Here is a 72089-nt window from a genome sequence, read left to right on the forward strand (position 1 = left end):
TAAAGACTTAAAATCTATTGTTGTTCCCAAAGCCGCCTTTTTCCGTCAACATAGCGTTAATACTGACTTGATAGCATGTTACTCTGAAAACATTGCTGGGATGATTCTATTGACATATCCATGTGCAGTTGGCTTGTTCGCTGACGCTAACTAATGTCAGGTACTGGTCTGCAGTCGATCTATCAAGTGTCACGCATGAAGTATTGGGACTAGAAACCCCACTTGGTTTCATTAAGATCTCAATTACGCACCTTTACTGTGCGTCACGTGACCACAGCACCTACTCGCCCACTTCCGAAGCTGCAGCTTGCCTTTGAATGCCACGCGTAGTTTTTAGTGAGCTGTTTTGTTGTTGTTTGAAGTGCTGGACGCGTCAGACCAGTCCGGCAGGTTTGTGCGGGGCAGAGAAGGTGAAGCAGCCGGGGAGGAAGGGCGGGGAGGGGAGCCGCAGCCGGGGAGGAAGGGCGGGGAGGGGAGGGGAGCCGCAGCCGGAGACTCTACAAGCAGGAAGAAGAGGGAAACATGGTGCAGTGACAGAGCGCCCAAGAGACCGACAGAGAACAGGATTCAGCGTTTTCTATTCATTTGCAGGCGACACGCAGTAAGTCCAGGTAACATGTACATGTACATGTGTGAGTTTGAGTTTTTGGCTTTGAATTTCTGGGTTTTTATCTCATTTTGTTAAAAAAAAAGAAGAAAAGCATGGGAAGTTTCACCTGGGCGGCTGCCGAACTCACCTTTCTTCCTCAGAGAAACCTACATCGTTTGCACGCTACAGTTTCGATTTATAAATATTATTTAAATGAGTATACTGAAACTTTGTTTTAAACCCTCACAGGGATAAAAAGCGGTTCAGAACAGGTACATTACAAATTTGTGTCCGTGAACTGCCTCCATTCTCGACTTGTTGAATCTTCTCTTGTCAAAAAATATCTAATTTAGGGTTCTTCCTGTAAAATCTTTTAAGATCCTTTTAAAACATCTAAAAATCGCGTGTCCAGTAGGGACGAGGTCGCTATAAAGTCTCTGCATTTGGATAAGTATTATAGGAAAGACATTATGTCACAGGCTACCAATAAAGAGACCAGTATACCATAAACCAGAAGTGCTGTCATTGCAGGCAGAATTCTATAGTTACATTGTCCATCGTTTAAAAAATGATAGTTTGTCCAATTTACTTGTGTTTCATCTGTCCCAGTAGGCCCGTATCTATGAAGGTCCAATTCATAGGTAGACTAAGGTAGACTATATAGAAACACCTCTCATTCACTCAGTTCAATGGCATCCTCTATTAAACACCTAAAACTGTTTGAATAAAAATGGAAACATCATATCCTTCATGATGATAGGAGTTAATGGAGGACTCTTTTATTGGACCGTATTGATCTGGAGCAGAAGCTCTCTGACATCAGAAGTAGGTCTGGATATTGAATGTCAATATTTTTGGTGCTTTATCTACAGAACGCAGTAATGAAACTTGTTCAAAAACTTAGAATGTCTGGACAGATTCCTCCTTTTGTTATTTATTTTAATCAGAACGTTTTTAGATTTGAAATTGTCTGGCTGCTTGTGTTTGGGCTATGACAGGTGTTTATTTTGCTTTTCAATGTGAGGTATACAAAAAAAGAGTCATTTTGGTATCCATACTCAGACTTGGGAATTAAATCAGTTCATTTACGCTTTATTTGTGATGGCCCATACCCAGTCGAGTTGAAAGTGTTTCCATTACGCAATCAAATGTCTTGCCATGATGACAAAGGAAAAATGTGGCGTGAGAATGTAACGAGTAAGTAAATATCAGCACCGTGTTTTTTTTTTGTTTTTTTGACCCGCAAAATATTGTCATTATTTTGCCTCACTGTGACTCCTGGCCCAAATCCTTCAGAATAAAAGATTCTTACTCATAAACTGTGAAGAGCAGAATACTTAAATTAACAAAAGTGTCAAACGATTATTTAGAAAAATACGTGCATGTTTTGTCATTTATCCTCACATATCCAAAAATGTAGGCAGATGTTCCCAAACAGGTGGTCAGAACCTCCCTAGTTGTTTTAAAGATAATACTGAAAGAGCCTCGAAAGATATTTACCTCCTCCATAACCTTTGCTTTTTCTATTGTAATTTATAGAAAAACTCGACCTCCTCAGGTCAGGACTCTAAAGATGATCTAAATTTTACCAGGAATTTAATCACATTGGTTGAACTGGTTAAAACACACACAGTATTGGTCTGATTTTAAGTGGATATTGTTTAATTTTTAAGGGGAACAAACCACAACTTTTGGGATACACTGCCATGAGCTACAAGTGTCTTAATCCCACAAAAGTAGTTGTTTCCCTCCCATCTTGAATATATTATATTGTTTTGAACGTCTGGGCCTCAATGTGGATGTGATTCATGTCAAGCAGCAGAATAATAGTTGTGTCAAAGCCACGATTTTTCTTCCGTAGTTCAACCTATACCATACAGCTTCTTTCGTGTTCACCATTAGACTCCATTGTAACTTGCATAATAAACATGTTGTGTTTTGAACACAGTGGCAGCTGCTGGACGCAGGAGTCCAACTAGCCTGGATGTTTTTCCATAAACAGGCAGCGACGCGTTTCTCTTGCAGACAAAGCAAGTTTGAGCCCCTTTGATTAGGGAAATGTTTGTCTCCTTATGGAAATATCCGACCTTGGAAGCAATGATGGGGAATTTGAATCATGACTTGAGAGGCAAATTGATTAGAAGAGTTGACTGAGGTGAAAGTCACGTCAGCTGTCTGGTTTCTATGTTTTTCATACCGATGACCCGATGGGTTTCACTTATGGACCTGAAACTTTCCACGGGGTTGTTCTGACAGTTTTCTGTATGTTTTATTAGTGCCTTTTGTTTTGACGTTTATTTTAGTATATATTTTATAGAAGTAGCAGTCTTCTTCTTGCATTTTTTTTTTTTTTTAGGTAAATGCTTGTTTCATTTATATGTCGTGACGCAGTTTGACTTACAGACCTACTTAGCAAGTGATGTTTCCAGCTAAGATCTTCTAAACTGTCATTAATTAAAGTAGTTTCATGTAATATGTATTAAGACATGTTGACAATATCTCATTATCGTGATATGAGACCAGATATAGTCTGAGGTTTTTGATATTGCGATATCATAATAAGGCATTTGTGTTGTCTCTTCCTGGTTCTAATGGCTGCATTACAGTAATGTGACGTTAATTCTTGAGCTCAACAGACTTCCAGATGTTCTGTTGCCTTTGACCATTTTCGTGTCATTATATCCACATTAATAATGATTATATGTCATAGATCTTCTTGCGTATATGTATCGTGAAAGCACAGACGGTTGTCCCTCTAATATTGTCACAATATCGATATTAGTGTTTGCTCCAATATATTCTGACATTTGATCATACTATACTGTATATACAGTACATAGTTTAACTGGTCAACACATGAATTCACTGCAGTAGTCAGGAATGTGTGGCATCACTCATGTGTTGATGCTTGAACATATCACCCACGTTCGTGCGCTAGTCGCTAACTTTCTACTTCACAAATAAACTTTAATCATTGTTCATTTACCCGGTAATTATGATGACTTGATCATTTTAATGATACAATAAGTAATGGATTAAATACCTTTTGCACAACTCAGTCGGTCCTCCAATCGGTAATTTAGGCAAATAGGGATTTGATATTTCAAATTAGAGTTGGAATTCTTTATTTCCACCTTGGGGCCTTAACTCGTTTGGATACATTCTAAGTAGGCACCTCTCCTGGACTCCCAAATTCCCTGTTAGTATCTTTTTAGTTGATCAAATTCCACATTTACTTTGGGAATTGTAACCTCAAGCGTATAGCAGTAATTAAAGTATGTATTGCTTTGTGATTCTATCTCGTTTAAGGTCTCTGTATCAAAATCTAGGGGGCAATAAGGACCCAACAGAATTTATTTTGCCGGGAGTCCCCTCTAATACATCACTCTAACTATAACCACTATTGTCAGAAACATTTTCTTTTCAGGCTTGAGCCCTGTTGAGGCATCACTCATATGTATTGTAAGGACAACATAGGCAAATTAGTAGTCAAATACAATTTGACTGTATAAGGTGTGAAGTTAGTGTGGGTGCTTGTTGCCGGGGGGGGGGGGGGGGGAACGACGACTCCATGACACCGCTGTACACAAAGGAGTCATTTTTTGTAATTTCTGTTGCAGCTTTATAGCATCCTCATCATCCCCAGAGGACCTGAACCTATAGCTGTGCGAGCGCCATGCGTCTCTGTGGACTGACTCTCTGTGTTTATGGATTCATTGTCTGAACTCCAGCTGTGAGTAGAATACAGAAGAATCTCACTGTGGACTCGACTCATTAACCTTCATTAAGCTCCATCAACAGCCAACACACACAGTGTGTGAACATGCTTTCAGTATATTTCTATCAGTTCTGAAACTATTAGTGGATTAGTTGATTCTATTTTTATAGCTTGAACAATTGATTGACGGATTAACTGACAATGAAGATCATTGCCACTTATAGCCCTAAAACATCCTTAACCTATGAGCCAGACTAAAACGAGAGAAAAGCATATTTTGCTGTAGTATAATATTGTTTTGCTATAATGCTACATTGTTTCACCGCAAATGTTCATGTCACCCCGTAATATTACCAAAAAGAATAATGTAATGAGAATTATCTCTGTACTGCATGAAGGCAGATGTTAAACTCATTTATTATTTTCCTTGTTTAAGGTTTTACTGCAATGAAGTTGTGTAATTCAAAGATTTTTATGACCTCACAGAAAGTTTAGTGTCATTCATGTAGACAGAATCATTTGTGAACTGACACATCCAGATGGAGAGAATATACATGATAATGTTGAATTGTTGGCAACTATGCTGGACACAGGTTGAACCTTTATCAATACCATGAGACACAAAGACCATCATTGTTTTTAAACCAATCCTTAGAAAATACCACAGTCATGTTAAAATGTGCTGCACTGTTCATTTACAGGAGCAACGTTTGCCAGATACCTTTTTTTTTTTTTTGCAGGAGTCTCAATATTAGCAGAATTTTTTTTTATGCAAGGTGCTGAACATGGCCATACACTTGTTAACATTCATGGCAATCTTTAAGTTCATTACTTAAGGGAACTTTAGATGGACTAATAAGACCAGCGTAGGTGATGTTTAAAGAGGAACATGGTGAATACTTTGAGGTTTGTGCTGCTCTTCCTGCAGAGTCACCGTACAAAGTAGAAATCCAGCAGAGAACAGGCAGCCATTGTTCATCTTGTTTTCCACCTGATTATTAGAGACATAGGCTCAAACGGCTTCCCCTCAGGTGCTGCAGAAACTCGACTCTAGACCGATAGCATCTGTTCTCACCCGGCCACAATGCTCCATGGACACAAATACTTCACATTCCCCTCCGCTGTCGCCCAAACCTTCGCCTCATCACAAACTCGCGGCTGTCTGCCTCCGCCAACCAGTCAAGTTGAAGTTCACGTCCATGTCTCTCCAGACTCATGAAATAATTGGAGTGACGACTTTGAAGGAATCCTTATGAGTTCACATGCTTGGCTAGTAAAGCTGATAGAAAGTAGACAGCGCTTCAAATATGGATGTTGCTGCAAAGTAGCTACAAATTCTAAAACGTGGATGTTTCACACACATCGTCAACCTAAAAGCAGAGCGATCTGGACAATCACCACAGTTTGAAGGGGGATACCCAAGATCAGTGCCACCAGTTTATTGTCTGAACAAATGTGAAATATGTTCACAATATCCTCTTCTGTTCCAGAGTTATGGCATTGAATCATGGCCGGAAAAAACATATTATTGTCACAGTGAAGTTGACCTTTTGAATATTAAATGTCACCCCCATCATGTTATCCTTTTAGAGGGGTGAAATTGTGTGACATTTTGTCATAAATAGTGGATGAATTATTGAGTTATGGCCACAAATTTGTTTTGTGAGGTTACAGTGACCTTCGACATCCCATACGACCCTATGATATTCTGCTTGTGTAATTGTGTCATGTCATGACAGAAATACCTGTAATTCAGTTCTGACTCATCAAAACCGATATCAGAACTGAAAACAACTTTTGACTTATCATACTTCCTAAATGCATTTGCTGACACCTTTAATTCAGTTTTGAACTGTCCAAATATTTTTTGCAGATGTTGCTAATGTCATTATGAGTAGTCTGACTTGTTGCACGTGACATTGCTCATTTCATCAAGTCCAAACTCAGGTTAAAGATATGTGTAATTATATTCTGACAAAGTAGATTGAAATTTGAAGATATCTCTAATAACATTCTGTAACCTTATATGTACACTTATATTATGAATACAGTGAACCCTCGTTTATCGCGGGGGTTACGTTCCAAATAGAGACCGTGATAGGTGAAATCCGTGAAGTAGTAACCTTTATTTTTTTTACAATTATTATACAATGAAATACTCCATAATACATTGAAACCAAAGAACAAAACCTTTTTACAGGCCCAAGCATTTGTTTAACAAATAAAAGTACTGTATAAATGTTTTTTTTTTTACAAATAACTACTGTACTGTAAAATAATAATTTGAATCATCAATACGAACTGAAGGCTTCAAATTGCTGAGATCGGCACCGCCCCACTGCGACCCGAGTCATTGGATTAGAACGGGAGGAAATGAAAAATGATTATGAAAACAAATACAAAGTACAGTAGGACAAATAATGACTCGTGTATTTCACTGCTCTTCTGACTGAGCCGCTGCATCCTGACTCCGCTCTGCAGCGGTTCTTTCTTCTAAAGCCGGCGGTGCAGGTGTGGTTTTTCGAGAGAAGAACATAGTTATCGGTAGTTGTTGTCGCTCTTTTTTCTTCTGGGCAAAAAGATTCTTATAAACCGACATGCCACCATCGATTATTTTTAATTTGGCAAGCTGTTTTACGTACGTGTACATATTAAACCGCAACGTTATTGACAAACAGGTAGAGAAGAAGCGGAGAGACTGTTTAGCCAATCAGAATGCAGAACACAATGCACGATGCAAATCCGTGAAGCAGCGAGACCGTGAAAGGTGAACCGCGTTATAGCGAGGGGTCACTGTATTCCAAATTCCAGTTTGTGATCTCCTTAACATCATTTTGCCATAATCACAGTTCAAGATACTTACGTCATTTTGACTGAAACTTAATTCAAGATATCTATATTGTCTTTTTAAGATATCTTAAATTGAGGGAAATTAAAGATATCTTAAACAGGAATTATGATGAGCCAGAATCAACTTGTAAATATCTGAAATTGAATTGGGCTCTACTTATATTCATACATTTTCAATTAATTAAGAGACAAGGGGAAAATGTAACAAGAGAGTTGATGAATTCTATATCATTTGAATGGATAAGTGTGCACCTACAAGAAAACAAAAAGTTTGTAAACTATAAATTAATTGTGAGTTTTTAGCGTATCTACAGATCATGACTTCTCATCTCTCCTTTTTGTTTGTTTCATGTTCCCCGAAGCCGCCTGCTCTCCTGGGCCGTCTGAGCACAAGCTGCACCTCCCGCAACATCTCAGGTTTCGCTGTCGTCACTTAGGTATGTTTTCCTCTGTCCCGCTCCGTGAATCTCTCCCACCTTCTTCCTCCTTGCTCCTTCTTATTGCCATAAGGACGCCCCGGGCCAGACACCAGAACATGTTCCTGGTGCAACGGGCGATCCTTGCAGCGCTTTTGTAGGGAGGGCCGAGCAGCGGGTTTTGACCTCTTGGGAGGAAAACTGGATATTTTGAATTTGTTCTTTCAATGAGGCTGCTTTCAGGCTCAGAAGGTGTCTCAGGTGGTTTTGCAAACATTAAAAACTACTTGATTTAGGTCAGTGCTTGCCAGCACTACTTAATGTTTCCTAACTTCTAAAGCTTTCTTCTCCTGTATTTTATTCTTCTTTTTTTCTTTTTTTTTTTTAATCTGCAGCTTCTATGTACTGTTCTTTTATCCCTCCTAATTGTTTATTGTCTCTGTGGTTCTGTATTGAGGACATTGTTCAAAGAAAAGTCTGAAATGAATGGGGAATAATGGGAAAAACCTTCTGAACCAGCAGCTCTTTGCAACTTGAGAAAACTAGAAACAAAATGAGCCGAGCTTTAAGTTGATAAACTTTACTAACAATGTTTTTGATACGAGCAACACTTTGGTCTACAACCCTCTGTTGAATGTATGGTTTGTTTGAAAAACATCTGGTATTTCTTCTGTGTCAAAAGTCTGTAAATATTTCTCTCTGAATGAGTCTTGTACACCTGAATCTTGGTCTACCAGCATCCGAGCGCTCCGGGTTGTTTGCTATTCCCACAGAAATCAGATATTGGATTCTCCCCCCTGTTCATGCACCCCCCAACACCCTTTGTAACGGCTCTATCCCCCGGGTGCGGGTGGGATCCTGTAGATCCTGAAGAGCCCCATTACTTTCTGCTTATATAGCTGCTGTTTTTCATTAACATGCAGCAAATAACAACTGAAGAAAGATCAGACTGAGTTGTGTCTGAATCCACTGTCTGAATTAGAATTTAATCCAGATTTTTTTTTTAAAAAAACAAACATATTTAGTGTGTCATGGAAACTGATATGAACCAAAAAATAAATTTAAAAAAAAAGGTCAAATGTCTAGATGGAGATCATACAAGGAGTTGATTCTTTTACAGTAAAAGTCTCTTCTATGATTGCAGGTGGAAAATATCAATATTTTAATGTCAAGTAACTGTAAAAGCAGCAGCTCCTTCCAAACAGAGAAGTTCCAAACTACTGAGGCTTTTAAAAATGGTACTTTACCTTTTGACAACTGCATTGTATCATTTCCCCCCCCAAACATTTGATGAGATGTAACATTTGATATTTGGCATTAAAAAATATATAGGATACAGTCACTTTTACACGTGCACAAATGAAGCCAACTCCCCTCACTTAAAGATGGCTTTCTATTCACTCTCTTTCACAATCCAGGAAGTACTTATTTTGACAGCATGCATACCTTAGCCGCTGACAGGTTTCTAAAGGAATATGTGGAGGTATGACGCAGGGCTTTATTTGAGGTTTTGTGTTCCTTTGGTGTGTCATTTTGTTTGACTGGATGATGATGACAGTTCTGCAAATAGAATACACACCTGATGTCAAGGTGTTTCCTAGAATCCATCTTGAACACCAACTCCTGTTGCTCTGTAGAAAATCTGTCCTGGAAAGACAACCTATTCTGTCCTAAATACTGTAATTAATATATGAATATTACAATCAAAATCAAAGAGTAGTTTTTGTTTGTTTAAGCAGTGGCAGAATGGTGAGAGATGTTGTAAATGAAAATATGAGCTGTGAAAAGAGAGATCGACTCCTGTTCTCCTTCCTTCTGTCATTCTTTCCCTCCTCTCACTCAAAACTCTGTTTTTCTCCCCCTTCTAACTGACTCTTCATGTTCAGACTTGCGTGACCACACAGAGCGCATTCAGTCAAAGGGCAGTTTCTTCAATAAAAGAGTTTGGTTAAAAAGTGTGTTAATGAGCCGCGACAGTAGCACACGACCAGCTGATAAAACAAGCCCAGTGCTTTATTCTTAAAACAGTGTCAAAACACTGATAAGGCTTGCCTTGAGAAGTGTTATCTAAATGTCTCCGAGTGTCTAATTGTGTAATTTATTCTTGGATCTGATATCAGCTTATTAAATTTTTTTTTAATTTAGATGTAAAACATGGATTTTGTGATGAATCTTGCTTTCATTAGGGTGCTACTGTAAATATAAGGCACTCATAATGGTACCAAAACCTCTGCTTTCTGATCTTGTGCTGCTGTGGTTAAGGTTGTGGCAGGTTTGCCCTTAAACAACTTGGCTTGGTTTAAATATACTTCAGGAGTACAGGAATCTTTGTTGTCAAGGTTACGATGGTTAGGTTCATGGTAAAAGAAACAAGCTTCAACTGTTGTTAGGAAATAGGCAAAATCTCACCTCCTCCTGCTGTCTGTGATTTCTGTCCTCCTGATGGGCAAGAGTCATAATTCTCAGTCATTGTTACTGGAACATAAACATAATGTTGTTTTTGAGAATTTTCATATCACTGTTGGATCCAGCATTAAATACGTGTTTGTTTTTGTGTCGACAAGCCTTTGGTGGAAACGTTCCTGCAACTGTAGAATAAAGTTGTGAAATGTTGTTGACACACTTCAGTCTGCTGTGAGAGGGAAACAGGGGTGTGTCTGATGCCATACACACAAGGTGAGCTAAGCTGTTTAGCATTACAGCTTCTGAGTCTCCTAAACGGGGTGAAAACCACTAAGTTGAACATCGCTGTGCTGCTGTGGGTTTGAAGCACACGAGACGTCCCAGCGTGGAGGCTTCGGCAAAGAGGTCTGGATCCATTTCTTTAACATTCATGTTTGGTCCTGGACTAATTTTTGTTACTCAAATTGCAACGTCATCTGACTGAAGAATCATCCTGTTTGAAACCCAGAATGTCCAGGCTTCAAAACCTGATTTTCATGTCAAACAGAATGTATCTCTGCATGGCTCACATTCACAATGGAAACATGAGAAGACTTGGCATTGACCTACACTGTACAGCATTAGTCAGCCTTTTAACAGCAAGTTGGAAAAACAAAGGTGTAAATAACACTAACAAAGACTCTGTGGTTTTCAAGTGGTGCAGTAATCCTTGAGAGTGTGACCAGGCCTGTAAAGGAAATAAATTAGATTCAGCCATCATTAATTTATTATGTAAACCTGTGCTTTTCCTCATCTGACATGTTAAAATGTCTTTTGGGAAGAGGACGGATAAAAAAGTATCACCTGCTAAGATAACTAAATGATGAAATGTGCAGGTCTAAAGGGGAAAAAAGATTTGGTGTATATAAACTTCACATATAGAATTTTTCGAATTGGAGCCGAGGTCCCTGTCTGGGCCCGTTTGTGTTTTTTGGTGAGTTCCTTTCACCGTTCAGAGCTTTTTAAGTGTGTTTGTTCTTGGAAACTTAACTACTGAACCTTGACTCACAAGATTCAGTGCTAAAGGTTTCCTCCACACCATTAAACATTAAGCTGATGGGAAGCGCCAATCTAAGCTTGGTACCCGGTAACCAGGAGCCGTTAGTCGGATGTCAGACAGGGATTCCCCGGGAAGCAGCCACTTCATTACGTCATCTGTCAGAGCTGAGACGGGATCTCAGTGAGTATTTCCAGCAGCAGCAGGGTGTATGTGGGATTGAGACAGAATAATGTTAATGAAGGAGCATGTCACACAGTGCACTGATTGGGTTTTAGTAGTTTTAGGACAACAATGCAGCTCTGTGGCGCAGAGAAGTCACATTTATTGTCGTCTATGTGTCTGTCAAAAGATCAGCGTTGTCCTTCAGATAAGCTTTTAAAAGGTCAAAATCCGTGCTTGTGGCAATGTTGTGTTATGAATCAGGATGAACATGTACAAATTCTGAGGAGGACTGTTAGAGGTTCATCCTGCTCTTCCTGTCTCACCAACTCGGAAACAAATCCTCAGAGAAATCTGATTGTGGCTGATAGTTTTTCTCGTCCTGTAGAAATATACCCGTGTTAACCTGGTTTCTCGCCGTCCTTCAGTCTGAAACCAAACCCAGGTTTCCTGTTTACACTGACATGTTTGGTGTCAAGTTGCTGCTAAAAACAGACAGCAAATCAGCTAATTAAAGCTCATGCAAGCAGAGTCCCAAGCAGAAAGTGACAATGAAGAAGAGGGTGTGGTGACATTCCTCAGATGCATGTATATTCATTCATTACACAGCCCTTTAACACACAAACACACGTAGGAATGTCATCAAACATGTATCATATTATATCGTGGCCTTTGTCATTCAAATCCCAGCAAACATGAACTGAAGCTCTTCATTTCCGTGACATCTCGCTGAGTATTGGCGGCTTGAACGACCCAACAGACCAAAGTTATGACACATTTTAAACTACTGAGGAAAACCTGAGCAGAACTCATGCAGCCACATGTAAATTTATGAGTTCATGAATTCGTTCTTCTAAATTGTCTCACTTATTTCCCAATTCTCTGCATTCTTGTTCTGTTTGTGGCAGGCGGAAGTTGCTCGACTTAATTTGTTTTTGCAAAAGTACAAGGTCACGGTGTTCCTTTTGTAAACGTGTTTGACTTGATGTGACTGTTGTCACCGCTATCAGCCGATCTTCTCATTAGCATTTCTTTACTTTTTTCTTCCTCGTTTGAGAAACTGAGACTTGTGGATTCATGAATCTGTGTTCAATTCACTAAACTACATGGACTTATTTTTTAAATGTATTTTAGTTTCACCTATTTATGTTTACACTTTTCATTATAGTGTTGGTGAGTTTGTTCTTCATGGCTGTACAATTGGTTTCCACTCCTGAATTTTATGTTTCCTTGACGTTCGACACCATCTTACTAAAACCACAGAATTCTAAAGACCCCAGTTTGCTTCACATGAAGTAAGTTGTTTGATGTTGACATCACCTTGCTAATGCACTGATGTTTATCAGGTATAATATTTACCATGTTCACTGTTTTAGTTCAGTGTCTCATTAGCATGCTAACATATTAGCACTAAGCACAAAGTGGCTGATAGAAAGGTCATTCGTTTTGCAGGTTCTTCCTCAAAACATTTGGGACAAATTTAATTTTGTTAAAGATGTTATTAGATAAAATATCAAATGATCACCATGGTTATTACAGTTAATAGTGAGGGGGATATGAGTGCATACCATATATCATAACAATCTATCCAACAGTTGCAAATACATTTCACTTAAAAGCCAAAAAGGCCTAACTGCCCATGGCACTAGCAGCAGATTCTCTGTAACCCGTACTCTAATGAGTCTCTGTAGCTGAACAGCGAGTTGGACTTACCAACCAACACAGCCATTTATTTAGCATTTATTTACGACATATCTATTGATCAACTGAAACTCTTCTTCTTTCTCAGAGATACCTGAGGTGTTAAGATGAGTCGGCGGCGCGTAGACTCCAGTGGTTCCCTGGGGCCTGACGATGAGGTCATGCCGTACAGTGACGATGAGACGGATGATGAATTGGCAGAGAGTTCGGAGGGGGAAGCAGAAGAACCTCAGGGAGCTCCGCACCCTCCAGTGGAAGCTAGACCCAGTGGTGAGTTGCTAAAGACACGCAAATCCTTTCTGTTCTTTTATTTTGGGAAATCCCATTTGTTAGCCATATTTCTCAGTCAAATCAGAAGATCATTTTTTTTTTTTGGTCATTTTTGTGCATCCACTACAGAGAGGGGGCCATGATTTGTTTCACCTAGCTTTTCACAAAGACTAGAAGCAGGGGAAACTGCTAGCTTAGCTCCATTAAAAACAATCAAAACTTAATGTTTCATGTGGGTTTTTTTTTATTGTTTTTTTATTTTAAAGAATTCCTTCTTTGAATGATACTATTTTGTTTCACAGATATCGGCTGGAAGGTGAAAGCCAACGACCGAGCCTATCACCACCTGCCAGAGTTTCAGAAAAAAGTCTTCTTGTGCATCAAGAAGAGCAGATACTCTGTAAGTACAACCGCTTCCATAAGACTGTAATTTAAACTCTAATGGACTTGTCTGGAGGTGCATTTATTCTCCCTGCTTGCTGGTCCTAATATAAACCAAATCCTGAGCATTTAGATCTGAACAGAACAGGTACAAGTGTATAACTTGCATATTTTACCTCAGTCCATCAAGGATCCCTCTGAAAGTATTTATTGACTGAATGACAACCGGTCTTATCCTTGCACCTAAAATCTGATTATCGGCTCCCTTTGGTTTATGCACATTTTTGGTTAACCACCGAGCTTGTTTGTTAAGTTGGTTAACAAACCATTAACAAACTGTCATTGATTGTCCATGTTATAGCCTGGATTCATGCGAAGAACAGAGTTCAAATAGCTATCTCTAGTGAAATGGATCTGTCACATTGAATATGTGGAAAACCATTATCATCATGTGAAGGACTCGCATCAGCTGACTGCGGTGGCTTCATTTTTACAGCACACACAGGAGGGTTTTTGTGTGTGAAGCTTTGTGTCATCAGTCTTTGTGGAGGCTGTAACCTGATCGTCCAGCTGAGCCGAACTGTATCTCCCCATCAGACACATTAGACACAGTGAGAGGCAGTGCAACTGAAGCCTGACCATGTTAGAAACAACTTAAACTAATCTGCTTAAAATAAGAGTCTTAGTTTGAACAATAAGCTGGTGAGCAGAAAGTAAAACACGTGGTTAATGTTTTTGTCTGTCATTGATTGTCCATGTTATAGCCTGGATTCATGCGAAGAACAGAGTTCAAATAGTTATCTCTAGTGAAATGGATCTGTCACATTAATGATGCCCCTACAAACTAAGCCACTGCCTGCATGGTTAACCAGGACACTGACCGCTAAGTGTTGAAGGAAACTGTGATGTTCACGTTATCAGTACTTGGTCTAAGATGTATTCAATAAGGTAAAGCAGGCTACTTGTAGAGAGATAGAAATGATACAAATAATCATACTGTAATATGCACAAAGTGGTGGAAACGAGAAAGAGATCGTATCAACGCCTAAGGAAGGACATCTGTTATCTTTCAAGGTTATTCAGGGAGAGAGCAGACAGGTACACTGTTGTATGACAATGAAGGTCTGGACCTTCCTGAGACATACAAATAGCTCATATAATCAGATGTTTTCCTAGCAACATCTATCGTGATGTTTCAGCAATATTTAAGGATCAGACCAATCAGTTATAGTTCATCCCTCCAGGTGGAGCATGAAGTAAGAGATGAAAAGAAAGTGCTGGGGGTAAATCCTTTGGTCTGCATTCTGAATCACGCCCCTTGTCGTGTCTGGTTTACATTTTGTGCCCGTCTGTCTCTTCTTTGGTTCATCTTTTGTAAAGGCCAGTTGATCAGGATAGCCTTTTAGTTGTAGAGAAGACTTGCAGTATTGGTAATGTTGTACCTGAGCCCCAAAACCTACATACCTTTAGTCTGGAGCTGTTTTGAATGGTTTAGCCTCAGCCCCATGCTTTCTATGAAGGAAAATCTTAACTGCAACAGCATACAGTGGTAGTTTAGACAATGTTTATCTTCCAAATTTGTACACAACAGTTCCTCGTGCTCAAAGCCAGGTCGAATAAGAAATAGTTTTCTCAGTGTGGTGTGGAAGCACTTGAAACTGCCTTCCACAGAAGCCTGACCCTATCACCATCCAACACCAACTGGAGCATCGACTGTGAGCCCGACCTTATCAGCCAGCCTCAGCTCAGGTTATTATGTGAAATCAAACTCTAAGAGGTGTCCTGGAGCAGCAGGGCTTCAGCGTCTTTCTCAGAGAAACTGTGGCAGGGAGGAATGTCCTGCTCAGTGGAAACACGGTGTTTATCAGAGAATAGATGGTAATCATGAACTGAAACACAGCACTAGCTCAGTACTGACACCACGATAACTGGACCTGATGAAGTGTGGGAGCTGCGTCTCCTGAAGTGTAAGATTATTCACACTTTTTCAACCTTAGAAGCTTAGCTGTCTGCAAATTATTTATTTTTTTTCAAATAATTGAATGAAAGTTTTCGACAAACCTTGTGTTGACACGTTATTTCAAACAATATCATGGTTGCTTAGAATTAGGGGTGCTAAGAATCATGGACCAGACTTTCACTGCAGTAGATTTCCAGTCTACAGGAATAGTTTTCAGCTCTTAAAGACCAGTGAGGTTATCTGATCAGGCAGTCTATGTAGTTTTAGATATAAATTATTTTATATTTTTAGTAAAAGGTTTTTACACAAGTAATCAATTAATGAATTAGCCCATTGCTTAAAGCTACTCCAATGACTCCCATAAATATTTAGGACTTACAAGAGACAAATACACATAAACAAAAGGTCTCAAATGGCACCTGTCAAGGGCCAAATAAACTGCATACTATATTTCCCATAATGACGCAGAGTAGTTTTTCCTGAGACGAGTGCTTCCTGGAGAACATTTACGTCTCTGTGACCGCACATTTTTTGTTTATAACTCATGCGTTATTATAAAATTTTACTCCTCAAGTTTAATCAAGATCAGTTGACATCATTCTGACATCATTACAGCTATATTTCTCAAGAGCTGCTAAATTAATCTCTACATGTAAAATTGGCACAGTATTCCTTTAAGAGGCATATATTCTGTTCTTAAAGAAAACTGAAAATACTAACACACGTTTGCTGTGTTGTTCTCTGTAGGGAAACGGCATCAAGACATACAAGTACAACGCCTTCACCTTCATCCCCCTGAACCTGTACGAGCAGTTTAAGAGAGTAGCCAATCTCTACTTCCTGGCTCTGCTCATCTTACAGGTAAGTCAAAAAAATATGTGACCTGTTTTCTGATTTCGTATGGACCAATAATTGCCATCTTATGTTTATTTGTTTGTTAGATTATTCCAGACATTTCCACCCTGCCCTGGTACACAACTCTGATTCCGCTGGTTGTGGTGCTGGGAGTCACCGCCATCAAAGACCTGGCAGATGATCTGGTAAGACTTCCAGCAGCAGTACATCACCATGTAAATGGTCTGTACTTGTATAGTGCTTTATCACCTTTTGGTCTCAAAGTGCTTTAACATGGTTTTCCCATTCACACACTAATGAGACAGATCACCATGCAAGGTGCTGCCATCAGGAGCACATTCACACACTGATGGTACGCCATCGGGAGCAACTTAGGGTTCAGTGTCTTGCTCAAGGACACTCAGGCATGTGGACAGGAAGAGCTGGGGATTGAACCACCAACCTTCCGATTAGTGTGCAACCCACTTTGCCGACTGAGCCACAGCCTCCCCATGTGATTATATGTGATACAGTGTGTTATTTTTTTTAATTTGCTTACTCTTCCTCTTTTAAACTTTTTCCTTCAGGCACGTCACAGGATGGACAAGGAGATCAACAACAGGAAGTGTGGCGTCCTGCTTGACGGCAGGTCAGAACAAAGTTGCTTATTACTTTAAAAATGACACCAATATTTTATGAGGAATTTCAGTTGTCAGTTGTTTATGTCCACATAAAAATTGATGGGTTCTTTCTGCGTCAGGTTTCAACAGTCTAAATGGATGAACATCCAGGTCGGAGATGTGGTTCGTCTCAAGAAAGACGACTTTATTCCGGTATGTTTTTGCTTGACTGTCTATTTCAAGACAACCCAGTGGGGCATCTTCAACCAATACAAACTTTCTTGAGCAACTTCTCTTTTTCAATAAAATTAAAACTTACTTAAATTGACTAATTGTGTACATCTGTTGGCAAAAAGAAATCAGTTTAGTCTTTTATGAATAGGTTCTGTACTCTAAATCGTTATTTGCCAGATATAAAATTGTACAAAGTCATACCATCATTTTGGTGTGGGTTTAAGAGTGGTATAACAACAGTCAGTTTAAAGTAGGACGGGAACACATCATTCCAATGATGAATGTGTGGTAAGTGTTAAACCCACCTGAATGTTTGATGAATATTATTAAAATGTTTTTTTTTTTGTATCTCTTCAGGCTGATATCCTGCTGTTATCAAGCTCCAACCCAAACAGCCTTTGTTATGTAGAAACAGCAGAGCTCGACGGGTAAGACTCTTGACCTTTTTAAGAAAAAGTGAAAAAAAATCTTTAGCATAATTCAGTGTTACAAACTCTAAGTTTTGATCTGTACTATCTATATTGAGTATTATATTCACATTATATCAGACTGCTGAAGCGGTGTTCCTTGCTCTGTGAAGTTTGTGTTTAATCAGTCTTTTTCTGAAGCGTTCAGTCAACAAATTCCTCACTGATATGAGTAGAGTAAATTTGCAAGTGCTTTTGCCAAGAGCTTAATAGCTTCTGCCAAACTTGTCTGTGTGACCTATGTGTATGTATATTCTGTGATTAAGTGAGAAATGCCTTATAATCAAACAAACCTGCCTGTACAAGCCTCTATAATGGAACTTTTTTATTTATTTATTTTTTTTTTTTTTTTTTATACTAAAAGGCAACTTAACTGAGACATAGACATCAATATCATCTTTATAACACATTTCTTTCTATTGTCAGAGCTTTGTGGCATCAGAGAAGTATGAACTGATGAATTTTCATAACTTAACTGTATTTATCAAACTTATTTTTAGTAACTTGAATCCAGTTACTTGCTCCTGCTTTCCTCAGGAGTCAGTTTTTATTCCTCTGTATATGCTGTTTCTCTGGTTCAGAGAGACCAACCTGAAGTTTAAGTTGGGACTTCGAGTGACTGATGAGAGACTGCAGGAAGAACGTCAGCTGGCAGAGTTTAACGGTGAGCATACTTCACTACTGCAAGCAAAGTTTGTTTACACCGCCCTGAATCACTTTTAATTACTCACAAAGAGAATAGCCGGAAAACAAAACCTCATTTTTTCAGTTTTAAAAATGAAAGTATAAAATGTATGGAATTTTAAAAACAGAATATTTTTGAATAAGTATATTTGGTGTATTGAAGGGAAATAATCATAATGCGTTGTTGTAACAAAGCTATGATTTTTGCCACACCAACCTGAAAAAAGATTAACGATACATTTTTGTTACTTAAAATAATAATAAAACCACTCTTGCTTCACTAATAACGGCAGTTGTCCCACATAATAATTATGATATCTTTATGTTTGCATTATGCAATGTGTATTTTATGTAGGAGATTCTTGAGAATTTCCAGGTACCCTTCTTGATATCGCAGTTTTGTGTTTTCAGGAAAGCCTAGGGTCTTTCTTGTATTTTTTTGTAAACATGTAAAAAGATGTTTTTAAATTTTATTAAAATGTTCAGAAGAGATATTTTTCATAAAATTCTCGTCGATTTTAAATTTACGTTGTGTCACAATGTCTAATGTGCAGTTAAACAACTAAAAAAAGCAGGAAATCTGTTTGAAGTGTTCAAGTTGTTCAGGTGCTGTAGGGAAATCTAAGCTGGTATACTAGATGATGGTTATTAGGTCAGAGGGGTATTTAAAGTTGTCTTCATCTGTTATTGTTGATGTTAATGGATCCAGATCCAGAGCAAAGTATCTTGATAACCTTTGACACTCAGTCATGAAATACTGAGCTATGTCATGCCTCCCATAGATGAACACTTCCCTGTTTTAGTATTTTTAGCTTTTTGACCTAAATTAAAGCCTTCTTGTGTCCTCTTCTGTTTCATAGCTCTGATCGAGTGCGAGGAGCCGAACAACCGTCTGGACAAGTTCATAGGGACGATGCTGTGGAACAGGGAGCGCTATCCTTTGGACCTGGACAACATGCTGCTCCGAGGCTGCAAGATCAGAAATACTGAGACGTGTCACGGGATCGTCATCTTCGCAGGTGTGTACAATGTCAGATAGAAAATGTAGCTCGCACAGAATTAACTGATGATGGGCATACAGCATCCTTATTATGCTGATACACAACTTCTATTGAATTGATTGCAAAGTAATCACTTTTAACAAACTTTTAGAAATGTATAGTAAATTGTAAAATATGGGAAAAAATATGCTTTTCTTCTTGGACCAGTTGATTTCTCCTTATGCAAGAAATCCTCATGATTAGTCTTTTAAGCAGTTGTTGATCAACACAACAAGCTGTTAATTTTTTAGAAACAATTTTTTTTTAACAAAAATGCGGCAAATTATTATTATTATTATTATTATTATTATTATTATTATTATTTTCAGCTTCTCAAATGTACAATTTGCTCCTTTTCTTCGTCTAACTTAGACAACTGGTTGGAAAACTCCTGGGCTTTTATCATTATTTGAAAACTATCCCCCCAATAAACAATAATGGCTCAATTGCATTAAATAACATTTTGTTATTATTATTAATGAGTGATAATTAATAGCAATATTAACAGATAGCAATATACTAACATATGTTACTGTAGGAGCTGACACCAAAATCATGAGGAACGGAGGAAAAACGAGGTTCAAAAGGACCAAAATTGATGAGCTGATGAACTACATGGTTTACACAGTAAGTCTGAATCACCAGTACTTTTTGATACTTTCTGGTGTCATTTACCTTCTCATCGGATCGTTCCATCCATTTAAGCTCAGCAGATGCACGTTTGTCATGTGGTTTTCCTCTCGGTTTGATGCAGCATTTTCACAAAACATGTCTTTCCCCCTCCTCGCTGTAGATCTTCGCGCTGCTCATCCTGATATCAGCAGGCCTGGCTATCGGTCACAGCTTCTGGTACGAAGAGATCGGCTCTAACGCCTGGTATCTGTACGATGGCAAAAACCAGGACGCCTCCTACAGAGGCTTCCTCAGCTTCTGGGGATACATCATTGTCCTCAACACCATGGTGCCTATTTCTCTATATGTCAGGTCAGTAAAACCACACAAACATCTTTGGGTTTGTGGGCCCACAAACTCAGCTTCTATGGGATAAAGAGAGCGTTTCAAAATACATCTTCTGTTCTGTGAAAGCTGCTAAACTTTCATGGCTTAGTAGATTTAATGTTTCTTTTTTTTTTGTGGAAGATCTGAAAGCAGCACAGCTTTAAATCTCCCTTAAAACACACAGTTTTATTTTTTAAGGTTTTTCTTTACTTCAGTCTGCCAGTTCAACATTCCCATCTGCACTGCAAGCAGCTGCAACTGTCAGTAGACCTTCACCTAGATAACAAATGTATCAGCAGAGCTTTAAGATCTGTAGTGTTGATTTACTACTCTACTAAGGAGTTACTTTTACTTAGCTTTAATCAGACACTATAAGAAAAACTGATGTTTCCGGATACTATAGTCAAAGAGCAGCTCTGCCTCCAATAGGCAGCTATCAAAATGAAAGGTGTCAGTGTAATCTTGTGTGTGTGTATTTGTGTGTGTGTGTGTGTGTGTGTGTGTGTGTGTGTGTGTGTGTGTGTGTGTGTGTGTGTGTGTGTGTGTGTTGTGTGCTGTGTGTGCAGTGTGGAGGTGATTCGTCTGGGCCAGAGTAAGTTCATCAACTGGGACCTGCAGATGTATTTCCCAGAGAAAGACACGCCAGCTAAGGTGCGTTACGACTGACTTCATCCTGTGAAATGAGGATTTGTTATTTTTCAATCTCTATGAGTAGGATTTTCCCCAGCAGCTGATCTGTGTTGCTACCTGTGCTTCTCCTGTATAAACTTTATTTTCGGTGTGCAGGCTCGAACCACGACCCTGAACGAGCAGCTCGGGCAGATTGAGTACATCTTCTCCGACAAGACGGGAACTCTGACGCAGAACGTCATGCAGTTTAAGAAGTGCACCATCGCTGGACGCAGCTACGGTACTGATGTGCTTTATTTCGCCCAAACACATGAATACAATCCAAGAACAGTGGCTTTCAAGACACCAAATCAGGTCCAGTGGTGTCAGTGCCAAACTTATAGGTATATATATACTTGTATTCTTTCACAGAGTTTGTGACTTATAGGGATGAATGGAAATATACAGGAAGGAAAGCAGAAAGAGGAAACCAGCAGGTCTTGAAGATGTAAAATGTTTTAGATTCCATCCGTGTTTTTAATATTCCTAATTTTTTTGTTTTTTTTATACAAAAATCCAAATGTGCTTCTATCCTGCTGTAGGTAGTATTATTTGTTATAGAATATTTCTATATGTGAATTTAGCTAAAACTGACTGGAAAATCCACAGTTAAATTTTCTTTGGCATGATCTTATAAAACAAAATTCATATATGGATTTAAAATTTCTAATACTTCAATTGGTTCATTTATTCATCGGTCCTTCCAGCTTTTAATGCTTATCAAACTCGTGTTCAATGATTACTTATAAGTGAAATTATTACTTACTATTTGTATTTGATCTGCAACTAAACATTATTTTCACTCTTGGTTCATCAGCTGATTATTTGCTTGTTTAGTTGATTAATCATTTGGTCTATGAGATGAGGAAACAAACTAAAAAAATGTCATCCTCAACTGAAGTCTATACATTCCTTATTTTATCTAATAAAGTCCAGAAATCCAAAGATATTGATTTGTCATCATATATGTCAAACAAACAGCAGCTCTTGACATTTAAAGTGCTGGAATTTGAGAATATTTGTTTTTTTTTGTGTGTAAAAGTCAGATGAGCTCCTAACAGGACCAGTGTGTCTGCTCTGAGAAACACAGCAGACATTATCTGTGACCAAGACCACTTCAGTTTCTCACTGGTCTGTGAAATGATTAATCGATTTGTGAAAATGGTTCATGATTATATTTTTGTTGAATTAACAACTGATTAACCAATCAACCGTATTCAAAAATATTCTGTTTCAATCAAAAGTCCTTCATGAAACATCCTAGTTAAGTAAAAGTAGTCAGTAATAACAACAAAATATTGATTAAGTATTAAAGTAAAAGTCCTGGTTTCGTCCCTCTGACTGATATATTATTATATATGACCTCATTAGATTATTAATCGTTAAGCAGCATGTTATTGTTGTAGCTGCTGCAGATGGAGCTAGTTGGAACTACTTTCTATCCAGTTTTGTATTCAGGGACAACAGATTAGTAGCACTTAAAATGACACTTACTAATAGCACTTTGTAGTTTGGCTTTCTTGAAGAAATTGTATTTACCTGATTCCTGTTGTTCTGGGTTTTGTACCCTCATGGTTGAAATGCACTTATTGTAAGTCACTTTGGATAAAAGCGTCAGATAAATTAAATGTAATGTAATGTAATAACGGGTGCTGAGGGGTCGTCAGATGATTACTGGGAGATGAAATTAGGGAAAACAAAGTTTTGATTAACAAATCTGTTTGAAATTTTTGAACTATTCCTCTAATCTTAGATTTTTGCTGAAATTTCTTGAAATGAAACCATGTAAGATGTTTAGAGGGGAAAACCACTGTTTGGTGAAGTAGCATCTTATAGACATCTGAAATGTGACCTCATCTTGTAAGATGTCAAAAGACAAACAGGTTGGAAACCACTGATTTAATATTTAACAATATGTTGTATTGTAAAGCTTTAATATTATCTATTGTGTTAAATCTCTTATCTGAAAAGTATCCTTGGCTGTCACATAAATGTAGTGGAGAAACTACAATATTTCACTTCAATGTAGTGGAGTGGAAGTAAAAAGTAATCGAGAATGGAAATACTCAATGTACAAGTACCTTAAAATCATAGTTAAGTGCATTACTTGAGTAAATGTACTTAGTTACTTTCCACCACTGACACTTGTTGAGTAAGAGCTACAAAAGATAGTCAAAATAAAGATTGTTAGTCTAAGTGTCTCTGATACAGTTACAAAATGAGGGAAAGAAAAAAGAATAAAAGTAAGAAATGAAATCATAAAACAAGAATGATAAAATGTAGATGACAAACTAAAATGGTTTGGGCGAAGCAGTGAAACCAGAAGAACTGAATGAACTGCTTTTCCTTATTATCACTGTCGCATGTATATGTCTTAATAATTTGTTTTTACAGTTATGATTGCTGCACCCTGTGCTGTATTGTAGTTCTGCAGTTGTGTCATTCTTTTCTCCTCCCAACAGGTGACCCAACCACTACTGAGGGAGTGGCGCTGGACCGAGGGAAGGTAAAACTCAACAGTAACTTTAGAGGAAGAGTTTGGATCTAAAATCAATGAATACTCAAAACCAAATGTTAGTTAGAGCTTCATATAATGTTCTGCGTAAGTATAAATTTATGAAAAATGACCCCCATTCTGAATTTAAGTAAATGTGCCATAAATATGGATGAATGATGTGACCAGACTGTTTTGTTTTCTGCCAGCCGGTTGATTGGAGCTGGAACCGCTACGCTGACAGAAAGTTCCAGTTCATGGATAATTACCTGGTTGCTCACGTTCGATCCAAGAAGGATAAAGATGCTATGGAGTTCTTCAAACTGCTCTCCCTCTGCCACACCATCATGGTGGAGCACAAAGAAGGTAATCCTAAAATCAGGATTTGGGCAAAGGTCAAGAAGCCTGTGACGTCCGGGTGGGATGCGCAAGCAGCAACAGCACAGCTAATCAGCTGTGTGTTTAGCTGCAGCATCTGTCAATCAATGCTAACATGTCCTAAAGAGAAATTAAACACTCGTCAAGCCATATTTTTTATATTGTCATGGAGTAAAACACCTCTGTCCAGTGAAACGAAGAGAAAAAAAACCTGTTAAATGGTTGCATTGCTGTTAAAAATCCAACTGCAGGTATTGACATGTTTCGTTGTTTCCCCTCAGGTGAACTAGTGTACCAGGCGGCGTCTCCTGATGAGGGCGCCCTGGTGACGGCAGCCAGGAACTTCGGCTACGTGTTTCTGTCTCGTACGCAGGACACCATCACAGTCAAGGAGATGGAGCAGGAGGCGACCTACGAAATGTTGGCGCTGCTCGACTTCAACTCTGACCGCAAACGCATGTCTATCATCTGTACGGGCACACTCACTCAGACACACACACTATTTTTAGTCAGACAGCAACTCGCACACAAAGTCAAGCTGTAGAAAATTCACAGCGAAACTCAAAAACGTTTTATATGATCATTGAAACAAAGCACAGAGTTAGTTGTTTAAACATAAACCATTACTCGTTTGTTCTCACTGTGAAAAATGTAAAATTATTCTCAAAGTAGAAGTTATGTTTCCATAATATCTTGCCACTAAAAATGGTAAAAGGTAGTAGGTGAAGTATTTAATCGAATCAAGTAAAAATTTAACATATTTGTTGTACTTATGTTGATAGTTTTGTGATTTTTAACTTTGTGTGACATTAGCTGGGCCTGTAGGTATAAGATGTCGACTCAAGCCACATAACATGCATCCACATGTGGCTCAGATTGTCCTGGATGTACTTGTATGTTGGCCTTTTCATTTGAAATGAGACCCACACTTTAGAGTAATGTTATGAAACCGTGTGTGTCTTCATTGTTCTGACAATAGAGGTGCTGTGATGACAGCAGCCAATCAGACAAGTGATGATTTATTTACAGGACTTGGACTTGTGACTTTCTGTCTCCTCGGATCCTTGAACCTTCCTTCTATGTCTTGTGTTTTTCAGTGAAGTTCCCTGATGGTCGTATCCGCCTCTACTGTAAAGGAGCAGACACCGTCATCTATGAGCGACTCGCCCCCAACTCCAGACATAAGGAGAGCACTCAGACTGCTCTGGATGTGAGTTCGTATGGCTTTATTCTCATTGGATTCTGTGTCTTTCACTCCTGCATGCAGCTCATTGGTGAAACGGCAGATATTTTTCTCTTGGAAGGAAGCCTAGTGTTATTTCTTGGGTTGCAGGGCTTTGCCAACGAGACCTTGCGGACGCTGTGCTTGTGTTACAAAGACATCAGTGTGGGTGAGTATGAAGCCTGGTCCAGGAAACACAAGGACGCCCAGGTGACCATGGTGGACCGAGATGCCGCCCTCGACCGCGTGTACGAGGAGATTGAGAACAACCTGATGGTGAGTGGAAAACACATTTCAGTTTGGCAAATTAATCAAAAATGAACTTTCATCCTGAAAAAAAGGTGTATTGGGAAACTGGGTCATTGAAACGCCTACAGAGGCTGAAGTTAGGATTCATTAAGAAAACATGAAAAGAATAGAGGATCACAACTTCATAATAATAGACATTCTCAAACAAAAATGCATAGAAACAGTTTTTGGTTTCAACAATGCTGCAGACATTTCAGCATATTTTGGTTCTAAATAAGTTGTGAATCATTCAAAAGAAATTGTTTTCATTTTCAATTTTTGTTTGGAGCAAATAGTCATTGAATTTCTTAATTGGACAAAAATGGTGACAATCAACTGTTTTCTATGTTTCCAGTATTTCAATTTCCCATTGATCTTGATGGGACATGTTTTTTCTTTTTCTTTTTTAACTGTATTACTCGTCAGTTAAAATCTGGGTATTTCTTCAAAAAATCTGTAAAACTGAAAAACTGTAAGCCCCAACTACATCTAACCATCAGTGCCTGTGTGTTTAGCTGATTGGAGCAACAGCTATCGAGGATAAACTACAGGATGGAGTCCCTGAGACCATCGCCAAACTGGCCAAGGCCGACATCAAGATCTGGGTCCTGACTGGAGATAAGAAAGGTACCACCTGGAATAATATACCTGCGAGGCAACAGGAATCAATATATCTACAGTAAATGTCTCGGTGCACATTACTGTGCTGCACTCTGTCGATGTGCACTTCTTGATTTAGATATTTTTTTTTATAGTGATACCTGAATGAAGTAGAGTTTGGGATTTATAATTGAACCTGCACTTTTCATGCAAAAAACAAAACAAAACCATCAAACGGATTTCTTAAAGATTTCTTAATCTATCCCCAGAAACGGCAGAGAACATCGGATATTCCTGTTCTCTTCTGACAGACGACATGCAGATCCACTACGGAGAAGACGTCAAGTAGGTCGAACAAAATGTCCCAGCCTCTGGAAGAGGTCCTTCCACAGCCTCTACCATGCAAATCCCTACCACATATGTATAAAACGTTTATCATAGAACTTCATTGTCACATATCCACAGTATAATGGCAGCAGATGAAGAAAACAATAAAAGTAGAATCATTCTAAACTGATGTAAATATTATTGTAGATGGAAATGAAAGTGATTGTTTAGTCCTGGATCTGTAAGGACATTCCTACATTGGATGACTGTTTTGGGGAAACATTTATCCTACATGACAGTCTGGTAGTTGAGTTTAGTGTGTCCGGTGTGAAATGTGTGAGGTCCATCTCAAGTCTGACAATGTTTTAATAGAACAATGAAAAACTGGTAGAGTCCAGTTTGGCTTCAGCAGTACTTGTCCTGGTGGTGGACATGGAGGTTTATTGCCTCCATTTTGTCCAGGCAACATTGTAGTACATAGTAGTTGCAGGGACATCATACAACATCAGGAAATTATCAGCTGACATTTGATAAACCCCACCCTTCTTTAACTTATGTGTCCGCAAAGCATCTTAGTTTCTATAACGCAGTGAATTTGAGCCTGTCACATTGTGTTGTGGTGTTTTGTTTGTCTGCAGTGAGAAGCTGAGGAGCCGTCAGGCCACCAGGAGATTTGAACCTCAAACTTTCCGTCACAGCAAAAAGAAACCTGTGGAGCCTTTCTTCCCTGAACCGGGCAAGAACGCTCTCATCATCACTGGAGGATGGCTGGTGAGATTCAGACCAATGCTGTTTAAAATGTTTGCGTGTTTATTGTATTTTGGAGATGCAGCCATAGTCTCAAACTTGAAAAGCTTTATTTTTAAGTAATGCTCTTTCTTACTTAAAATTAAATTTGTCCAAAATCACTTTTTTCTGCTCAGTTTTAAGTTTCCAAGCTGATTTATTCTGTCGGTTTCTTTTTCTTTTTTTATCAGAATGAGATTCTTTATGAAAAGAAGAAGAAACGCCGTCGTCTGCGTCTTCGCCGTCTGGGAAAGCGACCGCCTCCCAGCAGCCCTCAGGACGGACAGCCGATGGATGACTGGGAGAAAGAGATGAGACAGGTATCGCAAACTAAATTCAGCTCTTAAAATGCAAAGTAAGCTGTATGTTTCATGGACAGTGCAGCTTCCTTCAGCTCCACGATATCAAACAGTAAAATGTCTCCCACTGCCCTTAGATTGACTTCGTGGACATGGCCTGTGAGTGCGAGGCCGTCATCTGCTGTCGCGTTACACCAAAGCAAAAGGGTAACGTGGTGAGTTTGGTGAAGAAGTACAAGAAGGCTGTGACGCTGTCCATCGGAGACGGAGCCAACGACGTCAACATGATCAAGAGTAAGGACGGGGTTGAACTGTCCTCACACAGAGAGACAAATATTCTTCTGCATGTCTCATGTCCTCTGTCCCTCCAGCTGCAGACATCGGTGTAGGTATCAGCGGTCAGGAGGGGATGCAGGCCGTCATGTCCAGCGACTACGCCTTCGCTCAGTTCCGTTACCTGCAGCGCCTCCTGTTGGTGCACGGACGCTGGTCCTACATCCGAATGTGCAAGTTCCTGCGTTATTTCTTCTTCAAGAACTTCGCCTTCACTCTGGTGCACTTCTGGTACTCCTTCTTCAGCGGATACTCCTCTCAGGTCAGCAGCACTGTGCACATCATGCGATCTCAGCCCTTTTTTTTTTTAGCCCTGAATGAACCCCTAAATTTTGGTGAATTTCAAGGCAACCATTCGATTAGATTTGCTGTGCATGACTGTAAAGTTTGGCCTGTTGGTTGAAATAGAGGAAAGTCATCAGAATTCATCCTTTAATGGTGCGGAATATAATGTCTGGCTTCTAGTTTTGAAATAGTCAGTTTTTTCAGAGCTTTCAACTGCTGTTCCTGATCTTCATTGCCAAAGTTTTCATTACATGAGCTTTGACTGTTTTCACTTTTGGCTGGCAAAATTTGAAGTGCATTTTTTGGGCGAAACTGACGTTTCCTCAATGTTCCAGCTCGTTTCTGCAAAATAGGAACTCAATATTATTTACATTTCTGCGGCAACTTTCTACCATCTGAACATACTATTTATTTCAAGCAGATTTCAGCAGAAACAGTGAAATGGCACAATACTGCCACCATCTGTATCAGTGATAGGGCAGCTCAGATTTTTCTGTACACACCACAACGCCAAGCCAACGGTTGTGATTGTCACAATCTGGAGCAAGTTGTTAAAAAGCTTCTTTTTTTTTTTTTTTTTTCATTTACATTTACAAATTCGAAGCCCAGAAAAAGACAAGTAGATGTTGAGTTAAGATTATTTAGTTATAATTCTTCTCACAACATACAAATTTCTCCCTCATGCTCAAATCCTAAAGATAAATACATTTTCTCTCTTAATAGTTTAACACTTTATGCCCATCGCAGACGTCACAATATTTTTGACTTTTGAGGATGTGTTGAGGGGCGCTCTGTGCTGCTGTTGGTCAGCACCACTCAACACTGAGAAGTTGTCAAAAAAGTAAAGGCAAAAAAACTCTGTCCTGCCAGTCTTTTTGTCAGGACTTTGTTAGGTTGGTCATCTTCCTCTATGACATTGTACCCGAAGTTCCTTCTTGATGCCTCTCAACTGCTGAGTCGGGTGTCTACCGAACTCATACCATGCAGCTTCCTCCTGGCATATATTTGTTTCCACCATCAGACACTGACTGATAGTTTTCCTGTCTGCAGGTGGCCTATGAAAACTGGTTCATCACCCTCTACAATCTCTGTTACAGCAGTTTACCTGTTCTGTTGGTTGGACTTCTGGACCAGGTAAAAAACAGACCGTCATAGACACCAATAAAACATATACAGTGTATTTTCCATAGATGTCCAAGATATAAACAGTCTAGTTTTTCTTTATTCTCTGTATATGAATGTTTTTATTTGTTCTCAAACAATTTCAACAGATGTGAAATGATTGATATTGATTCTTCTGACACATTGGAATAACTTTTTTCAGCTCAGTGTTCACAAAATGCTAGATCCAAATATTGGAGGTCCTGATTCAGTACTATGAGCTGCATGATCTCAAATGATCTGTCTGAAGCATAAAAACTTGGAGTGTGACTCTCCTCTAATTAATGTGCAGCTCATTTTGTAACTACAAAGACTCAGTTCACTGCCAGTCCATGACACAGTACAGTCAGCAGCACGGAGAGACCACATCTACCCTCCGTGGCGGGCGTGTGCACGGTTTACTTGTTGCTGGTATCAAATTTTCCATACAATAGTCAATAATGTATCTTTAATTTAAATTGTAAATTCAACAATATAATCATCCTATTTTCAATGATTGTTCTAGATTACGCATCTAAAGTGTCCAAGTTCAGTCGCAAAAGGTTCCTGCAAATGTTTCACAATAAAAGCCTCAGTAATGCACATAATGCAGTAACTTTAACAGGGCAAACAGCAGGCGATCAAAGGGATGCTTTGAGTTGGTGTTGTAAATCAATCAATACACCTTAAATGTTTGATCACTCTTTTTGTTTTTATCAGTTCTCTGGCATGACATATGCTTTAGAGATGATTGGATATTCAAGCATTAGAAATATTTAAGAGAAACTCATCACCGTAGCTGAGAGTTGGAGAGGAGATCGACTGGTAAATCAAAAGCTTTGCGTTCCAGCTCGGCTCCCTCTTCACCAACGCCTGCTTGACTGCTGACGCCACATCGATCCTGTCAGTCTCCCACTCCACCCACCTTTTCCCCTTACTCATGAACAAGCACCAGCTATAAATGAGAAATCTTTATATAATAATAAGAAAAAACAAGGAAGATAAAAGATTTAATCAGAGATTTGTTAGTATCGGTGCTGGTCCAAGCAAAGTATTTCCCTAACCAGGGACCAGCTATCAGTGCTCATCCCTATTTTGGCACAAGTGTTGAAATCCGTTCCATAAAGTTGGAAACAAAACTCATCCAAAACTCCACCTCGATTAACCGCCTCCTCCTCCCTCTACAGGACGTTAATGACAGACTGAGCCTGAAATTCCCCAAGCTCTACCTGCCCGGCCAACAGGGGGCGCTGTTCAACTACAGTAACTTCTTCATCAGCTTGTTCCACGGCATCTTCGTCTCGCTCATCATCTTCTTCATCCCCTACGGAGCCTTCCTGCAGACCATGGGGCAGGATGGTGAAGCCCCCTCTGACTACCAGTCCTTAGCTGTCGTCACTGCCTCATGCTTGATTTTTACCGTCAACCTGCAGGTTGGTCACATGTTCATGATTCAGTGCAGCTGAGATTCAGTAAAACTACATATTTCACCTTGTTCATAAACTGGAGTGTATTTGTTTTAAGTAAATCCTATCAAGTATGTCTGGCTACAAAGAACTGTCTGAATTGTTATTTAAAGTATTAAATGAGGAGTCCAAAAATGTGTCAAAATGTGAAATAAGATCACTTCTTCAAACTTAAAGTTACTGAAGCATATAGATGCATTTAATGAATCAATTTCATTTGAATGACTTGCATGTCTTGTGTCCTTCACCTCTCGTTGGTCAGATCTCCCTGGATACCTCCTACTGGACCTTTGTCAACTGCTTTGCAGTTTTGGGCAGCATAGCCATCTACTTTGGGATCACGTTTGACTTCCACAGCGCTGGAATCCACGTCATCTTCCCCTCAGTGTTCACCTTCACTGGTTAGTCAGCAGATACTCACCACTGTGTAATACAAACAATTAACTGGCTTGTCTGACTTCAGAGTTTCTACTTCAAGCACTTTCAGGTGGAGTTGCTTCTTAAATCTGCAGGAAATTACCTTTTGGGCCACTTGGGGGCAGAAACGAGCTGCAAAGACAACACTGACGTTTATTCAGCAGACATGGAGCAACATAAATTCAGTAGTGTTTGTCTACTCTTCTTTCATCTCCATTTAATAAAAAAAAAAAGAAAAAAAAAGGGGGGCCTGTTGTTGTCAAACTATGACTAATAGCAATGAGAGCGCAAACAGGACAGTTTAATCTGAAAAAAACTATACTTTTATAACATCTTTTATATAAGAATCCATCACAGAGTTCCAAGACTTCCCCTGTTGTGTTTGACCGGTAAGTAGCACTGTGACATGCATGGAGCAGGGGGAAGCTTTGACCTTTTTAAGAGGAATAATTCCAAGTTTAATCGCTTGATCAACATCAATACCTGTGTGACACAACTTCCTTCTTACCCCCGCTCCGTGTGTGTCACAGTGCTACTTATCATGCATGCACAACAGCAGCAGTCTTGGAAGTTTAGGATCAACCCTCGCACAAGTCAGCATATTGCAACGTGTTAATTAAAGAATTTTGATTACAGCCACTGTGAGCAACAAAGTCCGCGGGGCTTGTAGTTGTAGACGTTTTCACTGTAAATACACACTCTGTAAAACTGTGTTTGTGTTGTCTGTATCTATGCCACCTATCACACTGTGCATTGTATAGCTATTGTATGTATGTCTGTCTTCCTGGAAGAGGGCTCTATTATCTGTTGCTTTTCTAGTTGGTCTTTTCCCTTTTTTTCCAAGATTTTTTTTTTTAGCTTCTCATTCCACAAATTCTCTGTTATAAGACCATTTTGGTCTACAATGTAAATCGACCTGATTTTTTTTTTTTTTTAATCCAAAAGATGGACACAGAAACAGTGTTCTGTGTGTTTGCACTGGTAATTCAACCAGAAGAGCTTCATGTCTGAAAGGTTCTAGTCATGTGAAAAAAGTCTGGGGCTCCACATCAAAACCCGTCCTCTTCTCTATTGCATTAACTTGTGTGGGTTCTGTGTTTGTAGGTGCAGCGTCAAATGCTCTGCGTCAGCCCTACCTGTGGTTAACCATCATCCTGACGGTGGGCATCAGCCTGCTGCCTGTCATCTGCATCCAGTTCCTCCATAAAACCATCTGGCCCTCTGTAGGAGACAAGGTGAGACTGCTGGCGTCCGGACCTGCTGCTGCCACCAGCCAGCATGAGCCCTCTCTGGGAAATGTTGATGGGACTTCTTAGGAGAGAAGAGATATGATGCTTGACAAAAAACATTGTGACAATAATGCATCATATTTACCCTTTTTTATATATATAATTACGTTGAAGTTATTATAACAGCTCTATAAAAGCCTCGATCACAGAAGAATGTGAAGAAAGCAATGTACTGAAATATTATTTATATTCCCCATGTATTGTCCATCAAATCCTTTTTTATCTCATGGAAGTGTTCTTGTTTTCTCTTTTAAGCAGCAGACATACATGGAAATTGACTTTCTTAACTTTTAAATTCATTAAACTGGAAGTATTCCTGCAACCATTTATCAAATGGGCAGAAGGACAAAACTGTGTTTCTCTAATGTTACCTGCTTATTTCCCATCATCCTGCAGGTCCAGAGAAACAGGAAGAAGTACGAGATGGAGCTGGAGGAGGGGGAGAAGAAGAAGCCGTCTGCCTTCGAGCGAGGCAGGCGTTCCCGCCGATCTGCGTACGCCTTCTCTCACTCCCGTGGTTACGCCGACCTCATTTCATCCGGGCGGAGCATTCGACGGCGCCCGCCGGCCCGCGGTGGACCCCAGGACAGCATCCGGGAGGTTCCCCAGAGAGAGGCAGAAAACATCTGAGGGGGGCTGAGCGTGATGTGGAGCAGAACTGCAGACGGAGGGGTTGTAATTACCTGGGAGTGTGAGGAGCGCTTGGTTTATCTTCATTTTTATTCTCTGCAGCTGCTGCTAAAAAGAAGAACATCTGTCTGGCCATCAGTTTAAAGGGACATTTCTCTTTGGGGAATTCAAATGCCTCTGAAGAGTGTTCAAAGAAAATAAATGATCCTTCAGTTGCTGGACTTTTAGAAATGAAATAAGGAACTTGGTTTACCACCAGCGTTTTGTAGAAAAGTTAGATGAAGCACACCTAAATGTAGTTTTCCTCCAGTCTGAGACTCTGCTGGCTCCAGTTCCACCTCTCCCTGTTAAAATGAAAAAGGAAAAAAAAGACAAAACTCACCGAAGAGACGACCGCCGTTACTGTGGTTTCAGGTCATACAACGTCTGTGTGACCGACAATGTTGTTTTACTCAGGATTTTAAAAATAAAAGCGTTATTTTTAGTCAGTTTATCCCAGCTCAGCCCAACGGCTGTTGAATATGAAATGTTTTGACAGCTTTAGCCTGATGTCTGCAAAGCGTTTCATTTATTACTGTTTTATTACAATTTAAAACAATATTCCAGTTAATTTATCCGTTCTACATGAAATCAGACATCTGTTGAGTGTAGTTTTTTCCCGTCTGTTGAACAGAAACGTTTTCCTTCACAGTGAAACAGTGGGCTAAAACTGAACAGGAAAAAGTTTTATTCTAAATAATGGGGCTGTTACTATGCCAGGCTATGCAAGGTGGACAGATGTTATAAAGTGTGTCTTAATTTAAAAATAATTTGTGAATAGTGATCTTTTCTCTGCTGTATCAAACCTTCCAAGTAAACTCTCACAGATGTGTGTTCTAATCATTAATTTGAGGGACTTTGTCCTTAAAATCTTTTAAATACCTCTTTCATAGCTGGATTCTGCTCACATGTTGTTCTTTTTTTAATTTTCTGACGGTGCTGTGAACAAACTGCAGGGAACCTGCAAAGAGTTCTTGTTTCTTTCTGAACACAGCAGTGTCCCAATTTCTTCTTGCAAAAAATTCAAGGGATCCTTATTTATATTTCTATTCATTTGATCATGTCTTAGTAGTTTATTATTTTCTTTCAATTTTCATAACTTTCTGAAAAGTAAATCACAAGTTGCTTCAGTGTAAAAATGAGGATTTTCTGTGTGTGTCGCTGATTGTTTACAAGTAACCCAAAGAAGACACTTGTCTGTAGTCATATTTAGGATATTTGCGAGACAGTGCAAAGCCAAAACTGGCAATAATCCCTCTTCTGACTGTTAATGTATCTTTTTCATGCGTGTGTTACCGTCTGCAGATAATGTATTTTTATTACCGAGTGAATGGAGGCATGTTGAGTACCAGCAGCAGGTTGGTTTCTGTCATATGATGGTATTTTATCATGTGGTTGTTAATAAAAGCCAAGGGCACATTTAGCAATCTGAAACCATGTATTTAATATATGGAAAAAAATTAACAGTTGGGTCTTTTTAATATTGAAAAGTGTATGATACCATTGACAATACTATAAAATACCGAGACTAAAATTGTACACTTTTTATCTCACACACACACACACACACACACACACACACACACACACACACACACACACACACACACACACACACACACACACACACACACACACACACCTTAAAGAATCAATCATTAAGAAGGACTTTTTTGTTTGTGGATTATAACTGTATATCACAATTCATAATAATCGATTTACTGTATAGAGAAAAGTCCCTAGTATGATTTTGTTCTCCATTAATGAGGCCTAATGTGTCAACCAAAGGCCAAAACAAGTTCTGTTTCATAAAGGAATCAACGTGATCAAATATATCAAGTTCTTGAAACATTGTACGTTTTTAATTTGTATTTTCAAAAAACTACATTTGTTGTCTTGAATAAATAATTTGAGTCCACAGACTACCAGTATACCACATTACCCAATGTTTGTGACACTTTAACATATTGTGTTGTGAAATATAACTTGCTCTTCAATGGGCTCAACACACAATACACAATATTTTAATTGTCTTTGTTGTTGTATGGTGATACAACAAAAGAAAATTAAAATAATCTGAACTTGTTTTGGCTTTTCTCTCTTTTATTGTTTTTGACTTCCCTTTCACATGTTAGTTTAAAAAAAAAAAAAAAAGACATAGAGAACTTGTTGCACCGTAAAAACTAATGACAGTTCTTTGCATTTAGTAGTGGATTTAGGAAATCAGAAAATACATACAATTTTGTGTATATATTTTTTTTAATTTTTTTTTAATTCAATTTTTTATTTAACAATCTTAAATCTTCTATAACTGCACACCTGCAGGAAGGGGCAACTGATAATCATCCTTATGTAAACATAAAAGACCTGTATTCAACATTTTACACGAGTACAGAAGAATTAGCTGCAAAACTTAGAATATCAAAAGTAAAAGTACTTAGTGAAAGAATGGCCCCATTGTATAGTGTTATGTCATTGCATTATATTGAGTTAAATAGAGGTTTATTCACCATGCATCATGATCCAGATACACTTTACATGAACAAATAGGGACTATTAAAACAAAAAGAGCACAGCACAAAACCAAAAACAACGATCATAAAGGTTATCGTCATAATCTTTGATAATCTTTAACTCATGGGACAATTTACACACGGCCATAGTTCAAGCTGCTCCTATTCCAGTAATGCGAATGACTGATAAATGTGATGACTGTTAAACTCATAAACACACCCTCAACAGTCAGAAGTGCAAAAGCTGTAAAACCCCATTCAGTGTAAATCAGTGGTTGAACATGACAAATGAGAGCTCAGTTTAGTTTCATCTATGAGAAAGTGAAACTATTTCACAATCACTGTTTTTGAGAGGTGAAATGGCGCAGCGAGGAATTCAACTGGACGAGGAAAAACTCTGCTGTTCCATCTGTTTGGATCCACTGAAGGATCCAGTGACTCTTCCCTGTGGACACAACTACTGTATGAGCTGCATTAAAGTCCACTGGGATGAAGAGGATCAGAAGGAAATCCACAGCTGTCCTCAGTGCAGACAGACCTTCACACCGAGGCCTGCCCTGGTGAAAAACTCCATGTTAGCAGATTTAGTGAAGGAGTTGAAGAAGACAGGACTCCAAGCTGCTCCAGCTGATCTCTGCTATGCCGGACCTGCAGATGTGGCCTGTGATGTCTGCACTGGGAGAAAGCTGAAAGCTGTCAAGTCCTGTCTGCAGTGTTTGGTCTCTTACTGTGAGCTACACCTCCAGCCTCACTATGAATCTCCTGCATTTGAAAAACACAAGCTGGTCAACCCCTCCAAGAAGCTTCAAGAGAACATCTGCTCTCATCACAATTTAGGTGATGAAGGTTTTCTGCTGCACTGATCAGCAGTGTATCTGTATTCTCTGTGCCATGGATGAACATAAAGGTCACGACACCGTCTCAGCTGCAGCAGAAAGGGCTGAGAGGCAGAGAGAACTCGGGCCGAGTCAACAGAAAATCCAGCAGAGAATCCAGGAGAGCGAGAAAGAGGTGAAGGAGCTTCATCAGAAGGTGGAGACTTTCAATCAGTCTGCTGATGAAGCTGTGAAGAACAGTGAGAAGATCTTCACTGAGCTGATAAAGCTCCTCCAGAAAAGAAGCTCTAATGTGAAGCAGCAGATCAGATCCAAGCAGGAAACTGAGGTGAGACGAGTTAAAGAGCTTCAGAAGAAGCTGCAGCAGGATCTCGCTGAGCTGAGGAGGAAATATGCTGAGCTGGAGCAGCTCTCACACACAGAGGACCACGCTCAGTTTCTACACAGTTATCCTTTGCTGTCAAACCTCAGTGAATCCACAAACCCACCCAGCATCAGTGTTGGCCCTCTGCATTACTTCGATGATGTGACAGCGGCTGTGTTGAAGGTCAGAGATAAATTACAGTCTTGAGGAACAATGGACCAAGATCTCAGTGAAAGTGACACAGGTTGATGTTTTACTAGCTCAACCAGAACCTAAGACCAGAGCTGAGTTCTTACAGTATTCATGTGAACTCACACTGGATCCCAACACTGCACACCCACAGCTGTTATTATCTGAGAGGAAAAGTAAAGCTACAGTGATGAGACAAATACAGTCGTATCCTCATCACCCTGACAGATTCACTGAAAAGCAGCAAGTCCTGAGCAGAGAGAGTCTGACTGGACGTTGTTACTGGGAGGTGGACGCAACAAGTGATAGCATTGCAGTCACATACGAGGACATTAGCAGAACTGGAGATGAAAGTAAATTTGGAAACAATTACAGATCTTGGGCTGTGAAAAATTGTACCACATTTATTCACAATAGTATCGGAACGTCCACCTCAGGTCCTCGGTCCTCCAGAATCGGAGTGTACCTGGATCACAGAGCAGGTATTCTGTGCTTCTACAGCGTCTCTGACACCATGACTCTCCTCCACAGAGTCCAGACCACATTCACTCAGCCGCTCGATGCCGGATTTAGTATTTATGGGTATGATCGCTCTGCTAATTTGCGTGAGCTCAACTAGGCTGACATTATAAAGGAGCTAAAGAACATCTATTTAATCCCTCCGGAGTGTTTCTGCTCTGCACTTCCTAAACATCAGTCAGACAGTGTTGATGACTCTTTGAGTTACTGCAGGCGTAAACATTTTTTAAAATGAAACAATATAAAAAATGGGATAATGGTTGCATACTAAACTAAGACAGGAAATTATTGTATTGTATTAAATATTAAAGAACTTTAAAAAAGGCCCAGATAAGGTCAGTAAAGTAAGAAACTTCTACTAGTAAAGCAAAAAACAGTCTTCAAAGTCTCCAGCTCGATATCGCAGAGTTAAATTACCAGAACAAGTAATGCAACTAATAATAATGATAGATTATATTTGTATAATGCTTTTAAAGATACTCACTTTCCAGGTTAAAATAATCAAAGCAACACAATAAAAGTATGAATCCCACAATGGTAGTCACATTAAAAATACGCTAATAAAGGTAAAACAATATGAATCACACATTAGAAGCAGCTCTAAAAAGGGTTTTCATTTGGGATTTGAAGGTTGAAAGATCGGTGAAGCCTCTAATTATAAATGTTTGAAGAAGAATTTTAAAGAGGAATTTTAAAGAATTTTTTTTTCTATCCAAAATCAAGTGGACTTCTTTTATTTTCTTGAAGACGTTTGGCCTCTCATCCAAAACATTTCTTCAGATCTGACCTACTGAAGGGGAGTTCCAGGTTATAACTTATTGGTTTACAAAGAACTTAAAACCTGGAACTTCAAGAAATTACAAGAAGTCCAGTTGTTCTGGGATAGAACCTAGATTGACGATGACTGAAAACCTTCTGCAGAAAGATTTTCTTCTGTTTTTGTTGATTTTTCACACAAGATGAACTCTGTATGATTTTTTGTTTGTTCTGTATTTGTTTTGTTGCTGGAATATTTCTGTTCCTTTTGTTAAACCTGCATAAATACGACCAATAGAAACCTTTGATCAGTAATAGAAAACACAACTTTACCACAGCTTCCAGTTTATTGTAGTTGATGATAATTTTTTTTGTTCATTTCACTTTGTAAATGCTTGTAAGATGTAGAAATGTATTAATATTGTCACGACTAAACAGATAATCACTTGGGACAACACTGAGAATCTATTTGTACAGTTCAGACAAACTCATTTAACAGATTGATGGTGGATGAAATGAATGGAAACAATGTCTTGGTATTTACCCACTGGATTCATGGATGAAATAAATTTGTCCCAAAGAACTGATTACTTGTGAGTTTATTTGAGAATCTCAGTGTTTTACTCCACCTGAATCTCAGCATGATCTGGCTGTGAATGAACTGCATTGTGGGACATGTAGGCATCAGGTTTTTCTCGCCTGTGAATGGTCACATCTCTGAAAATGTCAGAGAAACATTAAGGTCAAATCATTCACATATATTTGAATTGAAATAGTTCATTATTCAGATAGAACAAAAGTTTAAATAGATAGTCAAGCAATGACTCACCTTGGTGTGAGATTACACAGGTGTATGAGACCAGGATTAAAGAAGGGGACATGTGACGGAGGTCATGTGATGAAGTAAAAAGAATGATAAAGTCCACACAGGCAAGTGGTTGGAAGGAACAAACACAGGACTTTCACCAGGGAGGCCGGTGTTTCAGTCTGAGAAAGTAACAATGTTGATTTCTTTTAAATACTGAAATTAATTGAGCCAACATATTTAACTCATGTAATGTATATTAAGTCATTTATGTGATGTACGTAATTTTACATACTTTAAATTAAAATTTTTAACCCAAACAATGATTTTTTTCCCCACACCTGAGTATAGTTTCGGTGCCCAAACCTGAGACACTTTACTCAGTCAGTTACAAAAGTGACACGGTACCAACTAGTGGACTAAGGGTGTATTACACACTTTGTCATGATACAGAGTTGCACGTTTGCTGCTAGTTCATGTGAAATACACACTGACATACTTGTGAACCTGAGGTTACATGTGTACCAGGCCCACGTTTGAGTTTCACCAATAGACGGTTCCTAAACTACAAGAGGTGAACACAGGACAGAAAGTGTTATACATGATTGGAAGGAACAAGATACGAGCAGAACAAAGTTAAACACGTCAGAAGAATAAAGAACTCAGGAGAAAAATAGAATAAGTGACAGCTGAATTCGGTTTCAGGGTCCTCTTGTTATTCATGCTGGCTCACAGACTCTGTCATGGCTTACCGGGACACTTGAATTAAACAGAGCTCTTGATGGTTTTGGTAGCTCCTGTGCTTTTCTTACTGTGACAAGTCAAAAATAATGAGGAATAATGATCGGGGTCCATGAAAGCAAACGCCATGCAGACATTTGAACATTGTTGACTAGTTGTCCCTCAGCAGATTTGAGCCATGAACCTTGGATCCCCACAGCAGGTGACCTACAGACTGCTCCACTGGGAAAATATGCATTTGTACAACCATCTGGTAAGTTTATGGAATGACATTATATGCACCAAAAAAGAGGTAGTTTGGTGATAAAATTCTGAAAAAAAAAAAAATCACATCATTCTGTTGATTTCAGGTGATGTCAAATATTTTGGTGAAGTTTCATCAAATGTTTGGGGAAGTTGAAAATGTTGTGCGTACAGTAGAAATTACAGGAAGATATTGAATATCACTGCAGACTCATTGTTTGACCAAACTGAACCCCTTTAAAAAGGTGTTATCGCGTATCCAGAGAATGACTGTGTCAATTTGGCTAACATTTTAATAAAGATTTGTAGAGTTATAAATTGATTTAGCATATTTTAACAAATATAGAGTAACAGACTTGTGAATTGACCATATGTTGCAGTGAGCCAAAGTTTTGATCTAGAAAAAAAATCCGCTCTGTAGGACATGGGGGTGATTTGTTGCAACTTTTTGAAGTTTTAAATGTGAAACAACTCGACATGTTTAATTTTAAGTATAGCTTCAAGCGCCCGTGATCAGGGTCCAAGAAAAGTCAGAGCTCCAGAATTCTTGACAAGAAGCACATGAAACTACACCATATGCACACATTGCAGCATTGTTGACAAGTTGTACTCGACCCATGAACCATGAACCTTCTGACTACCAGAGAAGGTGACTTGCAGATTGTGTCACTGGGGAGACATGCATTTGCACAACCATCTAGAAAGTTGAGGGAATGATATTACATGCGCTAAACTGGAGTAGTTTTTAGTCGTAGTTACTTTAAACGCTTCTAAAAGTCAAAATGTTGCTGATGAAATTCTGAAAAACGTACATATCATTATGATGACATCAGGTGTATCTTTAAAATATTTTGGTGAAATTTGAGGAAACATTTAGAGATATAGAAATTGTTGTGTATTCAGTACAAATCACAGGAAGATATTGAATATCACTGTGGACTCACCGTTTGACATAATTTAACCCGTTTAAAAACATGTTATGTGTAGTATCCAAGAATGTCCATGTCAATTTTGGTAGCATTTGAACAAATATTTGTGGACATATAGATGTTAAGTGTTTTTCATGTTTTGAAAAATACAAAGTGATGGACTTCTAAATTGACTATTGGTTGCAGTGATCAAAAGTTTTGTCACAATACAGAGGATGTCCTGAAAACATTTCAGGTCTGCAGGACATCCAGATGATTGACTGTAATTGTTTGAAATATGGAATGTGAAATGGTTAGAAATTTAGAAATGTTATAATAAAGGATGCCCACTTTAATCATTCATTACCCAATTTTAGGCAACAACTGAGACGTGACCCGAGATCATGTGACACGAACATGACTGCTGTGACAGGGAACTAGAACTGTCTCAGAGGGAAAGTTTAGCCAAGGGAGACACCTGCTGGTGAAAGAAAGACACAACAAATCAAACAAAAAGGGAACCTAAATTTTCTGGAGAAAATACCAACTTTTCATTTTCCCCCTCCCTGACTAGCTCTCTTACTGACAGGCTGCCATGCTGAAGTTTAAAAGAATACTTTAAGGGGAAATGAAGGAGAGATTGTGCTCTATGATCACTGACTTCAATCTGGAAACAAAATTACCATCGAAGAGTTTTAATGTGCAGTCACTGTAAAAGGCTGCTGTAGCCACTTATCATCTGGATGCTCTCTCTGATGAACATGCATCCAGGATCAGTGTGGTTGTGTTAGAGTGTAATAATAAAATGAACAGAGAGTCCACTTTGACTATTTTACACAGTGTGTATTGGTTGTGTATGTTTTAGGTGCAATTCATCTAATTTGGTGTCTCACGCTCTTTAAATAAGAGCTACAAAAACAGCCTTGTTTGAGACGCTCCTCCTCCTGTGATGAATCAAAGCCTGATAAGCCGTCCTTCTTCTTCCTGCTTTCAACAACAGCCACTCCCATTCAGTCCACATGTTTCCTGCTTCCTGCACCCTTCACAGATCTGCAAGCTCACAGATGGGTCTAACCAAGGAATCGGGTAGTGCAAATGCTCTCAACCCACAGTCAGTGTAAATCAGTGGTTGAACATGACAAATGAGAGCTCGGTTTAGTTTCATCTATTAGAAAGTGAAACTATTTCACAATCACTGTTTTTGAGAGGTGAAATGGCGCAGCGAGGAATTCAACTGGACGAGGAAAAACTCTGCTGTTCCATCTGTTTGGATCCACTGAAGGATCCAGTGACTCTTCCCTGTGGACACAACTACTGTATGAGCTGCATTAAAGTCCACTGAGATGAAGAGGATCAGAAGGAAATCCACAGCTGTCCTCAGTGCAGACAGACCTTCACACTGAGGCCTGCCCTGGTGAAAAACTCCATGTTAGCAGATTTAGTGAAGGAGTTGAAGAAGACAGGACTCCAAGCTGCTCCAGCTGATCTCTGCTATGCCGGACCTGCAGATGTGGCCTGTGATGTCTGCACTGGGAGAAAGCTGAAAGCTGTCAAGTCATGTCTGCAGTGTTTGGTCTCTTACTGTGAGCTACACCTCCAGCCTCACTATGAATCTCCTGCATTTGAAAAACACAAGCTGGTCGACCCCTCCGAGAAGCTTCAAGAGAACATCTGCTCTCATCACAATGAGGTGATGAAGGTTTTCTGCCGCACTGATCAGCAGTGTATCTGTATTCTCTGTGCCATGGATGAACATAAAGGTCACGACACCGTCTCAGCTGCAGCAGAAAGGGCTGAGAGGCAGAGAGAACTCGGGCCGAGTCAACAGAAAATCCAGCAGAGAATCCAGGAGAGCGAGAAAGAGGTGAAGGTGCTTCAGCAGAAGGTGGAGACTTTCAATCAGTCTGCTGATGAAGCTGTGAAGAACAGCGAGAAGATCTTCACTGAGCTCCAGAAAAGAAGCTCTGATGTGAAGCAGCAGATCAGATCCAAGCAGGAAACTGAGGTGGGACGAGTTAAAGAGCTTCAGAAGAAGCTGCAGCAGGATCTCAATGAGCTGAGGAGGAAAAATGCTGAGCTGGAGCAGCTCTCACACACAGAGGACCACGCTCAGTTTCTACACAATTTTCCCTCATTGTCAAATCTGCCTGACTCTGAAGATTCACCAAGCATCAATATCTGTCCTGTACTGTGCTTTGACGATGTGGCAGCCACTGTGTCAGAGGCCCGAGATAAACTACAGGACATCCTTAGTGACGTACTGACCAAGATCTCAGTGACTGCGACTGAGCTGGACGTTTTACTGCCCAAGACCAGGGCTGAATGCCTTCAATATTCATGTCACATCACACTGGATCCAATTACTGCAAACAGACAAATTATATTGTCTGATGGGAACAGACAAGTCTTTGTGATGGAACATTCACCAATACAGAGAATGAGATTATTACTGCAGTTACAATCTAGCAAAGTAGATTCTAATATATATAGTCTTCAAGTCCTGAGTAAAGAGAGTCTGACTGGACGGTGTTACTGGGAGGTGCTTTGGGGCAGGTTTGCAGTATCAGTAGCAGTTACAGAGACACAGAGAACATGTGAAATTGGATTCGGATGCAATGACAGATCCTGGGCATTATATTATTTAAGGAATCGTTTTGAATTCAGACATAACAACATCAGAACTTCCATCTCAGCTGCTCGGTCCTCCAGAATCGGAGTGTACCTGGATCACAGAGCAGGTATTCTGTGCTTCTACAGCGTCTCTGACACCATGATTCTCCTCCACAGAGTCCAGACCACATTCACTCAGCCGCTCTATGCCGGATTTTTTGTTGGTTTCGGATCCATAGTTAAGCTCAAGTAAACAGAAATGATCAGGTGGGTGGATACAATTTTTCTGCTTGCATCTGTTTGCTGGGATTTTTCAGCATTTTTCACTGATGACCTCATCGTCAAACAGTGGAGGCATATAAATCACGAGAAACTTCAACATGAGTGAAAATATATATAAATATATATTTGTTTTATTGCTATATGCATGAAGAAGAGGAGAAACGTGAAAGTTTTCAGTTTGCATCTAGATGTGATGATTCTGATGAGCTGGACCTTCGCACTGGATATGAAGACTTGGGGTGAATGGGATGGAGGAGGGTTGCAACAAATCACACTGAAACGACAGCTAACCAAAACCAATTTTTAGGAACATCTATAAGAATAAGTTGTGAGGAAATGAGCTCAACATTCGCAAAGAGACTCGTAGACCAAGGACGGCATCCAGCGCTGATGACAGATGAAATTCTCACCACGATGAGGAAAACTCCCTCAAAGTCAGAAAGATCAGAAACTCTCTCCAGGAGGCAGGTGTGGACACTAGAACGCCACAGAAAACAGGATGGCCAGATTACCATTTTCTGAGAAAGTGACCCCAGAATTCCAGAAAAAAGGTCTTGAAGACTGATGAGACCACAGTTTCCCTGGATCACTCATGTTTGTTACTTTGTGTGTCACCGGGTGCTGAGTATCTTCTCTGGTGATGCTCTGTCAGGCCTCCACTGCAGCATCTTCAGCTCCTGCTTGTTTTAAGCCTCGCCCCCCTCTGTTTTCTCTTCAGCATTTAGAAGGCATGCTTGGCTGGACTTCAATCGGGTGACTGACTTGGCTTTTTAAGAATTTTACCTCTTTGTATGCGTCTCAGAATTCATCAGCACTCACATCATCAATGAAGAAAAGTGCATCTGTGGGAAACTATTCATGGCCAGGCCAGGCCACAACACCCCCACCACCATGTGCTACATGCCCGGCAGAGCATCACCAAAGAAGACACATGCAGGCATATAAGGGATTTGCAACAAAGTCGGCTACTAAACTGGACTATTAGAGAACACCAAAGTGTGCAACAAATGTGTCCAACAAAAATATATCCAAACAGCCCTTTTGAAAAAAATCAGAAATATTTAATTTAACCACATGTGAATTGTTTGATTGTAAATTTAAAACTTTGAAGCATAGGAGCAAATAAAGGGAAAAATACATGTCTCCATCCCAAATATTAGTGATAGGTATTTAGGTATAGATAAGTATTTTGTATTATTTCATGCATATTTAGATGAATCAGATGTGTTCTTTGTTTAATGGTCACAGGTTTGTGCAAACATCTCTCCTGATAAGGCATTAATTGCAGTATATAAAGTGTGTCTGTGTCTGACTGTGAACACTGACTGCAGACATTGCTGAGTATATTACGGTAACGTTCTATGGAATTGTCAGTGTATTCTGTTATACACGATATTAGTGAACTGCCGCAGCCTCAGCAGCCTTTATTTTTTAAATAAAGCAGTACTGTTTGCAGCCACTGGGTGTCACTGCATGATTGTGTTTGTCTCGTTCAGCTCTGCTCTGATTGGCTCTAACTCCAGTGAGAGATCGGTGTCAGTCAGGTCACCTGTGGGAACAGGTTTCATCACTAATGTCTTCTCATGCATCTTCCTCTGGAGGAGCAGTTTCAGGGCTTTTCAACATTTAGTGAGAATGTGATTTATGGGAAAAGTTACACCACTCGTATATGTATTTTCAATCTTGTAATCTTTCTTACGTGTATCTTACCAACCATTCTCTCACTCTGTCTTTTTTTTTTTTTTAAAAAAAAAGCCTCTTCATTTTGCCCAAGTGTGCCATTTTTATTTTTGTTTTGTTTTATAAATAATTAAATTATTTAAAAAGAGAATACTATAAGTAAGACATATCCAAAGAGGTTAGGAGGACAGAAAGCATTTTAAACAAATGGCAATCTGTAATTGTGAACCCAAAATCTACTTTCATTTTAATGAAATAAGATTTTATAGAAATTTTGTAAGACGCTTCTTAGGCTGTAGATATCAATGTAGACATCAATGGCTCACTCTAAACTAACAAAAACATAAAGATACTTAGATTTAGGTGATTATACACAAATGATAACATGATTATATTCCATTTGGGCCAATAGATTAACATAAATCCTGCACACTGGACCTTTAAGGCTCCACTTTGGACTTTAAACTATTCATGAAGTTGAAGAAAAACAAACCATTAAATTCTATGGCTTAAAAAAATGTCAAATGATCATTTAATGGTCTTGAAACCAGTCTTGCACGAATGAGATCAGACTCCATCACAGTTTTAAAAGTTGAAATTAGATTCTGTTCATCTCTACAACCAATAAAATTACTGCTATAACACCGTTAACGGCATGTTAAATCACCTTTGTTTTTGGCTGCTATCTCTCAGTCTCTCTGTCAAATCTGCATCAGTTCCACATCGGAGGCCTCCAGGCAGACTTAGATAATGCTCTCCATATTTACAGTGGCAGGAGGATTGGGAGGTTTTTGACTAGATCCCATTTGTGTGAACCTATTAGTGCTGAGCGCTCTGAGCTCCCACTGATACGCCTCTGAGATTAGGCAATGGTATTACTGTAAGAGGATCGACTCGCCTCGAGGTGAGGGCCGAATATACAGAGAGAGAGAGACACACACAGAGAGGGGAACACACACAAAGACGGGAACATGCTCACACAGATAGGACCACACACTCCTCAGGAAAAAAATAGGACCTGGCAGTGAGAACTGGAAAGAGACAGAGGGAGGAACACACACACACATTTCAAAATGAGGAACTGGAACTAAGGACCTGCAAGGATAATGATGGGGCGTATCTCTTCCACTCTCCCAAACATTGATAAGTGGGATTGAACACCTCGTGACCTTTTTGGAGGAGGAGACCTCATAGGACACCACGATTGACTTAATCAAACCTCATACAATAAACAGTCAAGTGCATATTACAACTGCACTGAAATCTGCAATTAAGATCAATGACACTAAAAGTATCATAAAGAAAAGAAGGTTGCTTTAAGTTTGAATTCATTTACAAGCAGAATATTGTCTGTGACAGTGCTCTCATTTCCCCCCATGTTTGGATTTTCTGTCGCATGTGAAAAGCTGGAAAAGAACCAAAAAAACAACAACACTGCACACTATTGCTTGTACTCACTTTATTTACACTGCTTTGATCCCCCGGCTTTGATTCTCTTTCACAGTGAAGTGGACCGATGGACAGAGGGGTGGTTATATTCAACTACTTGGTTAAAGGTAAGAAAAAAATTATAGTTTGGGTTGAAATAAGCACTAAATTAACCACGTCAACATTAACTTTTACTTTGTCATTGACATGAACGCCTGTCTCCTGTGTTTGTTCCATCCAACCAGCTCCAAACTCCTCCCTACAAGGACTTTAACTGTATTTGTATTTAGACCTTGTTCATCACGGTATGTAAGACATCAGGCACCTTGGGTGTATGTTTTAGACACCAAAGGGCACGTTGCAAACATCTCTGTGATGCCAGCGGTTTTGGCAAAAACTAGCTTGAAACTGGAGGGGGCTCATTCCCAATTCCCAATCAGCAGATTTAACAATGAAAACTCCTGTTACATATATAGAAAGGTTATTACTGCTTCATAACACCTCCCTCAGCGCATCTGATGTGCACATTATGAGCCTTATATAAAGTTTTGGGTTTTTAGGATTTTTAGGGATTTGCACATTTTGCAACTTGGTATTTTAAGTATTGTATTTATTATATACTGCTATTTTCTGTATATTTAGTATATTTATTATCTTGTTTTTCCAAAATTCTTTGTTCTTTCTAATCTGGAGCAGACGTGAATGAGTGTAGCATTACAATTTCCCTGCTGGATTAATAAAGTATTTATGATTCTGATACAAAATGTAAATACAGTGAAAAAATGAAGACAATTGGCTCAAACAAACTTTAATTGAAGTTTTTAAAAGGATCAGCCACTCTGACAATCACTCACTTAACGCTACCGTTCCAGGTGTGTAAGAGAATCTTTGGCGGCTGCAGTGTTTGCTTTGACTGTTCTGGGCTACCATAGAAACATGGCGGTGCAACATGACGTGCTCTGTGGAAGGGGACATGCTGGAGGTCATTCTAAGACAATGAAAACACAACGATTCTTAGTTTCAGGTGATTATAAACAAAAAACATCATGATGAGTTATATATTCCATTTCTACCAATAGACGCCCCTAAATTCTATGTACTGGACCTTTAAATACATGTTTTTGATGACACTTAAGAATGACCTTCGCAAGGTGTAATATAGTTTCAGTAGTTTGAGGGCAATGTCATAACACTCGAAGGAAACAATGTGCTGTGAGAATTTCACTGTTCTCTCCAACTTTTATCGCCTGCTGAGTAACAAATACTACTGTATGCTAATAGTTCATTTGTTTGTAAAATATGGCAGTCCCTAATGATGACATCATACTCATCAAGTTTATAGCTGTGATCCGCAAACACGGCGGCATGACTAAAAAGAGATGAAAACCAAACGAGGATTCTGACAATCAAGCCAACAGATTATCTAAATAGCTTTATCTGGATTAAAGTGAGTGTATCTGAAATGTTGGTTATAATCCCTTATTTCACGTGAAAAATGGTGTGTGTACAGCGCCGGGAAGCAAAGCAGGTCAAAGTGAGAGCAGGAAGTCGGTCTAAGGACTGTGATGGATGGTTTAATCAGACAGTTTCAGGTCATGATTTCTACGTTTGCCTTGTTTTGTGCTTCCAGATCTCAGACTTGTTGTTAGTGATCGACATTGTGGACAAGATTGTGAAATACTATAAAATCGTTATGCTGTCATGGAGGAGGTTTCTAATGTGGTATCTCACTCAACACTTCTCTCCTTTAATTTTGGCATGTGAGTGTTTGTGTGTCTGTGAAAGAGAGAGAGAAAGATAGGAAACCTCAGTCAGGAAGAGGATGGTTGAGGAGGAGGAAGTCACAGCCGCCCACCTCAGCCACCACCCCACCCCCCCGGCAAAGGGAGAGAGCAGCGTGTCATAATTTATGACTTAAAAAGCATGAATTTTTCAGCGCACAGTGGCAGAGATGGCACTTCATGTTTACGGCAATCATTTCCTTAGTGAATGATTCATGTGGATGTGGTGCTTATGAATTTTTCAGGGAACAAACAGAAACACTGATGCTCAGAGCTTTAAAATCCTTCGCTGGTCGTCGCCTCGACAGCCAAACTGAGTGTCGGGAAATCGAAGAAACAGTGACGTGAGCGTGGGAATAAAGCCCTTCCTGTCTCATACTAAAGTTCTTATTGTTCTTTTCTTTGCACTTCTGAGGAACAGGAATGTTAGTGCAGCTTAAAAGGTGCTTGGAAAACTCATCTCATATGCTACATTTTGTAGATTATTCCAGCTCCTACACCTGAAAACAAGCATCTTATCTGAAAGACAACAATATTTTTTGGCAAAATCTAGCAGGTGGATATGGACTCAGACAAGCTAACATATTATCCTCCAATGCCAGACAACAGTAAAACACTCAGCCACAATTGTTCTGACACCTTACTTATAGTTTGAAACGGACTCATCCAAAACTCCCATTTTAAAATAAGATGGAAATATATCAATGCAATTAACAGGCAAATGTGTTTTCACTGCAAACGGACTGAAAGAGTGATTTGATTTATTTTGAAGATCTTATTTTTTTAACAGGTAACTTTTAAATTTTATGTTTTATGAAAAGTTGAAATTGTAATGAAGCACTTACTAAGTAGATATTTATTTATCACAGAAAATGACTCGATTTTATCCAAGGGTTAGTTGTTAATAAATGTTTACTTACAAATTGCAGTTTTACTTTTGTGTAGGTCACTGAATCCATCACTAACAGCTCCAGATACATGTTCGGATGCTGGCTGCTTTAAAAAGCTCCTGTTTATGTAAGTTCATCTTTAACTAATTAGGTGGAAATATGTCAGTGTTGTTTTTACAGCCTCCAGGTGGTTTCAAAATCAGTTAATGCAGGTTTAAGTTTTAACCAGATTTTTTTAAACCACTAGTTTGAAAGAATTTGAAAGACTTTTCCTTTTACCAAGATCCACTCACCCTATTTTCACAATACACATATTTAGCCTAAGATGTTACCTTTATTCATCCTGTACAGCACTGTGGTTGTTGCCCTGTCCATATATGTATCATCTTGTACATGCATTTGGAGTATGTTTCTTTTTCTTTTATGCTTGTTCCCCAGAGCTGCAGTTCCTGCAATGACCACTATATGCATTGGTTTCTTAACTGTCTGTACAAACGAGGGTGCTGCCTGTGCAGTTACTTGGAATCTTTACCTGCATTGGAAACACTACACCAGTGCTTTACAACGTGGCATCACATACACTGTGTACACCGTATGTGTGTTGCCTTCAGCCAATCTACATGACTGTGTGTGCAGTGTTATAGACATGATCCGGATGTTCGGTGTGTCAGCCTACATGGAACCTGGCTATTATCAGGTATATAAAGGTGTTGGATGGATGGGCCGCTCTCACCCTGATATTCACAGACACCGCTCTGCTCAGTGGAGCCATGTACTCCATTAAAAATCACATGTATCTGTTGCCTAGAAGCTGCAGTCGCCTGGTAGAAATCTTTCATCTTGCCTGCGTAGTGCCCTTCAGAGGGCCCTACCGGCTGTTTGGATTTTAGCCAAGGTTACTATAGAAACACAGAGGGAGAAGTGCAGGAAAACAGGAAAGGCTGGCTCAGGCTAATGGAGAACACGCTTATTGATTCCCACGAAAAAAAAAACCACATTTTAAACTGGAGATGAACCATTGAATGATATGACTGTGGTTTGTTTGATTTTTACCTCACACAAGATCACACTGCAATCAAACTTGATATACAAGTTTGTGGGGGGAGCTCTAATTATTTCCAAAAGTCTGATGAAGAGTCAGCAGGACCATGTCGTTGTCTCCACAGCCACATCAAGGATAAAAAAAAATATTTACGCCAAGGAGAAGATAGGCGCCTAAACACAGAACGAAACTGTCACCACCAGCTAGCCTACTCAAAACCCACTGGAAGTGGAAAAACAAATTCAGGTGGCACTTAGCCCTGCCAGTTCTTCTGTTGAACATTTGTTGGTTTTATTGATGATACATGAAGCAGAATATCTGACCTCTAAGTAGGAATGATAAATGGTCTGTACTTGTATAGCGCTTTATCACCTTTCGGTCTCAAAGTGCTTTAACATGGTTTTCCCATTCACCCATTCACACACTAATGAGACAGATCACCATGCTTAAACCTGAAGGTGCTGCCATCAGGAGCACATTCACACACTGATGGTACACCATTGGGAGAAACTTAGGGTTCAGTGTCTTGCTCAAGGACACTTGGGCATGTGGACAGGAGGAGCTGGGGATCGAGCCACCAACCTTCCGATTAGTGTGCAACCTACTCTACTGTCTGAGCCAAAGCCTCCCTATGCTGATGGTGATCATGTTATAGTAGCCTGTGGACCGCAGACTTAAACTAGCTATTTTAGCTGCAACATGGTAAGGTTAGTGTGGTAAGCATGTCACATTGTTGTAGCAGGTTGGGTTTGGGTTAGTTAAACTGTGCCTATATCCTTACTATGACTTTCATAACAGCTCATCTCCGGCTTTTGCATATCCTTATAAGTAATCAGAAACTCTCCTGTCAAAACAGCAAGTATGGTTGACCTGCGATGAAACGCATGCGGTCCAAACGGTCTGACAACTGAGTCTCTGTAATTCCTTGCTCTGCTTTACTATTATTGCAACTATTTTTCAGCAAAATATTTCATACAGTGGAAGCAAACACCATCTTGCAACCCATATATCATGGCAAAACGTGAAACTGACACATTATTGTCTAGTGGACCAGCGTGTCTATTTCACATTTTGCCGTGATACTGGGTTGCATATTGTCATGAACAACAAAGTAATGTTATTCCGTGGTTGATCTCCACTTTAAATTGTAGACTCAAAATTTGTATTGTTTTATAGATTTTCTCAAACTAAAAGTATTGAAAGAGCAGACAGATGCATTGATTGATCATTCAATTGACTGAGTGTTTGTTAAATTGATTAATTCACTCAATCCAGCAGAAAATCAGCTCATCGTCCTCAGACGATTGTGTTCACACCAAAGCTGAAGCCTTTTGATGGGACCCATACATATATATTTTTACACACACACTCATTCTATATGTTTGTGTAAAACCTAAAAAGAAAGGAAAAAATAATAATACATCACACCTCAGCAAATACTTAAAACAAAGTTCTAAAAATGAAAAGTGGGATAAGAGATAGAGTGACTTCATCCAATTGCAGGCTGTAACTAGATGTGTGTGTGTGTGGAGGCCTCAGAGGAGTTATATTCTCTTTGAGGTGAGTTTGATATTCATGACAGATACCTGCACAGATCACAGCTAAAAAAAATTAAATCGTGTTGACTGGGAGAGTATGGAATCAACCGACGAACCATCAAACAGATGAATGAATTAAACTGCTGATCAAACGTATCAAATTAAAATGTATGTTTGACTGAAGTCAGCCACATCGAATGCACTCAACATGCATATTTAAAAAAAAAAACATTAACATGAATTAATGCGCGCATGATTGAGAGAGCAAGCGATGTAATGAATAAATGGATGAACAAATGAGAGTGAATGAATGAATTAGTAAATGTGTGAACAAAGAAAGTTAAAGTTTAGAAATGTTTAATTGATCAGCATCGATCATTGTGGCCAATGTGCTATCATCATTCAAATGAATTATGGTGGAGATGAAATGCCTTGACATTTTCTCAGAGTCTCTCACAGTTGTGGCTGTTTTGGCAAATGTCAAAAGTAAACACCTGCTTAGAGGAATTTAACCTATGGAAGACATCAAATAAATTCATGCATCGTAATTATTGTAAGACAAATTTGATGAAGATAATTTCAAAAAGGAGAGACCATTAGTAGGGGATAACAATTTACTGAAGAAATAACAGTTTTTAACAGGAAGAAAACCTCCCACAGCAGGGAGGAAAAACCTAGTCTGGTGCAAACCAGACCCAATTTCACTGCGTGAACATGGTTCTGGCCGCGCTCCGTAGGGGCTGTTTATTGTTCCATCAATAAACAGGGTGCATCCCTCATCAATAAACAGGGTGCATCCCTCATCAATAAACAGGGTGCATCCCTCAGGTTAATTTTAACCAATAAGCATGTGTCGAACCAGCCGACACTCCAGAGCGTTTTTTTCTGAGTACAGCGTATTTTTTCAAGTTGTTTTAAAGAACACCAGCAGCTTCACGAGGGCCCGACCGTTTATTCTGCATTGAGAACTGAACGTTTGTCAGCGAGAGTTGAAAAACATTAACGCAGTGGTCATCACTGTCACCAGCTGTCCAATCACAGTGAAGGAGGGGCAGGATAAACGCAGTTAACCACCGACACTGTTCGCTGATTGGTCTGCCCTTCAGAGTGGCTGTATAAACACTAATATGAGCCGAGTTCCAGACTGTATTCACAAAGAAGAAAACTGAATCTGTGAGTAATCGTTGGCGCAGCCAGGCTAGAAATTGTTTTTTTTCCTGTTATCTTTTCCTGTCATCTACCCCGACTGGCTGGGGTGAGGGAAGCGTTGAGATGAATAATGAAAACTGGAGGATTGCATGTTGGTGGGTCTTGTAGACAAAATTACAGAATTACAATAGTATTTAAAGAACAGGGATAGTAAACTGACTGACTCAAGAAACACTGGTAGAGAGATCATTGATTAAGTATGATGATGATACGATTATGAATGAAAGACCTGACTGTGTGGGAAAGCGAAAGTGCTGAATATAGAGCAGTGGGAAAAGCATGCCCACAGAGGAATGAAGATGAAATGTGAGGGAACAGAACTTCCTTATTGAACTTAAGCATAAGCTTAATTTTTCTTTAGAGCAGTTTTGAAAAAGACAAAAATGAGAGATCATTCAATAAACAGAGGAACAATTTTGGAAATGGGATGAACTAAACTAATTCGTGCAAGAAAAAAAGTGCTTTTTTTCCTCACTGTTTCATTCATTCATTCAAAATGTGGAGTGCTTTAGCACATTACAAAGTTCTTGCACTCATGACAGTCTTATAGACAGGCATATTGTAATAAAATTAAAACCAACCAAACACAAATTACATACAGTAAATAATTTGCTCACTTTAGTTACTATGCTTTAGTTCTTAGATCAGTGTGTGGGATTTATTGGTTGTCTTATAGTTTGGACTCTGACCATACTTGTAGCTACCAAAGACTATAAATATCTATATATATATATATATCTATATATATATATATATATATGTAAATTAATGTAGCCTATAGGTCTGAAAAGTGATGGGAATGCAGAAGTATCCTAAAATACAAAACCAAAGAGGGCCACTAGGGCCTGGCTTTTAATACATGGAATGAAAAAAAATCCTCCTCTTGACAGCAGACGATGTTTCAAACATGGATGCTGCTGCAAAGGAGCTTCAAATTCTGGAGGCTTCATGTCCATCGTCAACCCGACAGCATAGACGATCTAGAATCATCAGTTTCAATAGTATATGGTCACAATCTCCACTTCTGTTCCTGAGTTATGGTGTTGAATACTAATATTTTTCAGTGCATTTTGATGTCACATTGGAGCTGAGCTTTGACCTGTGACTTTTGTGGAACTTCTTATTTTAAAACACTTAAAATGAAGAATGCACCTGCAATCCTGTTTAACCTTTTAGATATTTGTGTGAAATGTTGTTATAATTAGCGCATTCATTCTTGAGTTATGGCGACAAATGTGTTTTGTGAGGTGACAAGTGTTTGACCTTTGACCACCAAATTATAAGTAGTTCATCTTAGTTGAGTGAACATTTAGCGCCAAATCTGAAGAATTTCGTGTTTGCTCACAAGAATGGAACAGATGGGAGGTCACTGTGCCACCAAAAATCTATTCAGTTCATTGTGAACATTTGTGCCAGTGCTATGATACTAGATTTTTAGTTGAAGGATAAAAGCATCAGCTGAACCACTTGTACTGTGGATTTCAGAGTGAGCTCTCTAAAGGGTTCTATTTTTTTCATTTCAATTCTTTCCCTTTTGTGCAATCTAATTCTTCATTATAGCACAATTCATCCCCCAAGGGTTCTTGTTCTTTTGACTCTGAATCTCTTCCCGTCATTTTCAAATACAACTATTTTATTAATATTAAACATTTATAACATTATGTCCCATTTAGCTGGACAGTTTTGCGCTTATTTTTAACAGGTGTAGCCCCACTGGGAATCGAATTCTCACCCGCACTGCGTTAGTGCCTTGCTCATCTGATTAGGGACGGCAGATCAGTAAACAGCTTCTCCCAGGGGATCAAAAAGAAAAAGGAGGCTTGGATTTGAACTGATAAATCAAACTGATACAGGATCATTATGTAAATTTTAACCTCAGAGGGCAGTTTCACTTAGTACTGTTTCTGCCTATTTCACACACACACACACACACACACACACACACACACACACACACACACACACACACACACACACACACACACACACACACACACACACACACACACACACACACACACACACACACACACACACGCACCACACACACAGAATACATTGTACTCTGCCAGCTGAGACGCAAACAATAAAACTCAACAAATAACAAAACCCTTCCCTCTAGGACAATCCTTTTCCCTCTTTTTCTTTTCCTCTACCGATTTCTTTCTTTCTTTCTTTCTTTCTTTCTTTCTTTCTTTCTTTCTTTCTTTCTTTCTTTCTTTCTTTCTTTCTTTCTTTCTTTCTTTCTTTCTTTCTTTCTTTCTTTCTTTCTTTCTTTCTTTCTCAGTCAATAAGAACTTTCAACCATCACTAGTTCCCTTCAGTTTAACAGATGGTTTAATAGTTTGGCACTTAAAATTGATGCTTCTTTCCAGCAGCAGTAGGCAGTAGTTTTCATCAAACAAACCTACCACGCACTACGCACACAAAACAGGTAGACAAAGTCAGCAACTAGCTGCTCAGGTATTTTTCTGGGCCCGGTTGGGGCGGGAAAAGGCTGAATGTAACTGTAAAAAAAACACGTTACTGTTTATCTGTAACACTAGTGAAGCCATAAAGAACCATAAATTAGCTAATTTTATAAGTTATATATAGTTTCACAAGTTATGTAAAGATAAAACAAAAATGTATTTAATTCTGGTGGGATTTCTTCTCAAACTGGCCTCTCCTGCAGTGCCGGCTAACTAACAAGCTACTGTGCATGAACATGAAGTTAATGGTTGGTATGGATGGAAGTGACAGTATCGGAAATTGTCATGATACAAAGTTAAATATAAATCGATACTGACAGACTACCAACAAAAGTAGGAGGGTGGACAATCTGACTCAATCAATGAGCAGCCTCAGGTCACCTGCTTTCCAAAGCTGCCTCTCAATTTGCATACTTCTGTACACTTACTTGTGTAGTACATGAATTGTGGTGTAGTGTTGTCTTAAATCACACACTGCTGTTTTGCATTTACAAAAAATAACTATAACACTTCAATGCATAACTCATAAACATATGTCAGCTTTTCTTGCTGCTTTCACATATACAATAAACACACCGATGGCTTCCATCCAACAGCAGTTTAATTTTCTTTGTAAAAAAACGAACACTTGTGTGAGGACATGTATTGGTATAGTGCAATGTTCAGCAACACCTGCAGCTTCATCAGCTGCCATAGTCTGAAAACAAGTTGGTGGTTACCCCTTTCGGCTACCTACCCATGTGGTGACTGTTGAGGATGAAAAGTGTCCAATGCTCCATATTTGTGGACAAATATGAGTACTTCATCCAGATTTTCATTCATGACAAGTGAACACACTTATGCACTCAAAATAACGTAAATAAGCAAGTATTGCGATTTGAGAAACAGCCAGATACCGCTGTTTTATCAAAGCCGATGGCATCACACAGATACAAGGTGGATTATGGCACCGGTGCCATTAATAAAGTGAAATAAAATAAAAAATAATCAAATCACTACATTTAGATAAGGAATTCCTTTAAAAGGATAATACAAATCTTCCCTATTCAGAGCATTTAATGAGAACAATTTTTTTTTTTAAATTTTTTATTTCACTTTATTAATCCCTGAGGGGAAATTTCTTCGCTACAGCAGGGGGGGCTCTCAGGGGGGAGCTGCTGCAACAGGCTGCCACTAGCGCGGCGCCAGGTAACCTGACCTGAGGTGCATGTTTTTGGATGATGGGAGGAAGCCGGAGAACCCGGAGAGAACCCACGCAAACACAGAGAGAACATGCACAGAAAGGCCCAGGACCGGATTCAAACCTGGAACCTTTTTGCTGTGAGGTGACAATGCGAACCACTGCACCACCGTGCTGCCCAAATAATAATAAGATTTATGTTTTAAGTCAATAATATTTTTGTGAAAATGTAGCAGAAAATAACAGGCTGACAAAATAACACCAACACATATGTTGTTAGCAGCACCTGTTTTGTCTTCATTCATCTTTTGTTTCCTCTTCTCATGTGTGTGTGTGTGAATGTGCAAAGCTTAATTGAAGTGTCGGTTTTGATGGAAAAAATGGACATTTTTGTTCCGTAGAAATGAAGTTTATTTACTGCTAATATGGAACAGCACATATGTTAAGCCAGAAACTCAATGCCATATCTATTGAATTAACAAACCCCCATCTATACTATTTTGTAATCATATTGTTTATTTCCATAAATTCCAATAAATACAAACTTACAAACTTATCAATAAAGTAATTTAGGCGAATTTGGGATTTGGGATACAGTTGATACAACAAGTGGTGTCCCATTTTCTCTAGTTACCTTGGCTTCCCCTTCTGGCTCCATTCCAAAGGGCCACGACTCACAGGAGGGCACTCCTAACCGAAGAGTAGGTGCTCGGGATGCAAAATGGGATTGGGCCTAAATTGTTGGTATTTGTAGTGGAAAGCCGTACTTGAAAAATTTGGTTTGGTTCATAGTTTTAGACGGTCTACAAGCTTAAGAAACCTCTGCATTAGACTAGTCTAAAAGCAAATGTCAGACTGCTCTAACGCCGAAGACCAGTCTACAGTGTGCTTGTGAAATCGGCCTAAGGGAACCAGATCTCAAATAAGACCAAAGACAAAAGATATAACAAATATATAACGCGTGGTCTAAGGTGGCAGATCAGAGCATCGTCTTACAAGTCACTTTGGATTTTGTCATTTAGATGTGAGGACTGAAACTAAAACCGAGATCACAAAGACACAAACACATTGTGTATCCACCACATCTACAAACACACACTTAATACTTCCTTCCCAGATACACGCTACTGCATGTGTATCAAATCCCCATCGTCTTTCGCTCTCCCTCTCTTAAACACACAGACACACGCATGCACACACACACACACACACACACACACACACACACACACACACACACACACACACACACACACACACACACACACACACACACACACACACACACACACACACACACACACACACACACACACACACACGTGTTCAATGAAGGATGCAGAAACGTGAAGCTCCTCTCTTTCCCTCTTCGGCACGTCAGAAGCATTTTGCCGGGTGATTAATCGTCGCGGCGAGCGTTCGAGCCCCACGGTTGGCCCGGGGGCATCGCCACGAACCCTGCACCTGCCACTCTGATCCACTGACCCCCCCCCCCCCGCCCCCCAATCCCTCCTCCTCCTCCGACCACCACCACCACACCCCCATGCCCCTTACCACACACACTTACAAACACACATTCATACACAAACATGAAACCACAGACACATGTAGAAATGAACAGGATATACAAGCTTTATGCACAGAGGAAAAATTAACAACAGACAAGACACAGTTGCATATTACAAAGTTAACAATGAAAGGGGATAAATGAAATACATTATGATCACAAACATCATACCATAAATAGCTAAGATCATTTAGATTTAAACTTTATTTTCACATCTTGTAGCTGCCTGAAAATACAGAAAAAAAGGAAAACAAAGCAGCAAACTTGAATACAGAGAATATGGATCATACGTGTTTGTACACAAAGAAAATTTAGAAATACAATTAAAGACTAGCCACAACACTACATTATGGATGAACTCCAGCGCAGAGATGCAGTGCCTTGCCCAAGGGAAACAGTTGGAGCAAACACATGAAAACTATAGAAATTGGAACAACTGGACAAAACCTATTCTACGTTGATTACAGCAACCTCATGATACAAATACAATTGAGCTTCTATTTAACAGGGATGTTTGAAGTCAGTCAAAAAATGTCCTCATATAAGCTTTTAGTTTTCATCTGATGATACAACATTCATAATAACTTAAGAAACAGACAGAGACTAGCGTGGTAGCTCACGTTTATACTAAAGCAATATTGCAAATAATGTTCTCTGTGCTCTGTTGTCATCAACAACCGTTCAAAAGAGACTTTGCTCCCATAAAACTGCTTCCATACAGCATTTGTGCAGCAGGTGTGGGATAGTCTGCAATCGGAGGGGGTTGGGGTGGATGGAGAGCGCGGTTCATCTCCTGTTTTAAACTAATTGGTAGCGTAAACATTGTCATTCCATCACTCGTAAATGCATGTTTATTACTGTAACTACAATGACAACTTTCCTCTTTTATTTTTTTTAACCCAAAACTCGATATTTCCCTAAACCAAATAGTTTTACACTCGTATGTGTACATAAAACTATGTTTATGTAAAACTCTTGAAATCTGTTTTCAGACACGTGTTAAACATCAAATGTAAAATGTTGGCTTCTCGTCTTTGACTACACTAAACAGCTGTAACATCGCACAAGGGCAACTGTCTAAAGATTGAGAGAGGGGCTGTGTGCACTTTACTCAAAATTAAGCTTTGTACTAATCTAATATAACCAAATATACCTATCAAACAGATTGAATTAGAAAGAAAGGGCAATTACCGTCATCAGTTGAAGTAAAAAAAAAAAACCCAAAACCCAGTCACTCTGAAGAAATACAGTATTCACTTGAATGAATGAGAAAACGGCAGCAGTAGGGTTAACATCACCATTGGTAGTTTTAGTCAGCATTAATAGAAGCCAACCTGTTAGCTAGCCCGAAGTTGACATTGGCCTGGTGCTAAGTAGGTTTTTTGAGTAGTACATACACTTTAGAGGTGATTTGATCTAAAAGCACATACAAAATTTGAACAAATTCCAATTTATAGAATATTTTCTTTAAAATTGCGGAGCAGTCCGGTGGTAGTTCCGATGAAAACTGACCTCTAATGTCTTAGGTGACAGGCTTTGCGCTTAAATATTTTAGTCTACAAATCCTGCCACAATTCATTTATTTTTGAATCTTCTCTCAAAATTACATTACATTTTTTAGGCTTCTACAAGCCTTGATTCCAGACAGTGAAAAATGATGGATGTCTTCTGGACACTTGTATACACAGAGGACAAGTTTACTCTCTTTCCCTCTCCATGACATCTTCTGCTCTCTCACCACCTGAGTTGGAGGGAGGGCGAGCATGTGTCTCAGGCCCACACTGCAGCTGTTACACTGCAACGTGTGTGTGTTGCACCACCGGTTAGCATGTGTTTGTATATACTCTTGGTGGTGGTGATGAAATTGTGTTTGTGTGTGTGTGTGTGTGTGTGTGTGTGTGTGTGTGTGTGTGTGTGTGTGTGTGTGTGTGTGTGTGTGTGTGTGTGTGTGTGTGTGTGTGTGTGCAGCAGCAGATGCCATTTGTTCTGAAATCAGCAGCTGGATCCCAAGTTCCCGGTGGGACTTGTGCTATGTCTACAACACAAACACTCACAGACACACTGCCAACCACCAGCCATACCTGTGGACTACACACTCTCACACACAGGCAGATGTCATGTGGGACACTTTTTGTGTGTGTGTCCATCCGAGACCAACAGGTTATGTGTCTTGATGGTTATTGGGGTGAGGCGATGGTGTTTGTGTGTTTCAGTGGATATTAGCTGAACTGCTGACCATTAACATATGGAGCATATTACCTGCATACATTAACCACCGGTAACACACACACACACTCATTGATTTTATTTCTAAACAAATCTTTGAAGGAAGTTTCAGAGGGGAGAACAAACTTGAACTGTAAAACTTTCTTTTTCTTTTTTTCAACATAAATTATTCTATTAACATTTAAAGATTTCAAAAAAGTTCAGTTAGAACTGAATTTACTGAACTAATACTACAACTTTATTGTTATATTAAATCAATTGTAAAATACATTGTGAAAAATAAATAAATAATGCATAGTATGACATTTCTATCTATTATTATATATTTTACCAACCATCTGGGGTCTTTTTTTTTTTACAAATTTAATGAATTGATTTTTAATGATGATAGTCCTCCATTGCTTGTTCGCTCAATTGCCTATTAACAGATGCATGCTAGCATGTTACTTTGCTTAGAGTGCAGCTGAGGTGACAAAATCCAGTTTAGAATGCAACACATCCTACAATAGGTCAACTTTAACTGAATCCCAGGATGACATACAGTATGAACATTTTAAGCACCCTTAGGTCCTATAGACCTAAATGACAATGGGTAATCTGACCATTGGAGAGTACCATTGATAGATGTATCAGACCTTTGTTGTCCTGTTAACAATAATGGTAAACTAGCCCCTAGTGGTTGTCAATAATATTGCACTTTAAGGCACTTCTGCATTGGCTTCACTTTTCACTTGGTCCATTTTTATATACAGTCTTCGTTCAGAGCGTAAAACAAGAAGCAATTACAGGAAGGAAGGAAGGAAGGAAGCAAACAAATCCTTGGTGACTATTTTTTCTATAGGTTCCCCTAAACCGATGACTGAAAATGTCTTATAATCTCCTCATATCTGTTTTGACCACCAGGGTTAAGAAATCAAAATGAGATGCTTATTGCACAGCATAGTCTGACAAAATGCAGTAAAGACTCAGTATAGAGCTGAGCCTGACAAGAGGCCACTTTACAGATTTAGGTAACAATCATGGACTGGATATGACAACTCACCAGAAGTGAAGCCAAAATATCTTGGTCATTTCCTGGTTAATTAGTAAGTCAATGACAATGTTTTAGCGAGCAAGCTAAGATCCCAACCAATCTATGGGGAAAAAGTAGTGGATATGAGGCTGGCTTACGAGACGACTAGTAGTTACTAATAATTTTTAATCCCTGAAATGATGGGTTTACACTACAGCAATCAAGCTGTGTGCTCATAGGTGGGCTTGGCAGGAAGTGGGACCTCAATAACATGTTTTCAACCCCCCCCCCACTCCCCCACACCACCCGCTCTGGTTACAAAATCCATCACCTGTGTAAGATGGGATCAGCCACTTCTACAATATTTTGTCTTAACTTTTGTACTGTGGGAAGAACCAGTGATGCATCGTTCATCTTTATAGGTTGGTAGCTATGGTAACAATGTGACCTTTCCTCTTACGCCTTCTTCAGGACAAACTTTAAACCCTTTCCCCTGTTTGTAGTGAAGATCTAAAAATACAAATTTGTTCTCTTTTTATTACATCCCTTACAAAATTTGTTTTCTGCAATGTAATGAGCATATATAGAGTAGATTAAAATACCTGGGGACTTTCACCCTGTAGGCAGGCACCATATGGCCGTCTCATTTAGGATCTACCCTTGTCCTGACAATTAGGACCACAGGCTAAAGCCCTGCTGGATCTGGAGCAAGGCCAGACAAGAGGAGGAAAGAGGGAAACTAAGAGAGAACGAGAAGGAGTAAGATTAAGACACAAAGAAAAGGGCTGAAATAAATAAAAAAAGAGGCTACAATTGGTAGCAGTAAAGATGCGATGAGTGAAAGGAGAACAGGACTCATCTTAGAGCAAAAAACTCAGGATGAGGGGAGGAGGAGGGTTGCAGGGTAGGTGTAGAAATAAATAATGATAATAATAATAAAACGAATAAAAGTAGAAAAGTGACTAAGTGGGCTAAACAATGTTTAGCCAATTAAGCGTTGCAAAGGAATCCATGTGCACAATGAGCCACCCATGACTGAACGCAGAGACAGAGGCAGAGCTGCTTAATTACAGCCTGAAGAGACATGAGTCTTCACCGGAGCGGAAAGAAAGGGAGGAAGGAAGGAAGGAAGAAAAAGGAAGGCAGGGAGGAAGTGTTTTTTAGTCTTAGGAAGGAAAGAAGGATGGAGGCAAATCAAGATTTAAGAGCCGAGTTGTAGCTTGTTTTTTTTTATTTTTATTTTTTATAAAAAAACAGTCACACTGCAGTTAATAGATATTCCTGCTGATAAAATACTTAAAAAAAGACAAACATAAATTACCTCGTATATCACACGCACCCATATGCAGTCATACATACTTGCAAATGAACACAAATTAAAAAGAAAAAAAAACAGAGAAGGGGCAGAAGGTGAATTATGACGTGATATAAAAACCCAACAACCCAGAAGGCTTATAAAAAACAAACACAAAACAAACATCCAGACAGCACATTATGCATAAGACTGAAAAACACACACCACCAAGGTTTTCAGGTGTAATATAATCCAAGATCTAAAAATGATTAAATCTAACTGAGGACAAGAAGTCGAAGTCAAAGTGGGTCTGAATAAATATGAACCAACTTTTCAGTGAAGAATCCTTTTACTGTGAATGAAAACTATAAACTGTATAAAAATGTATAACGTTTATGGTGATGACAATATTCAAAAGAAGAGGGACAAGAAAGTCAAATAAGTCTGGAAATTGAATAAATGCAGCCACAGTTAACAAACCTCTTAGTGTATAAACTGCAGTCCAAAGTCAGAGTTTAAACAGGAGTGGAGGGCAAAAAAGGCTCTTCAGACACTGAGCATAGGCCTAAAGTGGAAAGTACATTTATTTTGCCTTTGCATAAAAAAAAACATTGCTGTATACTTTTGTATTTCATAGAAAAATATAACAACAAAAACAAAAGGCCAAAAATGACCTCACTTTTATTTGTAGAGTTATGGTAAATATAAACCACAATGAGTACTTAAACTGCAGGATTAGACTACTAATCTCAGATATGACTGGTTTTTACTACACAAGTCATGTAAAAGAATAGTCATACCTCAGTATTCCAAGTTTTTGATATTGTTTGATATATTTACACTACCTTTCATAATGATATTTTCCTGAATATATGGATGTTTGAGAAATTTCAAAGCCAGGTTTTTTTTGGGGGAGAATTGAATATATAAATTTTACTTAACCTTACAAAATACATACATATATAACTCGGCTAATATTAAAATCATTTTCAAATGTTCATAGATAAAATAGTGCAGATAATTCAGTGTGTTTGCTTACTGTAAATAAACTTTACAGTGAATGAGCACAAAGATGAATAAACTGTACTGAGAATAAATTCAAGTATCAGCAGAATGGAGAATAGAATGAATGAAAAACTAAAGAAATATCATTTATCCATAAACATATAAACTTCATCATTTTAAACCTATGGTGCAATGCTCCAAACAACATACAGTTAATTAGATCATTCCTAATTTATTTTCTTATACTTTACATTTTCAAATCAACGGCCCTATTTTAGTGCCACTTTTTAAAATTCTTTATGCTCTAATACTTTATTCACTTTATGACTTATATTTTATCTTAATTGCTCTAATTTATTACTTTTCAACTCTTTAAATGCCTCAACTGCTATCTTAACTCCCTTATTGTTCCCTATTAATCTTTCAGTTGTTGATCTTTAATTACCAACTCAGCATTTTTCAGTCCTACTTCACTTCCTTTTTTATTTTTATAGTACAACACTTCAATTTATGTATTTCTCTCCATTTTGACCACCACCTTCATTTGTTTTAGTGCTGACACAACTTTGCCAAACATTTAAAGATTTTATTTAATTTCTAGGCCAGTTGTCTTTTTATTCTCATGAACTATTTCTTAATTGATCAGTTATACTTAAAGTTTTCTATATATCTAATAAATTAATACACACATTGAACAGATACAAGATTAATTAAATGTCTAATAAAAAAGTAAATAAAGATTTGAAAGTATCAAGTGTATAGATAAATATTTTATATTGACTGCAAGGACTGAATAAGAGAAACAATGAAAGACTTAGAGAAACACCTCAAATGTAGAACAACTGAGAATAAATAGTTCATCTTACTCCAGTTAAAAGCAGTTTAAACTTGTTTAATGTTACACATTAAATGTATACTGAGTATATTCACTTTATACATCTGTGCACATAAAGTGGTAAAATTAATAATACCGAACATTTAAGTTGATGGTATGTATCCCTGTCCACCTGATGTATGAGGGTTGTATTACAGTCCACTGGAGGGGAGGGGAGAGAGAAACTTCTTCATTTATTTTCTGCTGTGCTGCCTGGCACACATGTTTAGCCCGGGGTGACGGCAAGCAGGAAGTATTTCAAAAAACAGGGCAATTCTGGAAAAATCACTGGCAGCGAAACCCCCCCGTTTCCTCCCTCGATGTCTTTGGCTGGGTCATTGCATAATTTAGTAATCAACTAAATTAAGGTACGGAGAGATGAACTTGCAGCTCGTGAGCATTTGTGTCAAGTTCATCGGCTTTTGCAGGAAAACGGCGTCCACACTTTAATGAATCTCAAACTGCCTCCGATTTTCATCTGCAGCGATGAGGTAGGGAATTAACCAGGGCCTCTGCACACACACACACACACACACACACACACACACACACACACACACACACACACACACACACACACACACACACACACACACACACACACACACACACACACACACACACACACAGAGGAAACAGGCACCATTTGGTGTTTATGTAAATGTGCAAAAACAAAATGGCTGACTGCCAAATCCTGTCAGTAAACAAAGCTTGTTTGAATGCCAGGCAGAGTGTTGTTAAGGTGGACCGCTCAGGATGGAGTCAGAGCAGTAGGTGGCCTGGCGAGGACCAAACACCTTAAACGAAGGCGCCGGTGACCATGTAAAACAGCCATTAACTTGTGATCGGATGCAGGAGCGCTGGTCTGCATCTCTAAAATATGAACATTGTTCCTGGGGTGGGGTGTGGGGGTTGGGGATTGTCATGACAGCTGAACAACCAATAATCATTCGGGGCAGAACCGTGGATCTGACCTACATCAGCCTGTAGAGTCTGACTGAAATGCTACTCAAATCATAACATCAGAAGGCTGAAAATCGGGTAACAGATTTGTGATCACTGCAGAGCTCTCTGCATGCAGCCCGACTTATCACCTCCTGTACATGCTGTGGTGACTTCAGAGGAAGTACAGTGATGCTTTCTCTCATAACCAACTGCAGGTCGGGCCTATCGCAGTGTCTGCAAAACCAGAATATAAAACTTCATAAAAACGAACTTTCCTCGCAAGACTTGGGATGAATTAAATTAAAGTTAGATGTTAGAATTGCTTGGGTCAAGAGGGTTGGCTGTGATCATCCAGAGAAGCCAGTTCTAGACCACACACACAGCACACTCTCATTCTTTCATTTTAAGAGCATCTTGTTCCCAAATGCACAAACATTCTGCACAAAAGTTGTTCAAAAATTTGCTCCAAAATTGTTTAATCTGGAATAATCCAATTGGAAGAGGGTCTTTTTTATGCAGGAATCGGTCTGTATTCATGGTCAAATGACATTTTTGATCACATGATGTAATTGTATGAAATAAATAAATTCTGCAGGATTATCTTAAGTAACACATTAGCCATTAAGTGATTAAACAAATCTGTAAAATCTTTTTTCATGTGTGTGACTAGATTCTTAGTCAGCAGTCAGCTCTCAGGGTGGACCTGAAGGCCTCAGCAGGTATATTTAACCCCTTCAGAAATGCTAAAGTGTGTTTGGAGGCTTAAAGGATCACGCTGACCTTTTCATCTTCAGGGATGAGATAACATGCTTAGTACTTAAGGCAAGTAAAGAAATATTCATTAGCTATGTATGAAATTAATTGGTGTCATTGAGTATGATGTATTCAGGCCATTTCCTGGTACCTAAGAGGCAGCAAACAGCTAAAAAAGGACCAAATTAAACATGGAAGGCTTCTGTATTTCTCCTGTCTGCATAAGTACAGTAATTGTTATCATTTCTTAGTTCAATAAAATATCAAACTAGAACATGTAATATTCAACAACAAATCCAAATGTTTTTAATCACTGAAACATAAAACATTAAACATTTCTGTGTTTCCTCACTCCTATTGGAAACAACAGCTGTTGTTGGTGTTTTGCAGTCAAAGAACATGATTCACTTTCTTGAAAATTACCCTTAAAACCTCATCTCACCTCATTTTCACTGTATACTGCATATTTCAGCCTAATTATTAAGTCATATCTAATATTTCTTCCTTTCATCTTTCTTCTTTTTCCTTGAAATACATTCTTAACACTTTTCCTTTCGTCATCTTTCCACCCTTTCTCTCCTCTCAACAGTCGTGGTGTTTTTTGTTTATTTTTACGAGGGCTTCTGACTCCAACTACAGAATATTTAGAGTCACTCAACAGCTTAACCACAGAAGAAAACCCTCTCCATCCAGGATGATCTGGTCAGGCTGCTTACTTTAACTCTCTCTTTTCTCACTGAGTAGAAGGATCGTCTGGAAAAACTAAAACATTTTGGATTAAATTTAGAATAAATCTTAAATATACATGACCATTTTTCACTTTTTCATCAACATAATAATTATTGTCTCGACTTCATATTCCAATTTTCTATTTAATAATTAAAGGCCTACAGATTTTTTGATCGTTACAACAATTCAAATATTACACTCCAGAAACCAAATAGATTCAGAGTTCATGTTAATAACATACAATATATCAGTAATATAATACCTTCTTTCTTCAGAGTGGAATAGAGCAGCTAAATGTCTGTCTTCTCTGATAATAAGTGTTACAATTGCAATAAATACAAAGTAAACTTCCCTTGTGTGAGGTGTTGTTTGGCCCTTTGTTATTTTTTGGTTTGAATTTAGGACCTGCTTTTACACCCCCTAAATGGAATTAGATTGAGGAGAAATTAGGAGAAACCAGTATTGAATGACTTGAGTATGGTGGCTGTGACAGCATCCAAGAAACAAAATACACTCAATTAGCAGTTTGTTTCAGTGTAATCACCTTTTGAATATTGTTTACAAATTTCACGTGCTGACTTGGAATTAAACTTTGTGGCTAATGAGGTTCACCCTCTTCTGAGTGTCACTATGTCCCCTCGTACACTCCCCTAACCCCGTAAGCTTCTTTCTTGTCAATGTCTCAGTCAAGTCATTTTCATCCACCCTCTCTCCAGCCTAACTCTTTTCATCTTTCATTCCCTTAGCTCCAACCTTTTCACTTATATACCTCATTTCCTTCCTGTATTCTTTTCACATCCCTCTCCATTTCCATCCTCTCCTCTTCTTGTTCTGTCACTTTTATTTGGTTTTCTCATCACACTACTGATAATAATGCCCACAACACATACTGGTAGAAACCAGTTCTAAGATGGAGAAAAGAGTCCCAAAAACAATTCACATAAGTTACCACATCAAATTTCCAGACCTTCATATCTTCAACAAAATTCATAAATTAATAATAAAGATTTAGAAATTGTAAACCTTTTGAAACAAAATTAGCTAATGGTGTTTTATGTGGAGAGAGAATCAATTACAACATATGTTTTGTTGTTTTAACTGCCAAAAACACAAAACATGTCAATACACTTTCACATCTCCTCTCTTAAACTTCTCTCCGGAGCTCTACGGAGAACAGGCTGTTTTGTGTCGGCTGACTCTTTTATGAGTAATACACACCCAGGCCAACCACAGGTTTTCTTTGGTCTTGTAGCTTTCTAGCTCTGACAGAATAACAACTCTGTGTTTTCTTCCACAGAAAAGGTTTGACAGCAGGCCATGCTGAGGGAAGACATATGACAGTGGGAGTTTGTGACATCACAAGTTGAAACAGGTCGTTCAAATGGCACAGTTAGTGTATATGGGCTGTGTATTTCTTTTGACCATTGTGCCACTTTCACAGTATTTATACAGAACCAAGAACTGCTTTATAATAATAATTTTAAAAAAAAATGGAAATGAAGTGGAAATCTGAATTTAGACAATATGGGACCTTTAAATCAGAAAACTCCAAACGACCCTTCCGGTGTTTCACCATATTTACCAGGATTATTTTGGATCTTGTTTCACTTTTATTTAAAGGTGTTTTAACGTAGAAGGCAGGATAGAAGGAAAAGAAGGACCATTCCCTGCGATCTGCCCCTGGCTCTCAGTTTGTGTAACTGAACAGCAGAACTGATAATAATTAGTAGCGCGCCCCCTGCAGCGCTGCAATGTTTGCTCAGCTCATGGACAGACGAGAGGGAAAGGGAAATACACCGGCTAATTATTTCCGATAATGCAATTAAGATATGCATATTTAGCATAAACTCCACAATGGAAATGTAGACGTCAGCAGATACAGCGTGTGTGTGTGTGTGTGTGTGTGTGTGTGTGTGTGTATGTGTGAGATTCCTGCACATGGCGGGTATATGCAGCAGTCTCTGGTGGCAGGTAGGAACATTAATCTCGCCTGTTTTGGGTCTCTTTATTACACAGAGGTTGCGGTGTGTATCTGAACATGGATGTGTGTGTGTGTGTGTGTGTGTGTGTGTGTGTGTGTGTGTGTGTGTGTGTGTGTGTGTGTGTGTGTTTGGCTTGACTATAAATAACCATATTTGAAATCTTTTTTTAAAAACGTTTATTTATCTCTGTCATCCTGAGCTCTGCACATTCATTCTTGCACACACACACACACACACACACACACACACACACACACACACACACACACACACACACACACACACACACACACACACACACACACACACACACACACACACACACACACACACACACACACTCGCGTACAGTATGCAATAGGCCAGGTGCCTGTCTCTCCACAGTCTGTGTTTATGTGCGTGTAGTGGATGGTGTGTGTGGGTCTCTACCTGCTACACTAATGATCTGCACACAGACACACACACAGAAATTGGGGAAATGGAGAAGCCAGAATGGGAAAAATAGAAAAGAGAAAAATAGGAAAAAGATGACAAAACAGAATAGAGAGAATTAAAAAATGGGAAGCAAACCCAAAGATGGGAATGGATGAAATGTTGTAATTTAGAAATAACACAAGAGATATAGTGGAAGGAAAGGAAGGGGGGGGGGGACAGCAGAAAAGAAGTGAGGAAATAGAAAGGCAAAAAAAATATTTTAGGGGATATCAAACTCTGTGGTTAAAATGAGAAAATGAGAGATAAAAAGCAGAGGAAAGAAAAAGGAGACACAAAGGAGAGAGTGAAGGAAAAGGAGAGCAAAGAAAGGAGGGAGAATTGTTGGCATTCGTCCAAAGAACAGCCTCTTACCCTCATATGCTGTGGTGTGAATACTGTTGCATGTCGTTAGAGCTGCCAATCAACAGCTGCCGCCGCTCTGCTGCAGCGAGCAGCTCGATGCAGCCAATGCACGAAACCTGAACAGCATGTGCTTCAGGTTTTTTAAATGGGTTTCACCTGCAGAAGTCTGAGAGCTTAATGTAACATACAGGACTCATTGAAGTACTTTGTAAACACTGGTTTTGAAAAGTGCTAAATTCAGATTGATTATCTGGAAGAATCGTCCAATCAGGGTATAGAGAAGCCGTTGCTATAAAGCAAACTTAACAAATCCTCGAACACCTACAATCATATAAATCATTTGTTCCTACCCTCAAATTTGACCCACAAATTACCACCCGTGGTTCAGTTCAGGCAAAAAACAACACTTGTTTAGGGAAACATAATGGTTTCTGATAAAATGATGTTACTGTAACCTTAAAGTTATCCAACCTTAGATGTCATGGCAACGATAAACACAGTTAACTATCCCATCTGGGTTTTGAAAATGGGAAGCAAACAGTGTCTCCTGCACTCAAGTCCATTGTTGCATTGAACCATCTACCCAACCAGCCTCCTCCTAACAACAATTAACTCAAATACTCATTGAACTCCTGTGAGACACCTAATTGTCCCCAATGAGGTTGCTTAACAAAGAAAATGTAACTGACGGACGCAATTAGCTGCTTTCAAAAAAGACCTAAGATGTTGTTTTTTGGAGGACAGTCAAGGTAAATTGTTGTTAATTATTTTGTTGTGTTATTATTTTATCAGCTTTATTTTGCCACTTTGCCCCCAATATGTGCAACTACAAGAGCACATTTCACCAAATGTTGCAAAAGCTTTTTATTTAAACAATGAAACACTTGCACTAACCTTTGGCAAAAACCTTTGCATCCATCTCACAAGGAAATACAAAGTCTTAATTTTTGTGACATTTGTTTTTCGTTTTTCTCCCTTTTTTGGGTTTATTTCAGTATTATGACTGGACTGTGTTAAAGTTTTTATTAGGTTAGTGACTTTTTTTGTGGTCCCAGCTGGGATTTATTCCCACATCTCCATTGTAATGCTTTGTACTTCTAACCTATTCATAGAAAAAGTAGATAAGATTGAACAAAGAATATTTTTAAAATATTACCTCATGAGTGTAGAGGAAAAAAGTAGTCTAAAAAAGCTTGTCAAAAAAAAAATCCCAAATTCATGTCTCTGCAAAATTATAAAATTAAGTGAGAAGTCAAATTCAATTTTATAACATGATAATTCAACATCTTATCCATGTTATGGTCTTTACACATTAGGGGCGTGACTAATGAACACCACGACAATGTGAAGTACTCGCCAGACAATATTTCTCAAAAGCCTCTTAACAAGTTTCTTTGAGCATGTTTTGTTCTGTCAGTAAATCAGAGCGTTCACCTCTTAACTCTCTGTTATTAGCATCTGTATTATGTTGCTGATAAAAGTGTTTAGGTAATGACTGAAGCGCTGAGGTCTGAGTCTCCACAATAAATCACTCACCTCAGTGCATAAGCATGTTCTGTATGTATGTACATGTTATTGTTGGAAAAAAAAATCATGCTCTCAATTCAATGCTCTCTTGTAAATGCTTATTGTACACATAAGTTCACAAACAAGAACACACACATCTGACTCATCACCAAAGCCTTGTCCTTGATTTCTGCCACTCTGCATTACGTAAAGTTTTTTTGTATCTAAAAATGTGAAAAAGCACAAATCCTCACATACTATTTGCATTTCCCAAACCAATACTGTAAAGTATGTAAAGTTCAACAGACTAAACTCACAAACACTTTGTAGTCTTATTTTTTCAAAGAA

General features: G+C 38.9%; 1 protein-coding gene and 2 pseudogenes across 2 annotated transcripts; all 3 read left to right on the forward strand.

Moving 5' to 3' along the window:
* Positions 1-474: 474 nt before the first annotated feature.
* Positions 475-34949, forward strand: atp8b1 (ATPase phospholipid transporting 8B1). Of its 2 annotated transcripts, XM_069706265.1 has the most exons (32): positions 475-601; positions 4218-4322; positions 7520-7594; positions 12964-13145; positions 13448-13545; positions 16234-16347; positions 16428-16526; positions 16908-16969; positions 17081-17153; positions 17532-17602; positions 18223-18305; positions 19186-19344; positions 19904-19992; positions 20159-20349; positions 20931-21015; positions 21151-21274; positions 23496-23539; positions 23737-23893; positions 24187-24375; positions 25003-25115; positions 25239-25403; positions 25931-26042; positions 26285-26360; positions 26981-27113; positions 27320-27448; positions 27565-27721; positions 27799-28022; positions 29096-29179; positions 30373-30618; positions 30914-31052; positions 32173-32303; positions 32754-34949. In XM_069706265.1, exons 4-32 carry the CDS (start codon positions 12983-12985, stop codon positions 32985-32987), a joined length of 3744 nt encoding a protein of 1247 aa, XP_069562366.1. In that variant the 5' UTR covers positions 475-601; positions 4218-4322; positions 7520-7594; positions 12964-12982; the 3' UTR covers positions 32988-34949. The 2 variants fall into 2 exon arrangements, with proteins under 2 accessions (XP_069562366.1, XP_069562372.1); XM_069706271.1 differs by lacking the exon at positions 4218-4322.
* Positions 34950-35877: 928 nt separating this feature from the next.
* Positions 35878-38755, forward strand: LOC138625403 (E3 ubiquitin/ISG15 ligase TRIM25-like; annotated as a pseudogene).
* A 3334-nt stretch (positions 38756-42089) lies between these two features.
* On the forward strand, positions 42090-45247 carry LOC138625393 (tripartite motif-containing protein 16-like; annotated as a pseudogene).
* The last annotated feature ends 26842 nt before the right edge of the window (positions 45248-72089 follow it).

Source organism: Brachyistius frenatus, unplaced genomic scaffold, assembly GCF_029030835.1.
Source record: "Brachyistius frenatus isolate BFR_SWC_R1_liver_20210118 unplaced genomic scaffold, ASM2903083v1 Contig_3, whole genome shotgun sequence".
Lineage (NCBI taxonomy): Eukaryota > Metazoa > Chordata > Actinopteri > Embiotocidae > Brachyistius > Brachyistius frenatus.

Bases quoted from the DNA above. Each gene is read 5' to 3' on its own strand.
- atp8b1 (XM_069706265.1), top strand. From the start codon at position 12,983: ATGAGTCGGCGGCGCGTAGACTCCAGTGGTTCCCTGGGGCCTGACGAT. The intron at 27,449-27,564 runs GTATCGCAAACT...CACTGCCCTTAG, and splicing joins GGGAGAAAGAGATGAGACAG to ATTGACTTCGTGGACATGGC. The intron at 32,304-32,753 runs GTGAGACTGCTG...ATCATCCTGCAG, and splicing joins GGCCCTCTGTAGGAGACAAG to GTCCAGAGAAACAGGAAGAA.